At 49.6% G+C, this 60,948-nt stretch overlaps 1 protein-coding gene across 39 annotated transcripts; it reads left to right on the forward strand.

Moving 5' to 3' along the window:
- The first annotated feature begins 8,248 nt into the window (after positions 1-8,248).
- Positions 8,249-58,198, forward strand: CEP72 (centrosomal protein 72). 39 transcript variants are annotated; one of them, XM_086362369.1, is made up of 14 exons: positions 8,249-8,383; positions 13,180-13,300; positions 13,617-13,769; positions 28,043-28,170; positions 29,028-29,220; positions 31,673-31,781; positions 39,693-39,871; positions 41,195-41,359; positions 47,331-47,605; positions 49,425-49,563; positions 50,021-50,217; positions 55,998-56,124; positions 56,842-56,953; positions 57,795-58,198. In XM_086362369.1, the coding sequence occupies exons 4-14, from the start codon at positions 28,111-28,113 to the stop codon at positions 57,967-57,969; spliced, it is 1,731 nt and encodes a 576-aa protein (XP_086218495.1). In that variant the 5' UTR covers positions 8,249-8,383; positions 13,180-13,300; positions 13,617-13,769; positions 28,043-28,110; the 3' UTR covers positions 57,970-58,198. The 39 variants fall into 39 exon arrangements, 33 of the variants coding, with proteins under 33 accessions (XP_086218495.1, XP_086218489.1, XP_086218496.1 ...); XM_086362370.1 differs by lacking the exons at positions 8,249-8,383; positions 13,180-13,300; positions 13,617-13,769 and adding an exon at positions 20,961-20,987; XM_086362375.1 differs by lacking the exons at positions 8,249-8,383; positions 13,180-13,300; positions 13,617-13,769 and adding an exon at positions 20,961-20,987 and having other exon boundaries at positions 41,198-41,359.
- The last annotated feature ends 2,750 nt before the right edge of the window (positions 58,199-60,948 follow it).

Here is a 60,948-nt window from a genome sequence, read left to right on the forward strand (position 1 = left end):
GTTGTGTCTGACTCTGTGTGACCCCATAGACGGCAGCCCACCAGGCTCCCCTGTCCCTGGGCTTTTCCAGGCAAGAGTACTGGAGTGGGGTGCCATTGCCTTCTCCACCAGAGAAGTCCCCCTATTGCCACCTGTTACTTGTTTGGGGCTGTTTTTGTGGGTCGCTTCTGCTCCTTTCGTTTTCTCTCTTGCTTTCCCTGTGATTTGATGACTGGCTTTAGTGTGTGTTTGCATTCCTTTCTCTTTTTTGTGCACCTGTTATAAATTTTTGGTTGGCAGCTATTATGAGGTTTTTATATAGCAATCTGTATTTATACGTGATTATTTTAAGTTGCTTTTAACTTGATCTCTTAAGCTCAATGCATTTTAACAACTCTACACTTTATCCCTCCTTCGTGATTACTGTTTTGACATTATATTTTGTATCTTTTTGTTTTGTGGTGTCTCTTAATTGCTTATCATGGGTATAGATGACTTGACCACTTTTGTCTTTTAACCTTCCTGCTAACTGGTAGGAACGTTTAGTATATGTGGTTGGTTTCCTATCTTTCCTGTCTATTTGCCTTTTCCCAGTGAGATTTTCCCTGAGCACTGGGGCTCAGCTCTCAGCAATACCCACAGGAGTGGCCACAGACCCAGAGCTCTTCCAGGATGGCAGGTGGAGGTCTGTGTTGTTCTGGGCACCCCCTCAGGACCTCAGTTAATGTGCCAGGGCCTGGGGGCCCACCTTGCTGTTCATGGCTCAGAGGTTCCCACCTTCAGAGGAGAGGGATTGTTTCGTGCCACCTGGTCCTGCAGGAAGCATCTCCAGAAGCCCAGGCTGAGCCTGCTGACCCAGGCACTTTGACAGCTAATCCTTAGGACACTGTGATCTATAGCCTTGTTTTGCAGTCATGCCACTGCTTTGCTTAGTCATAAATGATGCAATTGGGAACATGTTGTTTTTTTTTCTCCAAAGAAAGACAACTACCAAGTCATGGCTCATGCTTGAAGGGAGCACCATCCAGGGTTCAAACCCCTGAGTTCCACATCTCCACCCAAACTGTCTACAGAGAAGTTACCTGTTGTACCATAACTAACTGCCCTAAGACTGTAGCAGCTGGAAAGAACGAACACTCACAGCCCTGGCTCCTGGATGAAGGTTTGGGGGTTGGCCAGCTGCTCTGAATCAGGGGGTCTCAGGGGAGCTGCACTCCCACCTGGAGGCTCACTGGGGGAGGTGGATGCCCACCCAAGCTCATGCACAGGGGTTGGCAGGAGGCATCAGTTTCGCCCCAGAGGCTGCCAGGGCAACACCCAGAGCCAGAGGAACAGCTCTCAGGGAGGAACACGGCCCAGCTCACCGTGACGCCCCTTCACACCTGCCGTTTCCCCAGCCTCCCTGGTGCGTGAGGGAGGCGACTGCACAAGGGGTGAGGCCAGGAGGATCACGGGCTCTGCGGGGTGGCCACAGCACGGGAACACATTGAGGTGGATTTCCTTTACTTTAAATGAACATTTATTGGCTGCCTGGTGTGTCTCTAATGTTGTGCTACGTTTTGTAGCAAAAGATCATACATCTGACAAGAACTTAACAGTCACACTGTTTAATCTTCATGTTTTTCTGCAGAAGGAATTGGCCTTGCAGAGAGATGCAGAAACTGCCTCAGATACAAAGGCATAATTAGCTGGTGATAGAGATAATTTCCATTTCTATTCTACTCCACACAATTTCTAAGAGAAAAGCACAACTTTTGCCTTGAGGAAGAATCTGGAAAAAAAGGAAGATTATTATATTTCTTGGAAGATAAATACTTTCTAATGAATGAATGAATAATCACAGACACAATATTTTCCATAAACTGTAGATGAAGTTATTGGTCCACAGTGAAAGTAAGAGAAAAATAGGGATCTCAGCGTGTGAAGGCATAGTTTGGAATAATCAAGAAAGCAAGCTGATTCAGGGGTACAAGAGATGACCAAACAGAAACACAGCAGCCAGGGTAGAAGAGAGACGGCATCAGGGTCTCTTGCGACCAGAGAGAAGGCCTTAGGTATAATTAGATGGGTTCCTTTGACAACCTAAAGGTATAATTTTCTTATTAAGAATATTCACTGTCAATGATGTATTATAATGATATTTCACTATCTATTTTAAAATATAATTACCTTTTTAGTCAATGATAACAAGTCATATACCTTGTGTATCAGTGAATGAGGGCACAGGCAGGAAGCAGAACCTCAATTATTTGAAGATATTCAGTTCAGTCGCTCAGTCGTGTCCAGCTTTTTGTGACCCCATGGACTGCAGCACGCCAGGCCTCCCTGTCCATCGCCAACTCCTGGAGTCTACCCAAACCCATGTCCATCAATTTGGTGATGCCATCCAACCATCTCATCTTCTGTTGTCCCCTTCTCCTCCTGTCTTCAATCTTTCCCAGCATCAGGGTCTTTTCCAATGAGTCAGCTTTTCGGATCAGGTGGCCAAAGTATTGGGGTTTCAGCTTCAGCATCAGTTCTTCCAATGAATATTCAGGTCTGATTTCCTTTAGGATGAACTGGTTGGATCTCCTTGCAGTCCAAGGACTCTCAAGAGTCTTCTCCAGCACCACAGTTCAGAAGCATCAATTCTTCGGCGCTCAGCCTTCTTTATGGTCTGACTCTCACACTAGAGGTGCAGATTTTATTCCGCAATTTCCCACCGTCGCATTTACACAGGGAGTTGAATAGAAAGTGTTGTTAACTGGATATGACGTTTATCAGGTAACTGAAGGGTATCTTTATTTTTTTAATTTGTTTGGCTGCACTGGGTCTTAGTTGTGGTATGTGGGATCTAATTCCCCAACCAGGGATCAAACCCCAGCCCCTGCATGGGGAGCTCAAGGTCTTAGCCACTGGGCCACTAGGGAATTTTCTGAAGGGTATCTTGTATCAATAAGTAGAAACTTCCAAAAGCAGCTACTGTGTTTGTGGATGAGGGGGAGGGGGAAGATTGGAATTATTAAAATTTTAAATTACTACAGTTATTAAAATTTTAAAGCTCAGACTTCTGAGAGGGGCACCTGCTGTCAGGATTGGGCTCTCAGGGCTCAGGGGAGATGCCCTGTGTCAGGCACGTCTCAGTGTTTCCCCCGAAGACGCAAAACTGACCCCGCGCTCTTCCCGGAAAAGATCGTGTTTTTGCAGCCCCTTTGTTGATCTCCCACACTTCTGTTTTCTTTTATCTTTAGTATGAAAATAGTTATGTTTAAACTTCATTCTTGAATAACGTCTTTACTGGATACAATATTCTAGGTTGGGAGTTATTCTTTCTTTTTTAGAGCACTAAAGACATGATTCCCTTGCCCTTGGCTTTCATTATTTTTAAAATCAATCCATTTTTATTTCGGACTGTGCTGCGTCTTCACTGCTCTGCGTGGGCTTCTCTAGTTCCAGGGATCAGGGGCTAACCTTCCTTGTGGAGCGAGGGCTTCTCGTTGTGGTGGCTTCTCCTGGTGCAGAACACAGCTTCTAGGTCTGCAGGCCTCAGGAGCGGGAGCACGCAGGCTCTGTGGCTGCAGCTCACGGGCTCAGCTGCTCCACAGCGTGTGGAATCTTCCTGGATCAGGGCTCAAACCCACGTCCCCTGCACTGGCAAGCAGATTCTTATCCACCGAGCCACCAGGGAAGTCCTTAGTTTTCATTACTTCTGTCGAGAAGTTAGATGTCTAGCAAGTGTCATCCTTTTTTGTCTTTATTTTTTAATTAATTATTAATTATTGCACTTGTTATTGGCTGCACTGGTTCTTCATTGCTGCGCGCGGGCTTTCTCTGGCTGCAGTGAGCGGGGCCACTCTCTCTTGTACACAGGCTTCTCATTGCGGTGGCGTCTCTTGTTGCAGGGCACAGGCTCCAGAGCATGCACGTTTCCGTAACTGCAGCTTGCAGATGCTAGAGAATGTGCTCAGTATTTGTGGCTCATGGGCTTGGTTGCCCCGCAGCATGTGGGATCCTCCTGGACCAGGGGTCTCACCCAGGTCCCCTGCGCTGACAGGCGGATTCTTAACCACTGGGCCACCAGGGAAGCGTCGCTCCTCTTAACGTAACTTACTTTGCCCTCCAGCTGCTTTTACGATTTTCTTTTTATTTTCTGCAGTTTTACTATAATGTGCCTAAGCTGTGGCTTTTTAAAACATTTGTAAATTTTCTTTTGGCTGTGTTACACAGCTTGCAAGGTCTTAGTGCCCTGACCAGGAATTGAACCCAGGACCCTGCTGGTGGAAGCACCGTGAATCCACTCCTGGATTCATTTCTAATTCATTTCTTTTCGAGTTCTTTGGAATTTCTGAGCATGTAGATTGGCGTCTTTGCCCACTTTTGGAAACATCTCGACTGCCATCTCCTTCCATGTGAATTCTCCCTCTTTTCTCGAGCAGCTCTGATCACGCACAGGTCAGGTACCTCACTGTGATGGGCCCTCTCCTCTTTGCCCTCCTCTCTTTTCCTGACTTCACTGTGGATCATTTCTTCCTAACTATCTTCCAAGTTACTGAATTGCTTTCATTCTTGCTAATCTTCTGTTAAACTTATTTTTTGTGGGTTCTTAATTTTTAGTTATTGTAGTAAAGTTCTAGAATTTCTATTTGGCTCTTGTTCTAATCTGCTGTGTCATATTTTGATAGTTTCCAACCTTCTGTTGTAATTTCATTCTTATATCTGTCTTCTGGAGCACAGTGAGCGCCACTATCTAAAGACTACTTTTTTGGCTCCAAAATCACTGAGGATGCTGACGGCGGCCATGAGATTAAAAGACGCTTGCTCCTTGGAAGCAAAGCTAAGACAAAACCAGACTAAAAAGCAGAGACATCACTTCGCTGACAAAGGCCTGTCTAGTCAAGTCTATGGTTTTCCCAGTGGTCACGTATGGATGTGAGAGTTGGACCATAAAGAAAGCTGAGCACCAAAGAAATGATGCTTTTGAACTGTGGTGTTGGAGAAGACTCTTGAGAGTCCCTTGGACTGCAAGGAGATCCAACCAGTCCATCCTAAAGGAAGTCAGTCCTGAATATTCATTGGAAGGACTGATGCTGAAGCTGAAGCTCCAACACTTGGGCCACATGATGCGAAGAGAACAGGGAACTGGTGCCATTATCTCGTGAAGTAACGTCGCTCAGTCGTGTCTGACTCTTTGTGACCCCATGAACTGCAGCCCACCAGGCTCCTCCCTCCATGGGATTCTCCAGGCAAGAGTACTGGAGTGGGGTTCCATTTCCTTCTCCAGGGGATCTTCCCGACCCAGGGATCAAACCCAGGTCTCCTGAATTCCAGGCAGATGCTTTAACCTCTGAGCCACCAGGGAAGTCCCGCCATTATCTTGTAATCACATTTAAATAAACTGTAACAATATTGAATCACTATGCTGCACCCCTGAAACTAATATAATATTGGCAATCAACTATAGTTCAATAAAGCTACAAAATAAAGGGGGAAGAAAGAAAACAAACTCATGGTTACCAAAGAGGAAAAGGAGGAAGGGATCAATTAGGAGTCTGGGATTAATATAGTCACACTCGGTTCAGTTCAGTTCAGTTGCATCTGACTCTTTCGGCCCCACGGACTGCGCACGCCAGCCTTCCTTGTCCTTTACCATCTCCTGGAACTTGCTCAAACTCATGTGCATTGAGTTGGTGACACCATCCAACCATCTCGTCCTCTGTTGTCCCCTTCTCCTCCTGTTTTCAATCTTTCCCAGCATCAGGTCTTTTCCCATGAACTGGCTCTTCTCATCAGATGGCTGATGCTGTAAAGAACAACATTGCATAGAAACCTGGAATGTTAGGTCCATGAATCAAGATAAATTGGAAGCAGTCAAACAGGAGATGGCAAGAGTGAACATTTTAGGAAAGAGCGAACTAAAATGGGTGGGAATGGGTGATTTTAACTCAGATGACCATTATATCTGCTACAGTGGGCAAGAATCCCTTCGAAGAAATGGAGTAGCCCTCATAGTCAGCAAAAGAGTCCAAAATTCAGTCAGTTCAGTCGCTCAGTCGTGTCCGACTCTTTGCGACCCGATGAATCACAGCACGCCAGGCCTCCGTGTCCATCACCAACTTCCGGAGTTCACTTAGACTCAAGTCCATTGAGTCAGTGATGCCATCCAGCCATCTCATCCTCTGTCGTCCCCTTCTCCACCTGCCCCCAATCCCTCCCAGCATCAGAGTCTTTTCCAATGAGTCAACTCTTCGCATGAGGTGGCCAAAGTACTGGAGTTTCAGCTTTAGCATCAATCCTTCCAAAGAAACCCCAGGGCTGATCTCCTTCAGAATGGACTGGTTGGATCTCCTTGCAGTCCAAGGGACTCTCAAGAGTCTTCTCCAACACCACAGTTCAAAAGCATCAATTCTTCGGCATCAGCCTTCTTCACAATCCAACTCTCACATCCGTACATGACCACGGGAAAAACCATAGCCTGGACTAGATGGACCTTTGTTGGCAAAGTAATGTCTCTGCTTTTGAATATGCTATCTAGGTTGGTCATAACTTTCCTTCCAAGGAGTAAGCGTCTTTTAATTTCATGGCTGCAGTCACCATCTGCAGTGATTTTGGAGCCCAGAAAATAAAGTCTGACATTGTTTCCACTGTTTCCCCATCTATTTCCCATGAAGTGATGGGACCGGATGCCATGATCTTTGTTTTCTGAATGTTGAGCTTTAAGCCAACTTTTTCACTCTCCTCTTTCACTTTCATCAAGAGGCTTTTTAGTTCCTCTTCACTTTCTGCCATAAGGGTGGTGCCATCTGCATATCTGAGGTGATTGATATTTCTCCCGGCAATCTTGATTCCATTTTGTGCTTCTTCCAGTCCAGCGTTTCTCATGATGTACTCTGCATATAAGTTAAATAAGTAGGGTGACAATATACAGCCTTGACATACTCCTTTTCCTATTTGGAGCCAGTCTGTTGTTCCACATCCAGTTCTAACTGTTGCTTCCTGACCTGCATACAAATTTCTCAATAGGCAGGTCAGATGGTCTGGTATTCCCATCTCTTTCAGAATTTTCCACAGTTTATTGTGACCCACACAGTCAAAGGCTTTGGCATAGTCAATAAAGCAGAAATAGATGTTTTTCTGGAACTCTCTTGCTTTTTCAATGATCCAGTGGATGTTGGCAATTTGATCTCTGGTTCCTCTGCCTTTCCTAAAACCAGCTTGAACATCAGGAAGTTCACAGTTCACATGTTGCTGAAGCCTGGCTTGGAGGATTTTGAGCATTACTTTACTAGCGTGTGAGATGAGTGCAATTGTGCTGTAGTTTGAGCATTCTTTGGCATTGCCTTTCTTTGGGATTGGAATGAAAACTGACCTTTTCCAGTGCTGTGGCCACTGATGAGTTTTCCAAACTTGCTGGCATATTGAGTGTAGCATTTTAACAACATCATCTTTTAGGATTTTAAGTAGCTCAGTTGGAATTCCATCACCTCCACTAGCTTTGTTCATAGTGATGCTTTCTAAGGCCCACTTGACTTCACATTCCAAGATGTCTGGCTCTAGGTCAGTGAGCACATCATCGTGATTATCTGGGTCGTAAAGATCTTTTTTCAAAATTCAGTAGTTGGGTGCAAGCTCAGAATGATCTCAATTTGTTTCCAAGACAAACCATTCAATATCACAGTAATCCAAGTCTATGCCCCAACCACTAACGCCAAAGAAGCTCAAGTTGAATGGTTCTATGAGACTACAAGACCTTCTAGAGCTAACACCAAAAAAGATGTCCTTTTCACCACAGGGGACTGGAATGCAAAAGTGGGAAGTCAAGAGACATGCACACTACTATATATAAAATAGATAAGCAGCACAGGGGACTATACTCAATAGTGTATAATAACCTAGATGGGCAAAGAGTCTGAAGAAGAATATAGGTATGTATGTACATAAAGCTAAATCACTGTGCTGTACACATGAAACCACCACAACATTGTAAATCAATTTTACTTAAAAAAAAAAAAAACACTTAAGGCAAACCCAAAGGGCCATGTAGTCAGAGTTGTGTGTTCATCAGAGCATCGTCAAAATGAGGGAAGGGAGGGGAGGGGGGCAGGCTCAGCACATGGCTCTTCCTCGTCACTCCTGCGCATGTTCCTGGTCCTGAAGTCCATTCGTTGGCAGTGACAGGGCCATGGGAGGAGTTTCATTTAATTGATGTTTGTCTGATATAAGCCCTTCCATTCCTTTATAACCTACCTACACTATCATATTTTAAGTTGCAGGTAGCTTGTAGATGTGTCTTTAAGATACGACTGTTACAAGCAGCGATTGTAACATGACACTGGAGTTTCGGTGGATGCTGATGCGATGTGCATGACAACCACAACACACACGGGAAGGAAGTGACGGATGCGCCTCTTGCATCCCACCTGAAATGGTGAGATACCAATTCTACTAGATTGATAGTAGAGGGAGAAGTTTGTGTGTATATAGTAATCCCTGTGCAAATGGATTTAGTTAGAAAACCAGCAGGCAGATCAAAATGAAATACTGACAAATATTCCAATAATCCAAGAGAAGACAGGAAATGGGGGAGAAGAGGCGGAGACAAATAGAGAACATGTATTAAAACAGTGGCTCTAAATTCGATGTATCAACAATTAGAATAAGGGCAAATGACCTAAGAATCCAATGAAGACAGAAACGGTCAGCCTGGACACAGGTAACAAGAGCTCTCCACAGCCACCTACAGAAGCTGCTGTGATATGAAGATACAGACGTTGAAGATAAAAGGATAGAAAAAGACACTGAGCACATGCCAACTTAAAAAGCTGAGGTTACATAGTGAACTTTAGAGTAAAGAAGATTACGTAACAACAAAATAACCAAGTCACCAAGACGTGACAATCCTGAATGCATGGGCATCTGACAGCAGAGCTTCAAATCACAGGAGCTCAGCGTGATAGACTTGAGGGGGGTGGTGGCCCCACCGCTGTAAGTGGGGCTCCACCCGCCAGTCTCAGCCAGCCCGCGGCCAGCACGGCTCCGTGGGGCCTGAGTGGCCAGAGCCACATGACCTTCCCACATCCTGGAGCTTCGAGTCCAAGATCACGGAGCTGGCAGGGCTGGTCCCAGCCAGAGTCCTCTCCCAGGCGGATGGACAGTCACCTTCCTGCTGCAACCCCATGTGACCTTGCTCTGTGCTTGTGGGGGAGAGACACAGAGAGTGAGACAGAGAAAGAAGGAGATAGGGACAGAGACACAGAGACAGAGATACAGAGACAGACAGAAACATGGAGGCACAGAGAGTGAGACAGGGACATGGAGAGACAGAGAGATACAGAGTCAGAAAGAGAGAGACACAGAGAGAGACAGAGACAGAGACATGGAGAGACAGAGACACAGAGAGAGAGACACAGAGAGAGACAGAGACAGAGGCTGAGACAGAGAGAGAGGAAGACAGGGACACAGACACAGAGGCAGACAGAGACATGGAGGGACAGAGACACAGAGAGAGAGACAGAGAGAGACACACAGAGAGACAGAGACAGACAATGACAGAGACAGAGACATGGAGAGACAGAGACACAGAGACAGAGACATGGAGAGACAGAGACACAGAGAGAGAGACACAGAGAGACAGAGACATGGAGGGACAGAGACACAGAGAGAGAGAGACAGAGAGAGAGAGACACAGAGAGACAGAGACAGACAATGACAGAGACAGAGACATGGAGAGACAGAGACATGGAGACAGAGACACGGAGAGACAGAGACACAGAGAGAGAGACATGGAGAGACAGAGACATGGAGACAGAGACATGGAGGGACAGAGACACAGAGAGACAGACAGAGAGAGAGAGACACAGAGAGACAGAGACAGACAATGACAGAGACAGAGACATGGAGAGACAGAGACAGAGAGATACAGAGTCAGAGAGACAGAGACACAGAGAGAGAGACAGAGACAGAGAGACACAGAGAGAGATCTGACATTTCCCTCTCTGGTCCTGTGGCTTACAGCCCTATCTTCATGACCTCAGGTAACCTTAATTACCACCTAGCGATCCCCTCTCCAAATACAGAAACACTGGAGGTTAGGGCTTCCAAATACGTTTGGGGGAAGCACAATTCTGTCCATAACAACTCCTCTCTCAGTAACTGACAAAACAGTTGGCAGAAAATTAGCAAGGTCATATAAGAACCCACCAGGGCCATGAACCAACTGGATCTAATCGACATTTAGTGAACACACCAAACAAGGCCAAAACGCGCATTCTCTTTAAGCGCCAATGGAACATTCACCACGATAGACACGCCTTCGGCCATACGACACAGCCCTCTGTGACCCGTGGACTGCAGCACACCGGGCCTCCTGGTCCTCACCGTCTCCTGAAGTTTTGCCCAAGTTCACCTTTGCGTCAGCGATGCCGTCCAGCCATCTCACCCTCTGATGCCCTCTTCTCCTTCTGCCTTCAGAACACACTTAATAAGCTTAAAAACAAAATTCTCAAAGGAATTAATGAAGAAATCAATAACAGACAAACATCTGGAAAATTCCCCGAATATGTGGAAATTAAACAATATGCCTCTGGATAATTTACGTACCAGGGAGGATATTTCAGCAAAACGAAATTATTTGAACGGAGTGAAAATAAAGATGCAACATATCAAAACTAAAGAGTATTTAGAGGAAAATTTATAGAAATAACTGCTTATATTATAAGCATTTAACTTGAAGTAATAAAGAAATACTAAAGACAGAAGAAAATTAGAAATTAACAATGTAAGCTTCTACCAAGAAATTAGAAAATGAAGACCAAGTTAAACTGAAAGCAAGCAGAAGGAAAGAAAGAATAAAGATAAGAGGAATCAATGAAATTGAAAGCAGAAAGATAATTCAGAAAAAAAAATCAATGAAGCTAAAAGCTGGTTCTCTGAAAATATCAATAAGACTGACAAACGCTTAACCAAACGGATGAGAGAGGCAGAGAGGAGACACAAAGAAAGTGGAGAGGAGGTGCCTGGCGACCCCACAGATGTTAAGGCGTTGTACGGACCATTGAGAGCTGCTCCAGTGCGTGCGCTTGGCAATCAGAGGCAGCAGACCAATTACTTTAAACACAGATCACCAGAACTCATCCAAGAAAAAATAAACAGCTCAAATAATCCTTCTTGTAGTAAAATAATTGAATTCGCAGTGGAAAACCTGGTGAAAACTCCAGATACAGATTGTTTTATTAGTGAATCTTACAAATATTTAAAGAAGAAACAACCAGCTCTACACAATCGCCCCTGGAAGACAGAAGACCAGCTCTTCCTACCTGACGCTCTGAGGCCAGCATCGCCCTGAGAGCAAAACTAGGCAAGCAACAGCTGAGAAATGAAACTGCATGGAAACACACTTCATAAACCGAGATGCAAAAATGCCCAACAGTATATTAGGAGGTCAGACTAAAGGTGTAAAAATGATGATGCGCTGTGACTGAGGGGGATGTTAAGGCTGGATTAAACACTTGAAATTCAGCCAGTATAGTCTACCATATTCATCAGATAAAAAAGAAAAACTATGTGATCATTTCAGACGATACAAAAAAAAAAAGAAGATAAAATGTAAGATCCATCCATGACAAAAAGTCTCAGCGAACTAGGACTAGAAGGGAGTACCCTTAACCTGATGAATGTTGTCTATTTAAAAATGTACACCTAACACCACACTCAATGGCTAAAAACTGAATAATTTCTTGCCAAAATTTGGATTAAGGAAAGTGTGTCTGCTCTCACCACTCCTTTCAACATCATGCTGGAAACCGTAGTGCAAAAGAAGATAAAGCCACAAAGACTTACAGATTGGAAAGGAAGGAATAAAACCATATCTGTTGGTAGGTGTTACAATTGTTTATGTAAAAAATTAAGGAATTTACAAAAAAGAACAACTAGGGCTACCAAACAAATTAGAATTAATTTGTCACAGAATTTGTCACAGAATACAAGCTCAACACACAAAAATCAATCACATTTTTATATCCTAACAACAGACACACAGAGACCAAAATTTACAGCTCTGAGCCATTCATAATTGCTCCAAAATAAAATATGTACAGATTTAATGGATACATATGTATACATAACATATACATTTCCTGGTGGCTCAGTGGTAAAGAGTCTGCCTGCAATGAAAGAGGGGCAGGAGACTCGGGGTTGATCCCTGGGTCAGGAAGATCCCCTGGAGAAGGGAATGGCTACCCACTCCAGTGTTCTTGCCTGAAGAACTTCATGGACAGAGGAACCTGGCGGGCTTCAGTCCACGGGGTCGCAAAGAGTCGGACTCGACTGAGCGACCTAGCAGTCAGTACACGCATGTAACAAAGTGTGAGAGGGCTTGTAAGCTGAAAGGGACAATAAGCTGATGAAAGAAATCAAAGAAGACATAAAGCGTGTGTGGACTGGAAGACTCAATAAGGTAAAAGGGCAGTTCTCCCCAAATTGATCTGTGTATTTTATGCAATTCCAATAAAAATCTCAGCAAATGTTTCTAGATAAAGTGTTAGTCATTCAGTCATGTCCAGCTCTCTGCGATCCTACGGACTGTAGACCATGAGGCTCCTCTGTCCATGGAATTTTCCAGGCAAGGATACTGGAGTGGGTTGCCAGTATCCTCCTCCAGAGGAGTTTCCTGACCCAACGAGGGAACCGGCATCTCTTGCATCTCCGGCTTCGGCAGGCAGATTATTTACCGCTGTGCCTCCTGGGAAGCAGGTGTCAAACAGACAACCAGACAACCCTGTTGATAAAGGTGAAGGACTTCATCAGACGCTTCACTAAAGACTTTTAGGTGGCATATGAGCACATAAGAAGACGTTCAACATTGTTAGTCATGCTGCTGCTGCCGCTAAGTCGCTTCAGTCGTGCCCGACTCTGTGCGACCCTATAGACGGCAGCCCACCAGGCTCCCCCGTCCCCGGGATTCTCCAGGCAAGAACACGGGAGTGGGTTGCCATTTCCTTCTCCAATGAGTGAAAGTGAAAAGTGAAAGTGAAGTCGCTCAGTCGTGTCCAACTCTTCGCAACCCCATGGACTGCAGCCCACCAGGCTCCTCCGTCCCTGGGATTTTCCAGGCAAGAGTACTGGAGTGGGGTGCCATTGCCTTCGCCAGTAGAATCTATACCTCACTCTTTTTAGTCATTTTAATCCACAATCAAAATCTGGAAACAACTTCATGTCTCTCAACAGGTGAGTGGATGTCCGTGGATGGAATACCAGGGAGCAGTTAAAAGGCACAAACTACTGAATGCCATGACAACGCGGGTGACTCCAAACACACGCTGCTGAGTGAAGACAGCGGTCTCAAAAGGTAAATCCACACGACCTTCCGGAAAAGACAACACTTCAGAGGTGGGGAAACAGGTGACGGTTTTCCAGGGGTTTGGGCTGGAGGAAGGGTTTGACTACAAAAGGGAGGCTCAAAGGAAGGTTTCGGGTGAGGGAGCTGTCTCGTTTCTGCATCAAGGCGACCGCCACTGGCTTTTCTCTGTGCCCCCGCGCAGGGAATCACAGCTGACCTCGCGGTCAGTTCAGACACCCACATGGAAAGCTGGACCTGGCCCAGAGCCACGTCTCTGTCCTGCCCCTTTGAGGCCCTTTGAGTCCTCTTGGCATTTTCCCTGCAGGGAGATGTCAGCAAATCAAAGCCTACTTTTTCACGTCCATGAAGCTGGTGAGAATTCAGGTGTGTGTCTGCGGGACATGACCGGGCCCCACCCTGTGCGGAGCAGGTGCCTCCCAGGACTTCAAAGGTCCCAGAGGAAAGGGGCTGCAAACAGGTGAGTCAGCCCATTGTTCACTATCTCAAAAATCAATGGAGTCCAAAGGAAAACTCTTTATTTAATGAGCCAAAATATGGAGCTAATTGGTTTTTGAAAGGATATTGCTTCCTGCTCCCTGAGACTGAAAAGAGCCCTTTGAACAAACCCATTAACAGAGACTGAGTTCTGAAAACGGTTGCTTGGGGTTAACTAAGTACAGAAAGGGGCTTCCCAGGTGGAAGATCCCCTGGAGGAGGAAATGGCAACCCACTCCAGTGTTCTTGCCTGGGAAATCCCGGGGACGCCTGGAGGGCTGCAGTCCACGGCTTACAAAGAGTCCGACCCGACCAGGCACTCACACAAGCGCAGAGGTCAGGAGACACCTCAGTCTTTCCCGTGGGGTCCCGAAGAAGGTGCACCTCAGGTGATATGGCTCCAGGGGGACCCACCCCAGGAAGCCTGTGCCTGGCCCTCTGTGGCAGGCTGGCCATGTGGCCGCCCCTCCTTTCTGGTGCCCGGGGTCTCGTGGGGGGTGGTCTCCATCACTGCTGGAGAGCGAAGCTCAGGTGAGTGCTGAGCGATGCCCCTCACCCTGGGGGTCCTGTGGCTGTCGGTTGAGATCCCGTGGCTGGCAAAGCTCCTCTCTGGACACCTGCCTGGGCCTCCGGGTCCCTCCAGGTGCCCCTGAGACGTGAGAGGGTACAGAACCCCAGGGAGCCTCTTCGCAGAGGCTCACCTGTAGGGTCACGGTGACCACGTGGACAGCTGCCCGTGTCACAGGGCCGTGCCCGCCTACACAGGGCCTCGGGGAAGGGCCTCCCTGCCTCCCCCAGCTCCTGGGGGCTCCGGACGCCTCTGGGGCTGTGGCAGCGTCGCGCCCGCTCCGCCTCCGTCAGCGTGTGGTCCTCGGTGTGTGTGTGTGTCTGCGTTTGCCCTCCTCTTACCGGGACACCTGTGATGGCGCATGGGCCCACCCAGAAACCCAGGAGAAAATCCCCCCAAGACCCTGAGGTTAATCTCGTCTTCTGACACACAGGCAACAGTCAGGAGCACCACAGGTTCCACAGGGACTCTTTGGGGGGAAGGAGCATTTTTCAGTTTCACAAAACACACTACACAGGAAACTGTGAGCTCCCGGAGCAAAGATCTCCCTCTGCATTTGTTTGCTTTTCTGGGAGCCTCATCATGGACTATTCATTTCAACTGCTGATCATTATAAGTGACAAAGGGCAGAGGGCATGGCTTCAGAATCCACACTCACTCTGTAGCTGGGAAACCAGTCGGCTAATTTTCAGGTTCTGCTTGTACTTCGCCCTGATCTGTTCCATCATCATCAAGAAGCTTGGACTGGGCCAGGCTGGACCCACACTCAGAGCCACACGGGGCCCCTGAGAAGAGGAAGTGACAGGTCCACCCGGTCCGTCTCCTCTTCCCTGACTGAGCCTGGGGGCCTCTCACTCCCCACTCCTCTGCTAGGAGCACCCACCCCCACACCCCCTCCCCTTCCTCTTTGGGGACCATGTCTTGTCTCCCCCGAGTGGAAAGGGAGCCCTCCTGTGGCACATGTGCCTTACAGCTGCATGTGCTCTGAACATGCTTGACTGAGTGGTCTAGTCTGTATCACACACGTTCCATCTCCCACCTCAACTGATCCCAGGATCAGGTGGGCATGCCTTCAGCTGCAGCACCGGTCACTCCGCATTAGTCTCTTCTCTCTGGGCCAGGAGGCTGGAGGCCAGCGACTGGCACTGGTTTGGAGCACAGGCTGGGCACCTCTGTGATGTCAACTTCCTTCCTCCTTCATTGTGCCAAGATGGCTGCTGCAGCTCCAGGTATCACAACTGTGTCAAGGCAAAAAAAGAAGGTCCTGGCATATGTCACCTATACGTATTCCTTTTTCCAGAAAATCAAAACTTTACCCCCAAGTGCCACTGCAGCCTCCTGCTTAGTTCTTATCAGTCAGAAGTGGCCAACCACAGCTGTAAGAGATGTAGAGAGGGTCTCCACCCCCTACATTATAAATAGACAAGGTTGAAGAGGGCTAGGAACCACTGCTCCCCTGGAGAACCTTGTTAATTTTTTTTATAGAGATGAGAAGACTATGTTTGGAGAGCAGCTTGCCCAAGCCACACAGGCCAGAAAGCCAGCCCAGGGCACCCTGCTGGTCATAGGCTGGCTCCCCGACGCCCCACAACAGGCCCTTCTTCCGGCTGTACTGTTCAACCTGAGTGCCTGGCTCTCAGTCCTGTGGCCCTCCACGCTGCCCGCTGTAAAGGAGACGTAACCAGTGACTGTCAAAAGCATTGCAGCGCCTGGCCCCTTGCTGGGCACTCACCAAGCTCTGCCACGTGAGGGCTCCAAGCCCAGTGGGAACCAGTGCTTCCAGGGCAGGCAGGGCGATGCTGGAATCTTCAGGGTCAGCACAGGCAGGTTCTCGGGGAGGAGTGAAAGCGGCTGACCGAGGCTGGTGGTGAGGGACCAGGGTGGGAGCAGGCCTGTGAGGCTTGCCGACCCCAGGTCATACTCTGCCTGGTCCTCGGGAGGGTCAGGGCCCCTGGTGTCTCAGCTGAGGTCTGCCCTCATCCCTGTGTCTGCCCCGGTGGGATGAGCAGGAGTGTGTGGCGGGGAGGGGTGGGCAGGGCAGCTCCCACCTGGAAGAGGCTAGGTGCACCCAGTCCCGCATCTCTGGGTGAGAGTCCTGAGGGGCTGTCCAGATGGAGCCATGGCCTGCCTGCGGGGCGGCCGCTGCTCGCGCCCACGCACCCATGCAGAAATTCACGCCCAGGTGTCCTGTCTCTGTACTTTCAGAAAGAGCTGGAAGTTTTGATTTTCCTGAGAAGTCTCAGGCTTTTGTAAGGCCTTACAAATAGCTGAGAAGAGAAGCAAAAGGCAAAGGAGAAACGGAAAGATATACCCATTCGAATGCAGAGTTCCAAAGAATAGCAAGGAGAGATAAGAAAGCCTTCCTCAGCGATCAATGCAAAGAAATAGAGGAAAACAATAGAATGGAAAAGACTAGAGATCTCTTCAAGAAAATTATAGATACCAACTGAACATTTCATGCAAAGATGGGCACAATAAAGGGCAGAAATGGTATGGACCTAAAGCAGAAGATATTAAGCAGAGGTGGCAAGAATACACAGAAGAACTGTACAAAAAAGGTCTTCATGACCCAGATAATCATGATGGTGTGATCACTCACCTAGAGCCAGACATCCTGGAATGTGAAGTTAAGTGGGCCTTAGGAACCATTACTTACGAACAAAACTAGTGGAGGTGATGGAATTCCAGCTGAGCTATTTCAAATCCTGAAAGGTGATGCTGTGAAAGTGCTGCACTCAATATGCCAGCAAATCTGGAAAACTCAGCAGTGGCCACAGCACTGGAAAAGGTCAGTTATCATTCCAGTCCCAAAGAAACACAATGCCAAAGACTGTTCCAACTACCACACAATTGCACTCATTTTACATGCTAGCAAAGTACTGCTCAAAATTCTCCAAGCTAGGCTTCAACAGTATATGAATAGAAAACTTCCAGATGTACAAGCTGGATTTAGAAAAGGCAGAGGAAGGAACCAGAGATCAAATTGTCAACATCCGGTCATAGAAAAAGCAAGAGAATTCCAGAAAACCATCTACTTCTGCTTTATTGATTACACCAAAGCCTTTAACTTTGTGGATCACAACCAACTGTGGAAAATTCTTCAAGAGATGGGAATACCAGAGCACTTTACCTGCCTCCTGAGAAATCTGTATGTGGGTCAAGAAGCAACAGTTAGAACTGGACATGGAACAACAGCCTGGTTACAAATTGGGAAAGGAGTACGTCAAGGCTGTATATTGTCACCCTGCTTATTTAACTTCTATGCAGAGTACATCATGAGAAATGCTGGACTGGATGAAGCACAAGGTGGAATCAAGATTGCTGGGAGAAATAATAATCTCAGATATGCAGAAGACAACACCCTAATGGAAGAAAGTGAAGAGGAACTAAAGAGAAGAGTCTTTTCATGAAAGTGAAAGAGGAGAGTGAAAAAGTTGGCTTAAAACTCAACATTCAGAAAACTAAGATCATGGCATCTGGTCCCATCACTTTATGGCAAATAGATGTGGAAACAATGGAAACAGTGACAGACTTTATTTTCTTGGGCTACAAAATCACTGTAGATGGTGACTGCAGCCATGAAACTAAAAGACACTTGCTCCCTGGAAGAAAAACTATGACCAACCTAGACAGCATATTAAAAACCAGAGACATTACTTTGCCGACAAAGGTCCGTATAGTCAAGGCTATGGTTTTTCCAGTAGTCATATATGGACATGGTTCTTTGAACCACAAAGAAAGCTGAGCACTGAAGAATTGATGCTTTTGAACTGTGGTGTTGGAAAAGACTCGTGAGAGTCCCTTGGACTGCCAAGAGATCCAACCAGTCAATCCTAAAGGAAAACAGTCCTGAATATTCATTGGAAGGACTGATTCTAAAGCTGAAACTCCAATACTTTGGCCACCTGATGCGAAGAACTGACTCATTGGAAAAGACCCTGATTCTGGGAAAGATTGAAGGCGGGAGGAAAAGGGGATGACAGAGGATGAGATGGTTGAAGAGCATCACTGACTCAATGGACATGAGTTTGAGTAAACTCCGGGAGTTGATGGACAGGGAGGCCTGGAGTGCTGTAGTCCATGGGGTCCCAAAGAGTTGGACACGACTGAACGACTGAACGGAACTCAGGCTTTTAGGTGTCATCAACTGTAGGGAGAAGCTGGCTTCAGTTACCTCCTCACCTAGCTGAAGCCCTGGTGGGCACAGAGGTGGCTCAGGAGCTCTGGGGACGGTCCACCCAGGTCAGCAGAACAGAGGACTCTTGGGGCTGTGGACTCTGTGGGCAGGGCAGGATCTCTAGCTGGACAAAGCCAGGAAGGAGCCCTGCCCCTGTGAACCGAGCTGCGTGGCCAAGTGTCCAGGAGAGAGGGTTGGCTGCCAGCCAGCCAAGCTGAGCTCAGCCCACTTTAGGGATTCTAGCCGGCTGTCCTTACGTCAGGTCCCCCTGATAGCTCCTGGGTCCAGTGGGTTTTACTTGCATCTTAACTGAAAGCTCAGTTGGATATAAGCATTTACACGCATGTGTGAACACAGACTCCATTCTGTGTTCAGTTGAGGTAGTCATGATAGTAAGATGTTTACATGAGCCCCTGCCCACTCTCAATCCAGTTCACCTTCCAGACAGCTGCAGGCATCATCACACCCCATTGTATGCCACACTTTGGATACAGGCTAGTTGGCAAAATGATGCATTGACAATTCACACATATTGGTGTTGACCTTGTATATAAAAACCGCTGGGAAAGGGCTCTTTCCTTCAACATTTATGAACGAATGAGCACAAGAACCAGTGAGCAGCTGTCCTTGACCAGATGCCTGTCGCTTGATGGGTGAGGCCCTAGAGCCCTGGCCGCTGGGCGGTGCCTCGCATGTGATGGGGGGTTCCCTGCCATCTGGCAGGGGAATGGCCGCCTGAGTTGGAGCTCGGGCTGCCAGAGGCGTTCAGTGGAGTGGAGGCGGGGTTGTGCAGCTCCTTGCCTCCTGTGTGGAGGGCCTGGTGCAGAAGCACCCCTGGGCTGAGCTCAAGTCTGATTCTCGGTCCAGGTGCCCCTAGCCGGCTGGTGTTTCCTCGGGGATGAAGTGACCATGCTGGCGTCCACCCCAGGGTAGAGAGACACTGATACAAAAGGTCACAGTTCCCAGGGCCCACAGCCAGTGCCACAGGTGCTTGCCCTGTCTCCTCCTGCCCCTCACCGCCCAGCCAAGGCCAGATAAAGTGCGGGAAAAGTCCAAGACGGCCCAGGCCACCAGCGCCCTGGAGGATCCCTCTGACTGCCCAGTGCATGACTGCCGTGGGCTCACCCTCAGGTCTCCATCTCTGTGGCCAGCTTCTCCCTGGGATGTTCTGACCCTGCAGTCTGGGGCTCAAGGCTGAGGGCCCTGGAAGCCTCCCTGGAATGCTCTAGAAAGCTGTAGAGGACTCAGGATTGGGCTGCCCGACCTGAAGTGACTGGCAGCAGGAGGAAGCAGTGGTGTTTGGAGTGTGGGCTGTGCCCTGACGGACAAGCTGCTTTTTTTGGGGCGGGGGGCGGTCAGTGACAGAAGCCTTTTGTTTGCCCCTGTTTACTTATGAAAGCCAGGATATTTGCTCTGTTTCTAGCGTCCTTGCTGCACCAACTCCGCTCAGGCAGCCCTGGCTGGTGACCACATGCCCTTGGCTGTGCCAGAGTCCCTCCATGGTCTTGTGGGAAGTGGGACACTGGGCAGTTATGAAGCATCACTGAATGTTTGCTGGTCTCCATAGGTGACTTGGCACAGGGCCCCACGGGGCCTGGCCCAGCAGGCGTGAAGCCCTGCCCTGCTCAGGAGAGATTCTGGTACCCTGCAGGGGACCCACACCCCAGCCCCCTGAGCACAGCCCCTGTCTACACCCTGCCCTACACTCTGTCTACACCTCTCCTACACTCTGCCATACTGTCCCACACCAGCGCCTTATACCTGCCCCTACAATCTTATCTACACCTCCGGTGCCACCACCCAGGCTGTGACATGCCAGGGGAAGCTACCAACAAGCCAGACCTGGGCAAGGGAACCCCCAGGACGCGGGCTGCCTGGGGCAGAGTCAGGCAGACGGGAATGCAGGTCTTCCCTGGAGGCGCTCCACAAAAGGCCCAGGGAGCCCGACACACCGTGAACCCCGCGGTTCAGGCTTGTCACCTAGGAACTGCGGACGTGGGCAGAGCCGGACCCGCCGTGGCCGAGTGACCCACGTAGGCCGCCGCAACCTCGGGCAGAATCCGCGGGTCCGGAGCCCAGGATGCAGACCAATCTGGGGGTGGATAGGGGCCCCAGCTGGGGCAGGTGCCCTGGTGAGGCGAGGTCCCCAAGTGGGGCGGGAACTCAGGTATGCCCTGGGGCGGGCCCCAATTTACCCTAACCCCGCCTCCGGGCTGCCTCGGCCAGACCCACATCCCCGCGCCCTACGGCCTTGGCTGCGCCCACCCGCCCTCGGCCCCGCCCCTTCATTCAGCCCCCACACCCCCCGCCCCTTACAAGCCTTGGCCACGCCCACTTCGCCCTCGACCCCCGCCCTTTCCCTCCAGCACCGCCCCTTGGCACCGCCCTCAGCACCGCCCCTCCCCGGCCCTTTGCGTCCCCGGCCCTTTGCGTCCCCGGCGCGCAGGCGCGGGCAGGTGCGCGCCGTTTGAAACTATGGCGCCGGGCGGGCGGGTGGTGCTGTGTGAGGAGAAGATCCGGGAGAAGAGCGGCCTGGCGCCTCACTGCGACCTGGGTGCGCGCCAGGCGGCGGGCGGCGGGCGGCGGGCGGCGCTGGCCGAGGGCGCGAGCTTCCCGCCGCCGTGTCGGAGGACCGGTCAGGCCAGAGGTGCCGAAAGAGACCGCTCGGTTCCGAGCCGCCCCAGGCCTGAGGGGCGGGCGCGGGGAGCGCAAAGCGGGGCGGGGAGGCGGTGGGGCTGAGAGCGCGGGCCTGGGGGCCCCCGAAGAGCGGGGCCCGGGGCGAGCTGGGGTCCCGAGCGGAGGCCCTTGAGGGGCCGGGGCGGCCCGGCCCTCGCGCCGTCTGAGGGGAGCTCCTCTGGGGCGCGTCTGCGGAGCCTTTGCGGCGGTGTTTTTTGCGTTATCTGGGAAGATCACTTGGGTTTCCTTTCACCCGTTAGTCAGCTGGATTAGGCTGGTTTTCTCCGAAAGCTTGAAGCACCTTCGTTTCTGGAGGATCTCTGAAACGTACTCGTTCGCCCCTCCCAGGCCGAGGATCTCTGGACTCGTGTTCAAGACGGATGTTGGGCGCTAGTTTTCTTTTTTTATTATTTTGTCTGGTTCTGGTATCAAGGTAACACCGAGCTCATGACATCGTGGGCAAAGTGCCTCTTCGGTTTTCTAGAAGAGATTCTGTAAAATTGGTGCCAGTTCTTTTTTGCTTGGTAGAACTTTCCAGCGAAACCTTATGCGCCTGAAATTTTCTGTATTTGAAGCTTTTAAATTACAAATACAATGTCTGCAGTTGTTATAGAACTATTCATATTATCGACTTCATCTTAAGTGAGTTATGGTTGTGTGGGGTTTTGCAAAACTGATTTCATCCAACATGTTAAATTTGTGTGTATAGAGTTTGTGGTATTTCCTTATTAGCTTGTTAATGTCTGTGTGGTCTGTAGTGATACCCTTCTTCCATTTCTGATATTGGTCATTTCTGTCTTTTTTGGTCTTTCTTGAGGTTTATGGATTTTATTACACTTGTCAGTGAGCCAGCTTTTGGGTTTTCTTCATAGGTTTTTTGGTTTTGAATTTCACTGATTCTGTATTATTTTCTTCTTCCTGCTGCTTTGCATTTATTTTGCTCTTTTTCTTGATTCTTGAGATGAAAATTTAGATTTCTGATTTGAGACTTTCATTTTAGTGCTGTAAGTTTCCCTTTAAGCACAACTTTAGCTGCATCCAAAAGTTTTGTTGTATTTTCATTTTCATTTAGTTCACTGCGTTTTTTAAATTTCCCTTGACTTTCTCTTAGACCTACGGATTGTTCAGAAATTTTTTTTTTCATTTTTGTGTGACTGGAGGTTTTCCTAGTTTGTTTGGTATTTTTTTCTTTCTGTTATTTATTCTGATGTGATTCCATTATGGTCAGAAAACATACTCTGTATGGTCTTAATTGTTTTAAATTTGTTGAAGTTAGTTTTATGGCCCACAATCTGGCCTATATGTACCAAGTGCAGTTGGAAGGAATGTGTACTCTGTCACTGACTGGAGTGTTGTATAAACATGAGTTTGATTCTGTTGACTTACGTTGCTCAGTTCTTTTTTATCCTTGCTGATTTTCTGTCCAGTGAGTCTCTCAATTACCAGGAGATAGGTATTGAGATCCCTAACTATAATTGTGGATTTATCTATTTCTCTTTCCACTTCATGTGTCTTGAAACTGCTATTTGGTGCATACATATTTAGGATTTTTATGTCTTCATATTGGAGTGACCTTTGTAACATATGTAGTATTCCTCCTTATCCCTGATAATTTTCTACAGTGAGACATCTACTTTATCTAATATTCAGTTCAGTTCAGTCCCTCAGTCGTGTCCGACTCTTTGTGACCCCATGAATCACAGCACGCCAGGCCTCCCTGTCCATCACGAACTCCTGGAGTTTACTCAAACTCATGTCCATTGAGTCAGTGATGCCATCCAGCCATCTCATCCTCTGTCGTCGCCTTCTCCTCCTGCCCCCAATCCCTCCCAGCATCAGCGTCTTTTCCAATGAGTCAACTCTTCGCATGAGGTGGCCAAAGTTTTGGAGTTTCAGCTTCAGCATCAGTCCTTCCAATGAACACCTAGGACTGATCTCCTTTAGGATGGACTGGTTGGATCTCCTTGCAGTCCAAGGGACTCTCAAGAGTCTTCTCCAACACTGTAGCCTAATTAGTGTAGTCATGTATGGATGTTTGAGTTGAACCATAAAGAAAGCTGAGCGCCAAAGAATTGATGCTTTTGAACTGTGGTGTTGGAGAAGACTCTTGAGAGTCCCTTGGACTGCAAGGAGATCCAACCAGTCCATCCTAAAGGAAATCAGTCCTGAATATTTGATGAAAAGAGCTGACTCACTGGAAAAGACCCTGAAGCTGGGAAAGTTTGAAGGCAGAAAGAGAAGGAGATGACAGAGGATGAGATGGTTGAATAGCATCACTGACTCAATGGACATGAGTTTGAGCAAGCTCCAGGAGTTGGTGATGGACAGGGAGGCCTGGCGTGCTGCAGTCCATGGAGTTGCAAAGAGTTCAACAGGACTGAGCGACTGAACTGACTGAGTGTAGCCTCTCCAGCTTTCTTTTGTCTAGTATTTGCAGGGTATGTCTTTATCTATTTGTTTACTATTTCATCTGTAAGTGTACATATATCGTAATATTTGAAATAAATTTCTTGTAGATGGTATATGGTGGTTTAGTCGCTAAGTTGTGTCCAACTCTTGTGACCCCATTGGACTAGCCCGCTGGGCTCTCTCTCCATGGGATTCTCCAGGCAGGCATACTATAATGAGTTGCCATTTCCTTCTCCAGGGGATCTTTCCCACTCAGGAATCGAACCCGGGTCTCCTGCGTAGTAGCTAGATTCTTTACTGACTGAATTAACAGGGGAATCAGTATATACTATATATAATTTCTAATCTACTCTGCTAACCTCTGTCTTTTACAATGTAAAAATGTTAGTTGCTCAGTTGTATCTGACTCTTTGTGACCCCATGGACTGTAGTCTGCTAGTCTCCTCTGTCCATGGAATTCTCCAGGCAAGAATGTTGGAGTGGGTAGCCATTTCCTTCTCCAGGGGATCTTCCTGATCCAGGGATCGAACCCTGCATTGGTTCCTCATCTCCTGCATTGCAGGCAGGTTCTTTACTGTCTAACTCGTCAGGGAAGCTTCCCTTTTATAGCATATTTAGACCATTTATTAATATTAATATGGCTTATGTGTGCCATTTATTATTTTTCTGTTTACTCCCTTTGTTTTTTCTTCTTTTGTTTCCTATTTCCTTCCTTTCCGTGTTTCCTCTTTCCTTCCTTTTCCTTAGTCATGTCTGACTCTTTGCGACCCCATGGACTATACAGTCCATGGAATTTACAGGCCAGAATACTGGAGTGGGTAGACTTTTCCTTCTCCAGGGGATCTTCCCAACCCAGGAGTCGAACCCAAGTCTCCTGCATTGCAGGCAGATTCTTTACCAGGTGAGCCACAAGGGAAGCCCCTTCCTTACTTGAGTATTTTTTATTATTTGATTTTGATTTATCTATTATATTTCTGAGCATATCTCTTCATATACCTTTTTAGTCATTGCTCTACATATTACAGTGTACAGTGTTTATGTGATTTAACACAGTTTACTTGTGTGGATGGTTTACCATGTCAAGTGAAAATAGAAATTTTACCACCATTTTTTGTTGGTGTCCTTCAGCTGTTCAGTTGTGTACGACTCTGAGATCCAGTGGACTGCAGCACGCCAGGCTTCCCTGTCCTTCACTGTCTCCTGGACTTTGCTCAAATTCATGCCCATTGAGTCAGTGATGCCATCCAACCATTTCATCCTCTCCTGCCCCCTCCTCCTGCCTTCAATCTTTCCCAGCATTAGGGTCTTTTCCAGTGAGTCAGCTGTTCGCATCAGGTGGCCAAAGTATTGGGGCTTTAACATAGGTCTTTCTAGTGAATATCTGGGGTTGATTTCCTTTAGGATTGACTGGTTTGATCTCCTTGCAGTCCAAGGGACTCTCCAAGAGTCTCCAGCACCACAGTGTAAAAGCATCAGTTCTTTGGCGCTCAGCCTTTATGGTTCAACTCTCACATCTCTACGTGACTACTAGAAAAACCATAGCCTGACTATATGAACCTTTGTCGGCACAGTGATGTCTTTGCTTTTTAATACGCTGTCTTAAGTTTGTCATAGCTTTTCTTCCAAGGAGCAAGTGTCTTTTAATCTCATGGCTACAGTCACCGTCCTCAGTGATTTTGAAGCCCAAGAAAATAAAGTCTGTCACTGTTTGCATTTTTTCCCCATCTGTTTACTGTGAAGTGATGGGACTAGATGCCATGATCTTCATTTTTTGAATGTTGAGTTTTAAGCCAGCTTTTTCACTCTCCTCTTTCACCCTCATCAAGAGGCTCTTTAGTTTCTCTTCACTGTGTTCCATTAGGGTGGTGTCATCTGTGTGAAAATGAAGTCGCTCAGTCGTGTCCAACTCTTTGCAACCCCTTGGACTGTAGCCCATGAGGCTCCTCCGTCCATGGGATTCTCCAGGCAAGAATACTGGAGTGGGTGGCCATTTTCTTCTCCAGGGGATCTTCCCAACCTAGCGATCGAACCCCGGTCTCCCGCCTCACAGGCAGATGCTTTACCATCTGAGCCACCAGGGAATGCAGCCACCTGTATGATATATGCAAATATCATCTGCATATCTGAGGTTATTGATATTTCTCCTGGCAATCTTGATTCCAGCTTGTGCTTCATCCAGCCCAGCGTTTCACATGATGTACTCTGCAAGTGTACCACCATTTAGGTTTCATTTTTCTCCCACTGTATGATTTGTCTAGATATTTCATCTGCATACCTGAGAGCCACAGTAATGGTGAGATTTTTGCTTTTTACAATCATCTGACAGTTTAAATAGCTTAGGAGGAAGCATTAACCCAAGTGTTTACCTGTTTCATTTCTTCATGCCTAATGTCCCAGGTTTCCTTCTTTTATCTTTCCTTGATGTTTAAAGGTTTTTCTTAAGCAGTTATCTACTGGCAGGCGTGCTGGTGAAAAGTTCTCTTAGCGTTTCTTCATTTAAGAATACCTGTATTTCACCTTCAGTCGTAAAGACTGTTATTGGAGAATATAGATTTCTAAGATGAAAGTTCTTTTTTTCAGCAATTGAAAAATGTGAGAGCACTTCCTTTAGGCCACCATGGTTTCTGAAGAGTCACTCCCTACCACGGGAGTTGTGTCTCCCTCTGGGTGATGCCTTTCTCTCTGGTTGCTCTCGAGATTCTTTCATTGCCATCAGTGGTTTTGATTCTGATGTGTTAGCTTTTGCCTTTATTCTGTTTGGTGTTTTTTCAGCTTCTTGAATATGTAGGGTTTTGTTTTTTTGCCAAATTTGGAAAGTTTTCAGCTGTTACTTCTTTAATTTTTTTTTTTTTTTTTTTTTAAGCCATGCTGTTTTTCTCTTCTTGAAACTCTCATTGGAACTCCATGGGTTCCCAAGGACATGAATGTTAGATTGCTTTTTCTATTTCTACAGAACCTTGAAGCTCTGTTCATTTTTTTAGTCTGTTTTCTCTCTTGGTCAGATAGGACAATTTTGTTTAATTTATCTTTGCATTTACTCTCTTTGAATTTTTCCCTGTCATCTCCATTCTGTTATTAAGCTGCTCCCATGGTTTTTGTTTGTTTCTTTCAGTTATTTTTCACTTCTCAAATTTCTATTTGTTTCTTCTTTATATCTTCTGGTTTTTTGCCAAGAATCCCTACTTTCTCATTTTTTAAAGCATGTTCATAATTGCTCATTGAACTATTTTTGTATCAGTTGCTTTAAAATCCTCGTTAGATAATTCTGGTTTCTCTCATCTCATTATTGGTGTCTATTGTTTTCTCTCATCCAGATTGAGATTTTCCTAGTTCTTCATCATTTTTGATTGATCGTTTTGATTGGGGTTCTGCTTCCTGTTTAAATCTTGTTACTCGGTTCTGTCACTGCCTGGATGCTGCCTTGTTGCTGAGGCGGTGGCCAGGCCCCTGTCATACACACAGCCTCTACAGATGCCTCATTACAGACAGCCCAGGACAGTAGTTGGGTCCACTCTCGCGGTCCCAGTGCTGGCCACTGTGCAAGGCCAAGGGTACGAGGTCCATGATTTTCCCTTGGTGTTGGGTGGGAGTGGGGCTGGGGTTGTCAGGAGTCTGTCCTGCAAGGCCATCTCTCCTGCAAGGCCATCACTGACCATCTTTGACAGTGGACAGCAGGCTTACCCATATCTTTTGGTAGATGTCCGTGGGTGTTTGTGGGCGGCCAGCTTCTCTTGCATTCAGATTGGGATGCATAGGAGACAACAAAACCAGCCCTCAGTGCTTGACCCTTTTTTTAGGTCCCTAGACGGTTGGCCTTCTGCCCCCACCCTTCAGTTGCCAGGCACTTGCTTCCTGTGTTGTTGTCCAGGGTTGTTAGGTCTAATGGGAGGAATAGGGTGAAATGTGTCTGCTCTGTCTTGTCTGAAACTGGAAAGCCAAAAACCAGTTTTGTATTTAATCAAAATGTGTTTTAAAACAAAAGTTTCCAGGGAAATATTTGGTGCATCCAAACACAGAGTGTCTGTTTCATTCAGTTTCAGCTCAGTTCAGTTCAGTCTCTCAGTCGTGACCGACTCTTTGTGACCCCATGAATTGCAACACGTCCGGCCTCCCTGTCCATCACCAAATCCTGGAGGGGAAACTTATATTTGTAGTGACATTTGTCTTATGAGTGCTTACCGGGTGTGTCCCAGAGAAGTGTATGGTTCCCCCCAAGTGCCACTGGCCATCACCCGTAATGGCGTGACCTCAGGTCAGCCCCTGAGAGGGTTTCAGATGTGATCCCTGCGTGGAAGCTTAGAGGCAGTGGGCTGGCAGCCCCCTTAGGGCTTCCTGGTGAGTGGGTTTTGGAGGGAGACTAAATTACTGTAATAATTAATTTTCAGTAAAATAATAAACTTAAAATCTCTTACTTTTCTATTCTTAGCTGAACTTCAGTCATTATCTATTCCTGGAACTTACCAAGAAAAGATTACTCACCTGGGAAATTCTTTGATGAATTTAACAAGTCTAAAATCTCTAGATCTCTCACGAAACTCCTTGGTTAGTCTAGAGGTAAGTTTTAGGTTTGTTTCTTAAAAGAAAATTTATTGCTATAATAGCAGGGGGAAGTACATGTATGGTAAAAAAAAAAAAAAAAAAGCACTGTGTTTCACGACTGCTTCTAAAACTTGTAAACTGTGCACCTAAAGTGACTGTGAGTGCTGTGCCGCATTCTCTGTGTTTGCTGTGAGCTGGATTTGCTATGCATCGCGTTGTATTCCAACTATAACATGAAATCACCCCGCTCTGACGAAGATGGTTTTGTCTGTAAAGGAAAAAAGGCCCGAAAGACGAGCGTGTGTGTGCCCGCCTTCATCCTGCATCAGCTGTCCTCTGCACCCACGCTGCACTTCTCATCCGTGTGTGTCTGACTGTTAGTGGCCTTGGGCCCTTGAATGGCTTGTGTGCCTGTCGCAGCAGGCGCTGGTGACGGAGAGGACGCAAGAAGTCCCCAGGCGATGACGAATGGGAACGCCGTGTGAACTGCCAGGGCCTGCGGTGGGGAGAAAGGGAGGCAGGATGCCCCTGCCTGGAGCGCGAGTCTGTCAGCGCCCCGACCTGGTTGGGAGCCCTGCCCCTCGCATCAGCGTCTGCCGCAAGATCTCGTCCCGGCTATACTCAGTCTTCTCATCTGTGAAGCGGGGGCAGCGGTGGTTCCGCCAACGGGGCTGGGTGTGAGAGCTTGGCGTTGGATGCGTCGCTCAGCTGGTGCGTGAGGCCCCGCAGGGATTGACCGGCTCGGCCGCCTCGCGCCCGGGAGCAGCGCTCGCGGCAGAGCTCACCTTTGCTCTGCTGTCCAGTGATGGGGGGCGGGGGGTGTGGAGTGAGTGTGTGTCGACGCCCGTCTCACCGTGCGTTTGTCCCGGCAGGGCATTGAGTGCCTGACGGCGCTGGAGAGCCTCAACCTCTACTACAACCGCATCTCCTCGCTGGCGGAGGTCTTCCGGCTCCACTCCCTGGCGGGGCTCTTGGACGTGGACCTGCGGCTGAACCCCGTGGTGAAGAGCGAGCCTGACTACCGCCTCTTCGTGGTGCACATGCTCCCAGGGCTCCAGCAGCTGGGTAGGCCGGCTGCGCTCCCAGCCTCTCTCGGTGCCCTGCTCGTGTTCTTGGGGCGATCGCGCTGCTGCCCCTTCTGGAGAGGGGAGCTGGTTTCCTCCTCTCACAGAAAAGCCTCCTGGGAAGGCGGCCGGGAGCCACTTCCTGAGACCACAAGTGCCTGCTGGGCTGGCCGGGGCACAGGTGTGGGCTGGCTCGGCTCTCCAGCTGTTCTCAAGCTCTGTTGTCTATTTCCTCGCATGGCCTCCTGGGTGTTGTCCCAGGCTCAGTCGGACGGCTGGATTCAGCCTGGTTTTGCATGCGCCTAGAGCACAGGAATGAGAGGTTACTGTGCTGCGCACGGCCCGGGCAACAGCGTGAGAGAGTGGGAGGGCCTCGGCGGGAGAGCCTCTTGGCAGGTGCAGCTGCCGCCATGGCCCAGGAAGAACCGAATCTCTGGGGCTTGCAGGACAAGCGGCGGGAGCCGAGGGTGTGCCAGTCCGGAGGCCCTGGGGAAGGAGGGCATAGAGTCTTAGACCTGATCCTCCTGTGGAAGTGCCGCTTGAGGGCAGTTAAGACTGTCTGATTGGAGGGTGGTGGTCCTTCTGTGCCCCCAGTGATCAGTGCGTGTTGTCCACTCGGGGGGCCTTTGACCGCTTGGGGAGGCTGGAGGGATTCCAGGGTGTCTCCACCTCCCAGGTGCTGAGATAATGAAATGAGACCCACACGGCAGCGCTTGTCAGGTAGATGCTGGGCAGCGGGCAGACCATGGCTCCTGCCCGTTCAGTGTCCACAGGACCTGCAGACACTCCGGGTTCTGCCCCCTCAGCTGCACAGAGCGTCTCTCACAAGCACCCCAGCTGTGCCTGCCTTGGCTCACCTCCTTGTCCCCGGGCTGGTGGCCCTGGCTCTAGGGAGCCTGGCTGCGTGGTTAGGCCACACCAGCCTGGGCCTGGGGCACTGACCCCCAGAGGTGCACTGTTTGTTCAGACCTACTTAGGGTTTCAACGTTTTGTTGGTTTTTAGATATTTGGGAGGATTAAATGCTTGTGTCCTTAGTTAGTTAAGTTGCTCAGCCGTGTCTACCTCTTTGCGACCCTGTGGACTGTAGCCCATCAGATTCCTCCGTCCATGGGATTCTCCAGGCAACAGTACTGGAGTGGGTTGCCATTTCCTTCTCCAGGGGATCTTCCCGACCCAGGGATCGAACACAGGTCTCCTTAGTTGACTGTATAAGTATTCTGTAAACTATTGAAGCATTACAATCCTTCTTGAAAGTTGTGCAGTCTTCAGTCTTAAATGATTAGTTTCTACTTGTGATAAAAGTTTTCGATTCGGTCTTATAGAGTTGTTCCAGTCTGAAAGGTACTCAGACATGAGAAAGGAGAGTCACTGGAGTCCGTGCTGCGGGAGCCCTGGAGCTCTTGGAAGGCCCGCTGTCCCGCCGGGCGCCGTGGGAGCTCCGAGGGAGTAACCCAAGCGCTCTGGCCGGGAGCAGAGGAGGCCCTCGCCGGGCCTGGGGGCCGCTGCCGTGCAGAGAGGGTGTGGTCTGGGTGAGACAGGTTTGCGCTGGTCTTAGCCACATGGAGCTTGAGTTCAGAGTGAGGGGCATGGCGCTGACTCAGTGAAGTTCAGGCTGAGCAAGTAGAGTCGTGAGTTGCTGGCATGAAGGCCACGTCCAGGCCATGAGAGTGCAGAGCCCAGGAGGCCTCAGACCAGCGTGTGGCGGACGGAGTCCCCGAGGGGATGGAGGGGGCTCCCGGGGGCACCCCGCGTGGGGCCAGGGCTGCCATGCAGAGTCCACACCTTGGTCCTTGTTTCTCACTGGGACATGTGCCTCTGGGCGCTGTGGGCTCAGCTTCCTGAGCAAGTCTGGGGTGGTCCTGACAAGTTCCTGAGGGCTGGCCACCAGCGTTTGGGAGGGCAGCCTCCCTTGGGCACTCCCGAGGAGGTGTGGCTGTGGACACGTGAGGCCTTCTTGGGTCCAGGGCACGTGTGGAAACAGTTAGGCTTGGCTCTGCCCCCTGTTCCAGTCCCAGGATCTGAGAGGTGAGCCCTGGGTGCTAGCACGTGGCCTGGGCCTCTTCTCTCCAGTGTGTTGGGCTCCTCGCCCGTGGACACTTGTTAGGGGTGTTTGGGGACCTTGCCCAGCATCCCTGATATGTGTCAAGAGGAGACAAGAAGGGTGTGCCTGCACGTGAACTTGAGTGTGTGTTTCCCTTCCTGTCTGAGGCTCAAGCCTGGTGTAAGCTGCCGCCTCCGGGGATCACGCTCAGCACCTCCACGGGCTCCTGTGGTGGGTTGGCCCTCGAGGGAGGGAAGGGCCCCAGAACAGGGCATTGCCTCTGGTCAGGTGCGTGTGAGGCTGAGTGGGCGGCAGGACACCTTTGCTCCCCATGGGAGGCCGGCAGGTGCGCCACAGCGGGGCCTGGCACCTGCCTCTGGTCGCTACTTTCCCATGGTGTCTTCTCTGTAGATGACCGCCCCGTGAGGGAGAGTGAGCGGAGAGCGTCCCGGCTGCATTTTGGTTCGGAGGAATCGCTGGACTCAGAGCAGAGCTTCCCATCTGTTTTCAGAGAAGAAAGGTATGAACAGAAAAAGCGAGAGTGAAAGTCGCTCAGTCATGTCCAACTCTCTGTGACCCCATGAACTGTATAGTACAATTCTCCAGGCGAGAATACAGGAGTGGGTAGCCTTGCCCTTCTCCGGGGGGTCTTCCTGACCCAGGTCTCCTGCACTGCCGGTGGATTCTTTACCAGCTGAGCTATCAAGGAAGCCCATGAACAGAAGTGGTGTTTGAACTTCTTGAGGAGTGTTCACTGTTGATAGAAAAATGCCAGCCTCTGTATTAACTGAAGATACAAACTCTGCATGCGGATTGCCACTTAGAGGGCAGGCCTGCGGGAGGTGTGGTGGGGGTGGGAGAGACGCCCCACACCAGCTGGCGATAAAGGATACCGTAGGACAGCCTCTCTTCCTGTCCATCACATCTTCTGTAGGTTACTTTTCAATATTAGTTTGGCCAAAATGTTTGAGTTTTTCTGTAAGATGGTAAGAACTTTCTGGCCAACCCAATACTGAAAACGTTGTTAAAGTAATTGATGTCGGATACGTAGCTCGAAAGGCCTGTGGCAAGAAGCCGAGGTCCCACCTACCAGCGCCTGCCCACCCCTCAGGCAGCCGCCTGCCCGTCTCTAATGGTTGCTGCTTCCAGGCTCTGTTTGTTCCTTTCTGATCTCAGATGGTGCAGACACTGCTGTTTGTGGACGGGAGCACTCTGACAGACCTGGCAGCTCTGGAGCCCCCTCTTCCCACCTGGCCGTGTCGGTTCTTGGGCTTTGCTCCCTCCGGCGTCCCCCTTCCTTTCTCTGCTCTGCGGGCAGGGCTCCCGCTCGCTGTGCCGGGCTGTGGGAGCCTGTGCCGCCTGTGCCTGGCTTCTCAGCGCCTCCCAGCGCCTGCCGTCTGCATCTTTATGTCTGACTTGAGATGTCGGGGTGGTAGCACGTGTGTTCTGAAAGCACAGTCTTTGTGTGTTTGGTTGATTCTAAAGGTGTAAGTCAGTCCATGGTGTTTACCTAGCTTGTAATGTGTGAGGATTATATATTCCTTCTTAAATACCATTTTGTTTTGTCTGAAGCTTTTAATAGTTTTCTTTCTCTTCCACTACACACCTTAGTTCATCTGTAAATTTCTCTAACGTAGAGGTCAGCTGACTTTTTTTGTAAAGGGCTGGAAAGAGTGTTTTCAGCTCCGTGGACTGTATGATCTGTGTTTTAACTTCTCAACCCTGACTTTGTAGATGAAAGCAACTGTAGACAGTACATAAACTAAAGACTGTGTTCCAATAAACCTTTTACAACACAGGTGTGGGTTGGATTTGACTCGTGGGCCATACTTTGTTCTAACATCTTAAGATCAGTTCCAAATTTCGGGAATCTCCTCTTCCCTCAGCTGTCTGGCTTGGAGTTCCCCTCCCCTCACATCCCTATTTCAAACCCAGCTAACTAACCCTGCAGAATGGTCTGAGTATTGTGTGCCCCAGATTTACATGCTGGAGCCCCAACCCCCAACTCAGTGGCTTTAGGGGACAGGGCCTGTTAGGGGCGATGAGGTCCTGCGGGTGGAGCCCTCGTGATGGAGTTGGTGCCTTCCTACAGAAAAGACCCCACAGAGCTCTCTAGCTTCGTCCACATCCATGTGCATTTATGAGTTACGCAGTGTCAGTCTTGTGACTTTGTCCTCCTTCAACATTGAGTTGCCAGTTACTTTCCATATAACTTTTAGAATTAATCTGTCAATATCCACCAAATACCTTGCTGGAATTTTGATTGAGATTGTGTTGAATTACAGATGAGAAGAAACTGACATCTTAACACTATTGAGTCTTCATATCCACGGACATGGAATATCCATTTATTTAGTTCTTCTTTGATTTCATTTATCAGAGGTTTGTAGTTTTCCTGATTTGATGCTGTACGTATTTTGTTAGACTTATGCTTTAGTATGTTGGTCTTTTGAGGCTAATTTAGGCTTTTTAATTTAAAATTCCAGTTGTTCATTGCTGACAATATATGAAAGCATTTGGCTTGTATGCAGCTGCTGGTGACGAAGTACCACAAACAGGGTGGCTTAAAATAACAGAAATTTATTGCCTTACAGTTCTTAGGCTGGAAATCTGAAATCAAGGTGTTGTCAGCCCTGCTTCCTCCTGGAGGCTCTAAGAGGGAATCCATTCCGTGACTCCAGCTTCAACGGTTTGCTGACCATCTCCAGCATTCTCTCCAGTCTTCTCACTGTGGCTGTCTTCTCCCTGCGTCTTTTCACAGAGCTCCCCATTGTGCCCGTCTGTCCTGTGTCCAGATTTCCCCGTTCTTAAGGACATCAGTCATATTGGTTACTGCTAAGTCACTTCAGTCATGTCCGACTCTGTGCAACCCCAGAGACGGCAGCCCACCAGGCTCCCCCATCCCTGGGACTCTCCAGGCAAGAACACTGGAGTGGGTTGCCATTTCCTTCTCCGATGCATGAAAGTGAAAAGTGAAAGGGAAGTCGCTCAGTCATGTCTGACTCTTAGCGACCCCATGGACTGCAGCCCACCAGGCTCCTCCATGCATGGGATTTTCCAGGCAAGAGTACTGAAGTGGGATGCCATTGCCTTCTCCGAGGGCTCCCCATAATTTCCTCATTTTAACTCAATTACCTCTGTAAAGACTCTTATTTCCAAATAAGGTCATGCTCTGAGGTGTAGGGTGTTAGGACTTCAGCATCCCTTTTTAGGGGACACAGTGTAACCCATACATTTTGAATTTTATGAGTTTGCTGTAAGACTGATTTTTTGGTTTTCTGTAGATGGCATGTCATCTTTGAACATGCCATCTATAGTTGTATATGTCTTCCTTCCCAATCTGTATGCTGTTAATTTCCTTTTCTCATCTTACTGCCTTGGCTGGGACATCCAGTATGGTGTGAAGGCCATGGGCAGCGGGGCTTGCTCGCCTCGCTCCTGGTCTTGGCAGGGTGGCAGCAGGTCTCTCTGGGACATCCAGTATGGTGTGAAGGCCGTGGGCAGTGGGGCCGTGCTCGCCTCGCTCCTGGTCTTGGCGGGGTGGCAGCGGGTGTTTCCCACCAGGTCTGCTGCCACCTGCGGGCTTCCCTTGGTGTCTTTATCCAGTGCAGCAGGTTCCCATCCATGCCCAGTTTACTGACCATTTTATCACGGATGGGTATTAGACTTTGTCGAATACTTTTTCTGTATTTACTGATATTGTCACGTGACTCTTCTTCTTGAGCCTGTTGATGTGATGCATTACACTGACTTTTTTCCGAATGTTGAACCAGCTGTGCACCTGGAATAAACCCCACTCTCTTGTGGTGTAGACTTCTTTTCATACCTTCATGGCCTCAAGTTGCTGGTATTTGTTGGGGATTTTTTGCATCCGTGTTCATGGGAGATAAAGGGTCTGTATTTTCCTTGCATTGTCTTTGCTGGTTCTGGCATTAAGGTAATGCTGGCCTCATAGAATAAGTTAGTCTGTATTCCCTCTGTTTCCTCTTCTGTCTTATAGAAAATTGGTATAATTTCTTTCTTAAATGTTGGTAGAATTTACCAGTGAATGTATCTGGACCTGGTATTTTAGGAGGCTATCAATGATTGATTCAAGGTCTGTAATCCATACAAGTCTGTTCTTCCTATCTACTTTTCCTGGTGTGGGTTTTGGAAGATTGTGCGTTTCCAGAACGGTTCCGTTTCATCCGGGTTATCCCGTTTGTGGGCAGGGTGCTCTCTGTTACCCTCTTGCTCCACAGGATCTCCAGTGGTGCTGCTGCTTTTACTTCCTGTGTTAGTGATGCGTCTTTTTTCCCTAGTTAACCTGTTATAGATAGAGGTTTTTCCATTTTATTTATGTGTTTAAATTTAGAACTAGCTTTTGGATTTGTTGATTTTCTTTTTTTCCTGTTTTCAACTTTATTGATTTTTACTCTAAATTTTACTATTGCTTTTGTTCTTCCTGCTTTGGATTTATTTTCTTAGTTTCCTAAGATGGAAGCTTAGGTCACTGATTTTGGATTGTACTGTGTCTACTGTGCATTCAGTATTATGTATTTCCTTCTACACATTGCTTTCACTGCATCCCACAAATTTCAGTGAGGTGTATATTCTTTTTAATTTGGTTGAAAATATTTTTATTTTGAAGTACTTTACTTCAGAATACTTTGAGGTTTCTTTGACTCATGTTATTTGGGAATATGTTGTTTAATCTTCCTTTTTTTGAGATTTTCCAGTTATCTTTCTGTTACTTATTTTATTACAAGTTTAATTTCATTGTGCCCTGAGAACAAATATCGTGTGATTTGTTTTCTTTTTAACGTGTAGAGGCATGTTTTGTGGCCCAGGACGAATATGTGTTGGTGAGTGTTCCGTGTGACTGTGGGACGAGTGTCCTGCTGTCTGGACACAGTGGACGCCGGCTCCTCCAGGTGGTGGTGTCGGGCCCAGCTGTGTCCTTGGTGACTGACTGCCTGCGGGATCCACCCCTTTCTGACGCGGGGTAGGGAAGTGGATCCGTCCTCCTGAGCTCCCTCAGTGGCTGTGTTGGGTAACCTGATGCTGTCTTATTGGTGCAAGCCCGTCCAGGGCTGCTGCGTCTTCCTGCAGAGCTGCCCTGAGTCCTGACCCCTCTTTATCCCAGGTTGCACTCACCACCCAAAGTCAGCTCTGTCTGAAAGTGATGTAGCTACTTCCACTTTGTTCTGATTGGTGTTAGCATAGTCTGTTTTTCTTTCTCTGTCCATTTACTTTTAACCTGTGCATCTTTATATTTGAAGGGGGCTTCTGTAGGTAACATGTAGTCGGCCTTGTATTTTGATCCGCGCTAACCGTCTCTGCCCTCCACTTGGTGCGTTTACACCCTGATGTCTGAAGTGATTCTTGATGCAGCTGGGTTAACAGCTGCTGTGTTCGCTGTTTCTGTCTGATGCCCTTGTTCTTACTTTGTCTTCTGATCTTTCCCTTCCTTTCCTGGTTTTACGTGATCATCCAGTGATTCCATTTCCCCGTTAACACATCAGTTATGGGCATGTTTTCACTTTGGTGGTCGCCCTGAGCACACAGGACAGGCAGACCTCGTTTTCTGTGCTTTGCTTCATTGTGCTTTGCAGATTCTGTGTTTTCATAGATTGAAGGTTTGTGTTAACCTCGAGTCAGGCGAGTCTGTCGTGCCATTTTCCGAGTGGCATTTGTTCCTTATTCACCTCATGTCTCTGTGTCACATTTTGGTAATTCTTGCAGTATTTCAGACTTTTTCAGCTTTTTATATTTCAGTGATCTGTGATCCCATTGCTGCCATGACTTGCAAAGGCCTCAGATGATGGTTAGCACTTTTTAGCAATAAAACATTTTAAAATTAAAGTGTATACATTGTTTTTTAACATAATATTGTTGCTCACTTAATAGACTAAGTACAGTGTAAACAGTAAGAAAGCTAAGATCATGGCATCTGGTCCTGTCACTTCATGGCGGACAGAAGGGGGAAACGTGGGAGCAGTGACAGATTCTTCTCACCTTGGACTCCAGAATCACTGTGGGCTTGACTGTAGCCATGGAACGAAAAGACGCTTGCTCCTTGGAGGAAAAGCTATGACGAGACACCACTTTGCTGACAGAGGTCCACAAAATCAAAGCTATGGTTTTTCCAGTAGTCATGTATGGATATGAGGGTTGGACCATAAAGAAGGCTAAATGCTGAAGAACTGATGCTTTTGAATTGTGGTGCAGGAGAAGACTCTTGTGAATCCCTTGGACTGCAGGGAAATCAAATCAGTCATTCCTAAAGGAAATCAATCCTGAATATTGATTGGAAGGACTGATGCTGAAGCTCCAATAAATACTTTGGCCACCTGATGTGAAGAATCGACTCATTGGAAAAGATCCTGATGCTGGGAAAGATTGAAGGCAGGAGGAGAAGGGGGCGGCAGAGGATGAGATAGTTGGATTGGCATCATGGACTCAATGATGGTGATTTTGAGCAAACACCAGGAGATGATGAAGGACAGGGGAGCCTGGCATGCTGAGGTCCATGGGGTCACAAAGAGCCAGACACGACTTAGCAACTGAACAACAATAATGTACATAAAGAACTTTCCCTTCTGACTTGAAGATTTTTTTCTTTGTCTTAGCTTTTCTCCAGTTTGGATATATTCCTTGATGTAATTTTTCCCAGCATTTATTCTACCACTGTTCTCAGAGCTTCCTGTTTGTGTGATTTGGTGTCTGACATTCCCTTAAGGGATTCTTAGTCGTCTTCAGTTCCCTTCTCTCCTGTTGGCAGGCTCATGTGTGAATATTAGGCCTTTTGGTGTTGGCCCACGATTCTAGGTATTCTATTCTGGTTTTTCTTTTTTTTCCAGTCTTTTTTAATCTTCGCTTTTCAATTTTAGAGTTTCTGTTATTATGTTATCAAGTTCAGAGGTTCTTTCCTCAGCCACATCCAGTTTACTGTTGAGCTCATTAGAGGCACTTTTCATCTGTTACAGTGTCTTCAACTAACGTTTCTATTAGGGTCTTTCTTAGAATTTCCCCATCTCTGCTTGGGTTTCCCGTCCGTTCTTTCACATTGTCTCTTTTTTCCATTAGACCTTGTAGTATTATTACTCACAGTTGTCTAAAATCAAAGCCTGATTTCATCCAGCGTTTCTGAACCTGGTTCTAGTGCTTACTCTTCTCAATGTTGTTATGGCTGTTTGGAGCTCCATGAGATTCCAGATGCATTTTAGGATGGCTTTTCTATTTCTGGGGAAAATATCATTGGGATTTTGATAGGATCGCACGGATTCTGTGGATTTCTTTGGGCAATGAATATTTTAACAGTGTTGAGTCTTCCAGTCTATGCATATGTGGTGTGTTTCCACTTACTTATGTCATCTTTACTTTGTTTCAGCGATGTTTTGCAGTCTGTGTGTTCTCAGTAATGTCCAACGCTGTGCGACCCCATGGACTGTAGCCCGCCGGGCTCCTCTGTCCACCAGATTCTCCAGGCAAGAATCCTGGAGTGGGTTGCCATTCCCTCCTCCAGGGGATCTTCCCAGCCCAGGCAACAAACCCGTGTCTCCTACATCTCCTGCATTAGCAGATGGATTCTTTACCACTGAGCCACCTGGGGAACGTGTTTTCAGTTGACCTATCCTTGATTATCTCAAGACTAAGTTATCACAGAGTTTAGATGATCTGGTACAGTGACCTTATTATCCAGAGGTGACAGTAGAGACCCCGATAGGCTGTATGTGTCCACCATCAGGTGTCTGTGGGCAGACCTTGAAGGAGAACCCAGTCCCCTTCTTTCTGCAGGGACCTGGAAGACTCTCAGCTCTAGAAAATAGAGTGTCATTGACTTCTCAAAGTGTGATCAGGGTCATAAAGCCAGTGTTCGTAGTATGTGACTGAGTTCTGTTTTGAAGAGTGATTCTTAAGCTGCCTTTGTTAGAATTAGGTCTCCTGTGAATGTTTGCCTTTGTATGGAGGGACATCCTATTCTACAGCCTCACGTTTCAGTTGTTAGAGAGATATATTCACTTAATGTGAAAATAGAAATTTGGAACACCATGTTATTGAACTTTCTTTTTGTTTTGTTTTTTGGTCGGTCCATATGGATCTTCGCTTCCCCAACCAGGGATAGAATTCGTGCCTCCTGAATTGGAAGCATGGGATCTTAACCACTGGACTGCCAGACAAGTCCCTCCTTGAATTTTGCTGGTCACGTGTACCACAGTGCTAGGAGATCCTTGCACGGGGGGCTTCCTGGAACTGCCACCCTTTAATGAAGCCGGGTGTGGTGACCAGTCATCCTGGCCGAGTTCACTCCGCCTTCCCTGTGGCAGAAGCCCCCGCTGCTCCTCCTGAGACCTTGAGGCAGGGTCAGCAGTGCAGGCGGCTGTGTCCCGGGGTCTTCACGCGCTGGGTGGGGGTGGGAGCACAGAGCCAGGTTTGCTTGTCTTTGTAGACCTCATCACTCCAGAGTCAAGTGCACTGACTCCTCCGCCAAGAAGTGCTTGGTCATGGATGCGGATGACGAGGCGGTCCTGAGCCTCATTGCTGAGTGCGAGTGGGACCTGAGCAACCCTCCTGGGGGCATGAGTTCCAGCCAGAAGGAGTCAGAGGCCAGCCTCCAGACCTCCCAAGGTAGGCTGCTCCTCGCCGAGAGGGTGGGTGCAAGCCCGGCTGGGAGGCTGATGTCTGCTGCCTCAGGATCCACGCCGCCTTTTTAAGAGAATTTACCTTTAAATGTAGACCCTTCAGGAAGTCTTGTGCACCTGGAAATATCAGTAATTTGGTCGTGGAATTGCAGGAGAAGTCAGTGTGTTTAGGTGGATGTAGTCACTGCAAGTCTGTCACCTCAGGTCCCTCTCAGGTCAGTTGCGGGGGTAGCGAAGATGTGGGGCGTCCTGTGCTGGAGGGGCTGAGTCCCCGCTGGCCTCAAGGGGGCTCCTCTCTGGCTCCAGCTGCATGTGAGTGAGGGGTTGACACCTGACGAGGGCGGGCATGTGAGCTCCTTCACGCCCGTGCCGGCTTTTCCGCCAGGACTCGTGTATGAGCTTCAGCTGCTTTGCTGCTGCTTCTCTCATGGGTCCCAGGAGCTTTTCGTGAAGTCACAGCATCTGGGTCTTCCTGCTGCAGTAGCACCCTGCCTCGGCCTCCCCGCCACCTCCCGGGCCTGTCGGGCCCTCCAGTGTGGCGCCCGTCCTGAGCGTGCGGCAATGTCTACTGAGGGCTTTAGTTCTCGTTTCCTGGAGATGAGTCCCAGCAGCCTGCTCATGCGCTCGTGTCATCTTGTGAGCCGTTTCTGTTCCTGCTGCCCCCCTCCCCTATTCCTTTCTTGGTATTGATGCCCCGGACTCCATTATGCTGGTAGAACACAGCCTGTCTCAGATTTCTGCCCACCCTGTGGCCTGCCTTTCATTTCCTAAGCAGTGCTTCCAGGAGCGGTTCTATCTGAGTGAGGTCGCTCCACCCTGTTTTCCTTCGTGGTGGTGCTTTTCAGTGTGCTGGCCGTGCTTGTGGAGGCTTCCTCCCCTGTCCACCTCCTGGGGACCTGCACTTAGATCTGAGAGCTGCTCTCTAGAGTCAATTTCTGGCTGTGGTGTGAGGTAGTGGCTCAGGTTGTCCGTCTGTCCCAACGTGTATCCAGCTGTACCAGTGCCATTTATTGCAAAGACAACCTTGCAAGGTTGTTCATTCAGTGGCCGGAGTCTCTGGATCCGCTGACTGCTGTGTCTGTCCCAACTCATCGGCTGGATGGTGCTTCCCGCTGGAGGTCGGGCGGGGTCCCCTCTCCTGGGGTGCTGTGGGCAGTGACGCCTGCAGGGTGGCTGGCGCTGTGTTATCCACTCAGCTTTTCTTTCCTGTTTACCCCACATAGGAGTGTGCTTGACAGATATGCTACGCTGTCAGAAACCGGAAGTGTAAGTTTTAATGGAATAAACTTTTTAAATGTTTTGAACACAGCAGAGTCTCGGCACCGACTGAGCCCTCAGTCAGTCCAGCACCAGTGTGGGGACTCTCTGTGGAAGGGCCCTGAGCGGCGCAGGAGCAGCTCCAGGGCGGGCTGCGTGGAGCCGAGGCTGCAGGACCAGCGCTGCGGCGAGCTCCCCCCACAGCGCTTCACCCCAGGTGAGCCCCCCGGTGTGCTGTGCTCCTCTTCTCTCGACTGTGTGTGTGTGTGACCCTGAGATGTGTTAAGGGAATACGCTCCTTTACAAATGAAAGCTAACATTTGTAAAACATGAGTGGTGTAGGTTCCTGCTCTGTGAGTACTTTGGTGCTTTCTTGATACACTTGGACTCGCATACACATTCTCTTCTGAATACATCATGGGCCTATGACAATAGCTACAATTTAGAAATCCCTTCATGGATCACAGCCTTGTCGTGGAAAGGGATTTGCATAACTCAATGAAGCTATGAGCCATGACATGCAGAGTCACCCAAAATGAACGGGTCATAGTGAAGAGTTGTGAAAAACGTGGTCTACTGGAGGAGGAAGTGACAACCCACCCCAGTGTTCTTGCTGCGAGAACCCCATGAACAAACAGTATGAAAAGGCAAAAAGACATGACCCCAGAAGATGAGCCCTGCAGGTTGTAAAGTGTTCAGTGTGCTATGGGGAAAGGTGGGGGGCAATTACTAATAGCCCCACAAAGAATGAAGCAGCCGGGCAAAATTGGAAGCAGCACTCAGGTGTGGATGTGTCTGGTCGTGAAAGTAAAGTCCGATGCTGTAAAGAACAGTATTGCATTGCAACCTTGAATGTTAGGTCCATGAATCAAGGTAAATTGGATGTGTTCAGCAGGAAATGGCAAAATTGAACGTTACCATCTTAGGAATCAGTGAACTAAAATGGATGGGAATGGGAGATTTTAATTCAGATGACCATCTTATCTATTACTGTGGGCAAGAATCCCTTAGAAGAAATTGAGGAGCCCTCATAGTCAACAAAAGAATAAAAAATTGAGTACTTAGGTGCGGTCTCAAAAATGACAGAATGATCTCTGTTCATTTCCAAAGCCAACCATTCAGTATCACAGTAATCCAAGTCTATGCCCCAACCACTAATGTCCAAGAAGATGAAGTTGACCGATTCTATGATGACCTACAAGACCTTCTAGGACTAACACTGACAAAAGACATCCTTTTCCTCATAAGGGATTGGAATGCAAAGTAGGAAGTCAAGAGATACCTGGAGTAACAGGCAAATTTGGCCTAGGAGTACAAAATGAAGCAGGGGAAAGGCTAACAGTTTTGTCAAGAGAACATGCCGGTCATAGCAAACATCCTTTTCCAATAATCCAGGAGGTAACTCTACACAAAGGAGAAGCCCCAGCAAGACGGTAGAAGGGATGAAATCACGTTTAGAATCAAACCCCATACCCACCAGGGAAGCTCAGAGGGCTCAAACCTCGTGCACACCAGGACCCAGAGCCCCCACAGAGACTGAGACAGAACTGAGTTTGGGTGTCTCCTGTGGAGGTACGGGTCAGCAGGGGGCTGCCGCAGGGGCAGGGACTCTGGGAGCAGCAGACCTGGATGTGACATAAGCCCTCTTGGAGGAGGTCACCATTAACCCCACCATAGAGCTGCCAGAACTTACACAGGACTGAGGAAACAGACTCTTGGAGGGCACAAACAGAACCTTGTGCGCACCAGGATCCAGGAGAAAGGAGCAATGACCCCACATGAGACTGACCCAGACTTGCCCTCGAGTGTCCAGGAGTCTCCAGCAGAGGTGTGGGTCAGTGGTGGCCTACTGCTGGGTTGGGGGCACTGCGTATAGCAGTGCGTACATGGGAGGAGATTGCCGTTATCTTCATTACCTCCACTGTAGGTTCAGTTCAGTTCAGTCGCTCAGTCGTGTCCGACTCTTTGCGACCCCACAAATCGCAGCACGCCAGGCCTCCCTGTCCATCACCAACTCCCGGAGTTCACCCAAACTCATGTGCATCGAGTCAGTGATGCCATCCAGCCATCTCATCTTCTGTCATCCCCTTCTCCTCCTGCCCCCAATGCCTCCAAGCATCAGGGTCTTTTCCAATGAGTCAACTCTTCGTATGAGGTGGCCAAAGTATTGGAGTTTCAGCCTCAGCATCATTCCTTCCAATGAACACCCAGGACTGGTCTCCTTTAGGATAGACTGGTTGAATCTCCTTGCAGTCCAAGGAACTCAAAAGAGTCTTCTCCAACACCACAGTTTAAAAGCATCAATTCTTCGGCCTTCAGCTTTCTTCACAGTCCAACTCTCACATCCATACATGACCACTGGAAAAACCGTAACCATGACTAGATGGACCTTCGTTGACAAAGTAGTATCTCTGCTTTTGAATATGCTATCTAGGTTGGTCATAACTTTCCTTCCAAGGAGTAAGCGTCTTTTAATTTCATGGCTGCAGTCACCATCTGCAGTGATTTTGGAGCCCCAAAAAATAAAGTCTGACACTGTTTCCACTGTTTCCCCATCTATTTCCCATGAAGTGATGGGACTGGATACCATGATCTTCGTTTTCTGAATGTTGAGCTTAAGCCAACTTTTTCACTCTCCTCTTTCACTTTCATCAAGAGGCTTTTTAGTTCCTCTTCACTTTCTGCCATAAGGGTGGTGTCATCTGCATATCTGAGGCTATTGATATTTCTCTTGGCAATCTTGATTCCAGCTTGTGCTTCTTCCAGCCCAGCGTTTCTCATGATGTACGCTGCATATAAGTTAAATAAGTAGGGTTACAATATACAGCCTTGACGTACTCCTTTTCCTATTTGGAACCAGTCTATTGTTCCATGTCCAGTTCTAACTGTTGCTTCCTGACCTGCATACAAATTTCTCAAGAGGCAGGTCAGGTGATCTGGTATTCCCATCTCTTTCAGAATTTTCCACAGTTTATTGTGATCCACACAGTCAAAGACTTTGGCATAGTCAATAAAGCAGAAATAGGTGTTTTTCTGGAACTCTTGTTTTTCAATCATCCAGCGGATGTTGGCAATTTGATCTCTGGTTCCTCTGCCTTTCCTAAAACCAGCTTGAACATCAGGAAGTTCACGGTTCACATATTGCTGAAGCCTGGCTTGGAGAATTTTGAGCATTACTTTACTAGCGTGCGAGATGAGTGCAATTGTGCTGTAGTTTGAGCATTCTTTGGCATTGGAATGAAAACTGACCTTTTCCAGTGCTGTGGCCACTGCTGAGTTTTCCAAATTTATTGGCATATTGAGCGCAGCACTTTCACAGCATCATCTTTCAGGATTTGAAATAGCTCAACTGGGATTCCATCACCTCCACTAGCTTTGTTCATAGTGATGCTTTCTAAGGCCCACTTGACTTCACATTCTAGGATGTCTGGCTCTAGGTCAGTGATCACACCATCGTGATTATCTGGGTCGTGAAGATCTTTTTTGTACAGTTCTTCTGTGTATTTTTGCCACCTCTTCTTAGTTTGGCCCCAGGTAAAAAACAGGGAGGGTACATGGCCCTACCCATCAAGAGAAAATTGGATTAAAGATTTACCGAGCATGGCCATGCTCATCAGAACAAGACCCAGTTTTCCCCTCAGTTAGTCTCTCATCAGGAAGCTTCCATAAGCCTCTTATCCTTCTCCATCAGAGGGCGGACAGACTGAAAACCACAGTCACAGAAAACTAGCCAATCTGATCACATGGACCACAGCCTTGTCTAACTCAGTGAAACTGTGAACCGTGCTATATAGTGCCACCCAAGACAGACGGGTCATGGTGGAGAGTTCTGACAAAATGTGGTCCACTGGAGAAGGGAATGGCAAGCCACTTAAGTATTCTCACCTTGAGAACCCCATGAACAGTATGAAAAGGCAAAAGATGTGACACTGAAAGATGAACTGCTCAAGTCAGTTGGTGCCCAATATGCTACTGGAGAAGAGTAGAGAAATAACTCCAGAAAGAATGAAGAGGCTGAGCCAAAGTGAAAACAGTGCCCAGTTGTGGATGTGACTGCTGATGGAAGCAAAGTCCCATGCTGTAAAGAGCAGTATTGCATAGGAACCTGGAATGTTAGGGCCATGAATCAAGGCAAATTGGAAGTGGTCAAACAGGAGATGGCAAGAGTGAATGTTGACATTTTAGGAATCAGTGAACTAAAATGGACTGGAATGGGTGAATTTAACTTAGATGACCATTATATCTACTGCTGTGGGCAAGAATCCCTCAGAAGAAGTGGAGTAGCCCTCATAGTCAACAAAAGAGTACGAAATGCAGTACTTGGAAGCAATCTCAAAAACGACAGAATGATCTCTGTTCGTTTCCAAGGCAAACCATTCAATATCCCGGTAATCCAAGTCTGTGCTCCGACCAGTAACACTGAAGAAGCTGAAGTTGAACGGTTCTATAAAGACCTAGAAGACCTTCTAGAACTAACACCCAAAAAGATGTCCTTTTCGTTATAGGGGATTGGAATGCAAAAGTAGGAAGTCAAGAAACACCTGGAGTAGCAGGCAAATTTGGCCTTGGAGGACAGAATGAAGCAGGGCAAAGGCTAATAGAGTTTTGCCAAGAGAACACACTGGTCATAGCAAATACCCTCATCCAACAACAGAAGAGAAGTCTGTACACGTGGACATCACCAGATGGTCAACACCGAAATCAGATTGATTATATTTTTTGCAGCCAAAGATGGAGAAGTTTTATACAGTCAGCAAAAATAAGACCAGGAGCTGACTGTGGCTCAGATCATGAACTCCTTATTGCCAAAATCGGACTTAAATTGAAGAAAGTAGGGAAAACCATTAGACCATTCAGGTATGACCCATAAAGAAGGGTGAATACCAAAGAATTGATACCTTTGAATTGTGTTGCTGGAGAAGACCCTTGAGAGTCCCTTTGACTGCATGGAGATCAAACCAGTCCATTCTAAAGGAAATCAACCCTAAATATTCATTGGAAGAACTGAAGCTGAAGCTCCAGTAGTTTGGCCACCTGATGTGAAGAACTGACTCATTGGAGAAGACCCTGATGCTGGGAAAATTGAAGCCACAAGGAGAAGGGGGCAGCAGAGGATGAGATGATTAGATAGCATCACTGACTCAATGCACCTGAATTTGAGCAATGTCTGGGAGATTGCTCTGGAGGACAGAAGAACCTGGCATGCTGCGATCCTTTGGGTCACAAAGAGTCAGATACAACTTTGCAACTGAATGACACAAAGACAACGGAAATAAATAAGTTAATTGAGAGTGTTGTTTGCATGAAGGTGGAAAAAGCGTCAGAAACCTCCCGAGTGTGAGCAAACCTAGTCCCTTCCTGAGTTGTATCCAGGTGAGCTTGTGGGGCCTTGGAGGCAGGGCAGGTCGTGGTGGCGCCTGCCCAGTGCCCATGGCCCGCAGTCACGGCCTCTCGCTGCATGTACGTTGTGTCGTGAGATCTCACACGTGTCCCTTTACACGGATTCACGTGGGGGTGCATGTGTGCGTGTTCTGGTCCAGGATCCATCCAGTCCACATGGAGTATCTTAATGTTACGTCTCAGATGCTTGTGAGCAGGAACACGTTCTCGGTTTCCATAGTCTCTCTCCCGGAGCTTTGAAGCATTCAGACTGTACTTCTGTGGGGTCACCCTCAGTCCCAGGTGGCTTGTTCTGCTGGCTCCTTGTGGCCAGACTCGGCGGGGGTGTTGTGGGGGTGTGGGCTCGTGCAGAAGCCCCAGGCTGCTGCAGGTCAGGGGGAAATGGGGCAGTGTCACATAGTGGGGGATGCAGCATGGAGAGTGACTGGTGTGCATTTGGGTTGTGGAAGGCGGGTGCTGGGTCCCTCTGAGTCTGTGAGTCAGACCAGTCCTGGCAAGGGGGTCCTGGTGGCCTGCTGACACTGGTCAGGTGAACTTGGTGACGGACGCGGAGCCGGGGGCATTGGTGTCCAGGTGGTCTCTGACCCAGGCAGCCAGACAGCAGTGGTTCATCTGCTCACAGACGCAGTTGACCCAGTTGGTTATACATAGTTTTGCAGGAAGACACAGTAATTGGTCAGTCTTTCACTTTCTGGTCAATTTCCCGTTTTTGTGTGCACACAACTGCGGCGTTGGTCCCTGAGCCCCGGAGCCTGATGGTGAGGGCTCTGCCCGCTTCTCTGTTACAGACTCCACAGAGACTGAGGACTCAGGCGCTTCTTCTCAGAAGTCCAGTGTGTCGACACAAAAAATGTTAAACCCCTTACCTGCTCCTGAGAAGTACAGGAAGCGGAGGATGCCTGGTGGGAGGTTCCAGGCGCCTGCGGACGAGGCCTGTCTCAGCTGTCTGGAGGGGAGCCTGAGTGTGAGCCGGAGGAGCAGTTCGGAGGGCTGGGGCCAGGCCACCTCTTCCCTCTCAGCCACCCCGGGGCCTGAGCAGCCAAGACCGCCCAGCGCCAGTGAGGTGAGCAGGGGTGGGGGTGCTCGGGGTGGATGCGGCCCTCACGTGCACGTCTCCGTAGTGTGGTCACCGCTGCCATTAGAAAATGCACTTCCAGCTGTCTTCTGGTGCGGGGCTCCTTGAGGTGTCCGCTCGGGCCTTCCAGCCACACTGCCTCTCGTCCCGTGGTTGGTGCTCCCCCAGGGCTGTCGTGAACGCGGTCCCAGCTGTGTGTGCTGTGATTCTCTGGGTTCACAAGAGGAGGTTCTCCCCAGATTGTCCCACAGTGGTCGTAGGCCATTGTTATGGCCAAGTTGGAGACTGAGATGTTCTCAAAGGTTTGGGGTTCGAGTAAAGACCACCGTGCGGACAGGGGGCAGCAGGCAGCCCTGCCACAGCGCCCCACGTGGGCAGAGGAGGGGAGAGCACCCCAGCTGAGAGGGCCTGGGGGGTTCCACCAGCTCAAAGTGGGCCAGGGGAGTGCTGAGCCCCTGTGGTTGGTCCTGGATGGAGACCAGCAGAACCAGGGACGCTGGAGTCGTAGGTGCTGGGTGGCTCCTGGGGTGGCTGCCTCAGGCCATGGGCCGAGGTCTGCTTCCATGGCTGGTCTGGCTGCATCTTCAGTCTCTTACTGGACTGAGGGAAGGCGTGAAAATGGAGATTTGCGGGACTGTGCTGGGGCTTTCCTGTCCCCGAAAGGATGTTAACTGTGGGCAGAGCCGCCCCGATGGGCCCCCTCACTGCGGGGCTGGGACTTTGCACGAGGGAATGCTGCCTGCAGCGCCCCTCCTCCCAGCACTGTGTCCCCAGGTGGTTGTCTTGGAGAGGGCTTGACCCCAGCTCCTCAAGTGGGAGGCAGAAGCCTGACCCCACTGGGCTCTGCTCCTGCGCCTGAGGCCGCGTCGGTGCAGCTTCTGACGCAAGTGCTGATGCTGGTGCCCCTGGACTCTCTCACCCTCCGCTGCTTGTGGCCAGCTGTTGGCCTCAGTGTCCCCACGCCAACCAGCCCCAGGGGACGGCTGCCCCAGCCCGATGACCCCTCGTGGGCCTGTGCATCCCCGTGCCCTGGGCTCCCGCGGGTGGGGGGTGGCGGGAGTGAGGGGCCCGGTGGCTCCTGCACCCCCTTCCAGGTCTGGCTGGCTGTCCCAGATGCTCTTTATGAGGAAACTTTTGCTTTGTCTTAACAGTGAGGACACCGGGCCTCATCCCAGCTCTGGCCCTCCTGGTATTGACTCGCTAAATCCCCGCTTCTCAGGAAATGTTCCCTGGATACTCAGAAAGTGAGCCAGAGGGCAGGAGCCAGCTCCCTTTCTACAGTAATCCCTTAAAATTGATGAAATGATTTCTAAAGGGAAGAAAAGTAAGCGCTGATGGAAATGCCAGTGGCTGTGGGCCCAGCATGGTTGGGGCCGTGAGGCTCTGCCTAGCAGCCAGTTGCTGCACCGGCCCAGCCAGCCCTCCCTCTGGTCCTGTTTGCGCTGGTCACACTTCGGGCCACCGGGCTCCAGTGAGCGTTTGAGCTGAGACTGTCTCTTCCCCACCCCACAAGAGTGGCGGGGGCTGGTCAGGAGGGCCCAGGACGCCGGCGCTCAGAACCGCCTGGTCTCTTGACTGACACAGGCCACAGCTCAGCCGTTCCTCCCACTGAGGGATGGTTTCCCCGCCTCACAGACATGGACAGGCATGCAGGGGGTAGGGAGGCGAGTCCCACCTACCATGCCTGCAGGTGTGTGCAGTGTGACCCTCCTCCGTGGCGTAGGCAGCGGACGAGGCAGCAGTCTGACACTGCATCGCGCCCGCTGGGTCGGGCACAGGAGCCAAGGGGGGGTTTGTCTCTGGGCAGGCATGTCCCAAACTGCACTCCACCGCGCTGCCCGGGAAGAAGGCCACCCTGGAGGCGCTGCTCCTGGAAGCGCTCCTTGACCTGGTGGACAGGCACTGGAGTGGCCGCAGGTCCCTGCACAGCAGCGAAGCCTTCCTTGGTGAGTTGGCCCAGGGTGCTGCGTGCCAGCACCTGCCCGCTGCTGGGCCCTGGTCCCCTGGCCTCGCTGGACCCGTTCCCGGCCTCACTGCCCTCTGGGCTGCAGGGGCGTCCCGAGGGCCCTGCTTACAGTGTCAGGGTGCTCAGGAGGAGCAGATGAGGAGGCGCCAGTGGCCGGTGGCTGCTCCTCCCCGCCTGCCTGGTGCCCAGCTTCCTGGAAGGCATCGGCAGCCAGCAATGCTGGCTCCTTCCCCTAGGTCCCTAGAGCTGTTGCTGTCTGCCTGTCGTCCCCTTCCACGCCTCGGGGTAAACAGGCCTGATAAGGCCATTTCAATGGCGTAATGTCCCTTTTCTAGTCTTCATACCTGTCAATGTTTTTGAGGTGTGCAGCCTGTATTTTTCAAAATGCATTGAACACGTTTTGTCTATACTCATTCTCTTAACACGCTCTCTTCTAGCTCAAGCAAGACACATTTTGTCGTCTGTTCAAGAGTTTACAACCACTCAGGACACTTCGACAACTGTGAATGAAGAAATTAGCTCCCTGACTCTGGAAAATAAGTCTTTGCACAGTCGCCTTACTGAGCTGCAGCAACAGTACGGCGTGAAGATGACTGAGGTGGTGTTGGAACTCAGCGACACGCGGAAGGAGATGGTTTGTTCCGTTTATTCCTAGTAGGGGCAAAAACAGTCTTGACATCACAGAATGAGCGTAGCTTCTCAACTGTGCTTCCCCTGACAGCTGTCGGGTACAACCCTGGGGCCCCTCCTGCCTTTGCAGAGCATGAACCCCCTCTTCCACCAGGCTTCCCCATCCAGGATGCCAGCTGCCCTTGAGGAGCGCGGCCTGGCTCTCACTCCAGGACCCCTCATGACAGTGGCTGCAGATGTCTGCATTGCTGCCAATCCCAGCTCTGCCTGCCCCAAGCGGCTTTGTTCTGTTCTGAGAGAGGCGGGAGGATGAGGCTGGGCTTGCGGGGGAGTTTCTCTGGTCTCGGTGTTCCCTGCCCCAGGCTCTGAGACCACTGGTGAGGAGGTTCCAGGGACCTGGGTGACCTGGGTCCCTGCTGCTGTCCTGCCTGCCCCAGCCAGTGTGGGGCCGGGCTGTCCTGTTGGCCCTGCAACAGCTCCACCACCAGGTGGCACCATTGGGCAGCCAGAGCCAGTGTGGTACGGACCTGGCAGAGGAGCTCAACTCCCTCGTCCTCTGTAACTTCACCATGAGACCATCATTCATGAATGCCTACGCTGAAGAGGAGAAAAGGTCTCAAAATAGCAAATAAACAACCTAACTTTACAACTCGAGGAACTAGAGGAAGCTAAACCCAAAGTAAACGGAAGGAAATAATAAAGATCAGAGCAGAAATAAGTGCAGAGTAGAAAACAACAGGAAGAAATTAGCAAAACTGAGTTGGATTTTGAAAAGACACAAAAAACTCTTAGGTAGACTAAGAGAGAAGACTCAAAATCAGAATTGAAAGTGGATACATTACAATGGATGCCTCAGAAATGAGGTCAAGGAATGATTATTTACAAGCATTTTGGAGAACCTAGAAGAAATGGATAAATTCCTCGAATCGTACAACCTACTAAAGCTGTGTCAAGAAGAAATAAAGCTTAATAGGTCAATAACAGATAAGATGGAACAGTATCCAACTTCTTAAGAAAGCAAGAACCAGATGGTTTCATGGCTGAATTCTACCAGATACTCAAAGAAAAATCAATACTTACCCTTCTCAAACTCCCAAAAAATAGAAGTAGGGAGCCTACTTTCACACTGTTTTATTAAACCAGCATTTCCTGGACACCAAAGCAAAGACTCCACAAGAAGAGAAACTACAGACTGCTGCTGTCTGAGACTCAGCAGAAGACTGGCATCCTGAGTGCAGCAGCATATCAAGAAGACTGTACACCCCGAGGGAGCTGTGTGCACAGATACATTAACACATGGAGAGAGAGAGAGAGAATACTGTCAGCCCAGTTCATACAGGTGCAACATCTGACTGAGTTCCATATCCATTCATGATTTTTAAAAAAAGCTCAACAAAATAGGTGTTTTAAAAGAAAATTTCCTCAGCATGATAAAGGCTGTTTATGAGAAGCCCTCAGCCAGCCTCATGATCAGTGGAGAAAACTGAAAGTTTTTCCTCTAAGATCCAGTATGAGACAAGGATGTCCACTCTTACATCGTCTCTTCTGCTGGAAGGACGGTTGGCCCTTGAGAAATGTGGGTTTGAACTACATGGATTCATTTATATGCAGATTTTTTTTATTAGTAAATAGTATATGTGCTGTGCTCAGTCACTCAGCTGTGTCCCGACTCTTTGCGACCCCACGGACTGTAGCCTGCCAGGCTCCTCTGTCCAGGCAAGAATACTGGAGAGGGTTGCCATTCCCTCCTCCAGGGGATCTTCCCAGCCCAGGGATAGCGCTTGTGCCTCCTGTGTCTCCTGCATCAGCAGGCAGATCCTTCACCACTGCACTCCCTGGGAAGCCCAGTAGATACAGGGATACTGTACAGTTGGGAGTTGGCTGCATCTTTGGATACGGAACTGCAGATTTGGGAAGTTGACTATAAATTGAGTATAAATTATTTGTGGATTTTCGGCTGCAAGGAGAGTTGGCACCCCTACCCTCTCCACCCGCCATTGTTCAGGGGTCAGGTATGCTAGCAAGGGCAAGCAGACAAGAAAAGGAAATATAAGGCGTCCAGATTGGAAAGGAAGAAGTATAGTTACCTCTGCTTATAAATGATGTATATTAAAGATACCACGAGAGAAAACTAGAATAAATTCAGTGAAGTTGTAGGATACAAAGCATAACAGAGATCATTCTTATTTCTTTATAGCAATGAGCATTCCGAAACAATTCATTTATAGTGTCAAAAAAATAAAACAGTTAAGAATAAGCTTAACCAAGAAGGTTAAAGATCTTAAACAAAAGACATTTACAGATGCAGTGTAATCCCTGTAAAAATTCCATGGCATTTTCCACAGAAACAGAAAAAACAATTCTAAAATTTGTATGTTTCTTATCATTTGTATTCTTCGTTTTCTGGTTCTACAAAGACCCCAAATCACCAAAGCAATCTTGAGAAAGATCATTTTTCAGGCATCACACTTCCTAGTTTAAAATTATGTTACAAAGCTTTGGAACAGGGATAGATTGCCGAAACAGAATAGAGGGCCCAGAAATACACCCTCACATAGATGTCAACTGAGTTTTGGCAAAGGCACCAGGAACACACCGTGGTAAAAGAGTGATCTCTTTGGTAAATGGTGTTGGGAAAACTTGATGTTCACATGCAGAAGATGAACCTGTACCCTTGTCTTAACAGCACAAAATCCAACTCAGAATGGACTAAAGATTTAAGTATAGGACTTGAAACTATAAAACTCCTGGGAGGGAGCTCCCTGGCAATCAGTGGTTAGGACTCTGCTTCTGCTGTCGGGGTGTGGATTCAGTCCCCAGCTGGAGACTGTAATCCCACAGGCCACGTGGTGTGGCCAAACAGACACGTGGAAAGGATGCTCAGTATTACTAATCACCAAGGAAATGCAAGTCAAAACCAGAGCGAGACACCACTGCACACCTGCAGAGTGGCTTTCGTCAAAGGAGACAGCACGTGGAGGGTGTGGAAACGGGGGAACCCTTGTGCTCTGTGGCGGGAGTGTGACTTTGCACAGACACTGGAAAATAGTACGGGGACTCCTCACACAGCCTACAGTGGGGCGGTCTTGCTGTTCGGTCACTAAGTTGTGTCCAACTCTGCGACCCCGTGGATTGCAGCACACCAGGCTTCCCTGTCCTTCACCATCTCTCGGAGCTTGCTCAAACTCCTGGCCATTGAGTTGGTCTTGTTGGATGGACCTCGAGGGCGTTGTCTAAGTGAAGTTAGTCGGACGTGGCAAGAAAAACCTCCGTGACCTCATACCTGGGGTCTAAGAGTTGAGTTTACAGAAGCAGAGGGTAGACCGGTGGTCACCCTCAGTGGGAGGTGGGGGAGCTATGGGCCCAGGCAGAGCAGCAGTTCTGTAGGGGTTAGTCCAGGGCTGTGAGCATGGCTGACAGTCACGTTAGTCGGACCATGTTGACCCTGGAGCTGTGTTGAGAGCAGAGTCCTGGTGCTCTCATCACCAAAACATGCTTCCTCTGTGAGGAGACGTGTGCACTGGCTTGACTGTGGTCATGGCGTCACTGTGCACGTGCAGGTCACGTGACGTCACCGGGCGCCTCGACCGTGTGCTGTAGGAAGGGAGACCAACGTGCGTCAGTGCGAGAGGCTCTCACCTCCGCTGATTACGGTTCAGTGTAATGGCATGGGGACTATCTAGAGTGTTCTCCTGTTAGTTCAGGTTTATTTATGGTTTATAACAAGAAAGATTCGATTCACATCCTATAATTGCTGTTGTGGTCAGGCTCAGGTGTCGTCAGGGTGAGTGTGTGGGCGCTGGAGTTAGGCTGCCTGGTGGTGCGAGTCTGGTCACCCTGCGCCATGTGGCCGGGCCCACGGCTGTGCCCGCATGTGCAGGTAAGCTGCCGTGGTGACCCGTGTGCTCAGCGTGGGGTCTGCAGTGAGAGTCCTCTGGGCGCTGCCGTCCCGCGTGCGCCCCTCCGGGCCCCTCTCTGCCTCTCCCTCCATGCGGTGCTGTCACCTGACTCCAGCCTGCTGTGTCACTCCCGTCAGGGCCCTGAGTGTGCCGTGCTCCCCTCACACTTACCCCCTGTGCCCACATGTGCTTGCTGTCTCATTCCGCTTTGTCTGATGTTAGCATAGCCACCTTAGTGTTGCCTTAGTGCTTATATTTAAGGTGGGTTCCTTTTAGGCAGCATACACTTGGGTCTTTTGTTTTTATCTAATTAACAACCTCTTCCTTTTCTTTGCAGCAGCATTTTTTAAAAATTCAGTTGATTTAAACTAGAAAACCAAAACCATTGACCCATTTCTCCCAGCCCTGTCCTCTGTCGCTGGCAGTTACCAAGTTCTCTGCATCCTTGAGCTTCAGCTCTTTTGTTTGTTTGTCCTTTTAGATTTCATATACGAGTGAGATCCCGTGGTGTTTGTTTTCTTCATTGTATTTATATACTACATCTTTGTCTATTCATCTGTTAATGGGCACTTAGGTTGTTCCATATCTTGGGAATAGTGAGTAATGCTTCTGTGAAGATGGAGGTGTGCATATATTTTCAAACTAGTGTTTTTGTTTTCTTCAGATGAATACCCAGAAATGAAATTGCTTTCTCTGGTAGCTCTTTTTTAACTTTTCGAGGAATCACCATACGATTTTACATAGCAGCTGTACCAACTTACATCCCCCCAGCAGCAGAGGAGGGCCTCTTTCCCCACACCCTCACCAACACTTGCTGTCACTTGTCTTTTTGATGATGGTCATCCTGACAAGGGTGGGGATACCTCACTGTGGTTTTGACCTGTGTCTCCCTGGTGATTAGTGATGCTGAGCATCTTTTCATGTTCGTGTTGGCCATCTGTATGCTTTGGAAAGATGTCTGTTCAGATCCTCTGCCCATTTTTAAATCATGTTTTTTCACTGTTGAGTTGTGTGAGTTCTTTATGTATTTTTTATGTTAACCTCTTATTAGATAAATGGTTTGCAGATATTTTGCTTCCAGTTCATAAGCTGGCTTTGCATTTCATTGCTGGTTTCCTTGGCTGTGCAGCAGCTGTTGGTTTCTGTCCGTGGTTGAGAGGAGGGGCTGTGGGGGCAGAAGCTGGTGCCGAGCCCTCTGTGTTCGGTTGTCTGTTGCTGCCCAGGGAGCTACCACCTGGCCACACCTCAGACAACACATGCTTCCCCATGTGGCCTCCAGTCAGGGCCCAACGCGGCTGACTCAGGGTCTCCTGAAGTTGCCATCAGGCTGCAACTTGGGGCTGTGGTCGCCTCCAAGGCTCAAGGGAGTGTGGGTCCTCTGCACTTACTCCAGGCAGTCCCGGGAGTCACACCGCGACAGCTGCTGACAAGGGTACCCAGGCGGAAGGCCACCCTGAGCGTGCATGTCATGGCTTCTGTGTATCGCGTGTGCAGTGGGCTGGCCCGCTTAAAGGGGGAGGCTTCCAGGGCGAGAGCACCCTCTGCTCTGTCCCCTCATTTGTAGAACAGGAGGGACAGCAGCCACGAGGTTGCTGGAGACAAGTGTTGGAAATGTCTGGTGCTCACTGTTTTATTAAGAGAGACCCCACACAGAGCCTCGCTTTAGAGGACGTGTGAAGGCAGTGATATAGCGCTGGCAGCTCCCGCGGCATCCCTCTGGGCAGAGCGGCCTGGAAGCAGGACCACAGATCTGGAGGCTTGGGTGGATGAGCAGGTGGCACCCCTTCCCCTTCCCCTGTGCATCCAGGCAAATGGACCTGGGTGCCGGCTTTGTACCAGTGCGGTGGGCAGAGTTTGACCTGTTTGCATGCGTTGTTCTGTCCAGGATTATCTGAGGCAGCATCTGGACAGATCTCTGGAGGAGAGCAGTAGCTTGAAGTCGCTTTTGTTGAGCATGAAGAAAGATGTGAGGACCGCTGACGCTCCGTCCGCATTGAACCTGCAGATCTCCGGTGAGCTCGTGGCTCTCACTGTGTGTGCGTCCCCGTGTCACTGGGCCCAGGCTCGGCAGGAGCTGTGAGTGCATCTGTGAGTGCACGGGGCCAGCCCACTGACCCCTAGAGGCTGCAGGACCCTCCCCGGCACTCCTTGCTCACGGCTCCATCCATACCCAGGTTGATGTTTTCCTCTCTTCCTTCTCTTGGAGTCTGTGCTGCCAGTTCTGCAGGCATGCCCTTGGGACTTGGAGTTGGGGTGCAGCCTGCCCTGGGGTAGGTGAGGCATCGCAGGGTCCCCCGGGGGCTTCTGCATGAGCACCTGCTCCGTTCTGGTCTCTCAGAGCCCCGCTGGGCAGATGCATCTCAGGCATGAGCACGGCCACTGCGGAGGCTCTCCTGGGCCCTCCTGCCCGGTGAGCGACCCCCCTGACCTTCACTCCAGCTGTGTTGGCTCTGGGCTCTCCCTGAAGGCCAGCCCGTCCAGCAGATCCAGCCCCCTCTGCCCTCCTCTGCTCCTCGCACATGCGCCCCTCACGGGCGTCCAGAGGGTGGGGTCTGGGGCTTCGCCCCCAGCAGGGCTGGCCCAGGGCCTGGGTGGGACGAGGGGGCCGTGCTGTCCACCCCAATGACCTCGCCCCACGTTCCCCAGGCTCACTGACACCCTAGAATCATCTCGTCTCCCAGCACAGGGGTGAGTGATTTCCCTGAGCACAGCCACCCTTGTCCCATCAGGACTCCAGGCGAGCATGAAGCGGCTCTCGGGCGAGCTTGTGGAGCTCAGGCAGCACCTGGAGCACTACGACAAGATCCAGGAGCTCACGCAGATGCTGCAGGAGAGCCACAGGTGCCGCCCGCGGCCCTCCCCGCAGCCTCCGGGGCGGTGCGCGGTGCCTGGTAGCCTGCACACAGCCCCTGGTGTGGTTCTCGACTGTTCTCTGGGAAAGTGGAGATGCCACCCCACTCCCTGGCCCAGTTTTTGTGAAGAGACCTGTGGGGAGAGTGGGTGGTGTCTGGAGAGGGGACCCCGGCCGGGGGGTGAAACGGGAGGCGCCCTCCCCCGTCCTCTGCTCCCTTGCCCCTCCCCACTGTCGGGCTGAGGTCTCCGTAGCTCCCCTGCGGCCAGTGGAGCCAGGCCGTGACCCTGTGGGGGTGGAGGGCCACGGCCCCGTGCCCACCCAGCCCCTGACCCAGAGGGGAGGGCCAGGCAGGTCCTGGCCAACGGGGCACCACAGCCCTCTGCTGTCCTAGCAGACGGGGTTTGTCCCTGGGGGCAGCTCTGTGGAGAACACGGCCCTGTGCTATCAGTTCCTCGTGGTGCCATGAAGGCCCTCAGTCAGCGTTGGGCCGGGGTCGGCAGTGTCCAGCCCCACCCTCCTCCTGAGACCCCTCCAGAGTTAAAGATGGCCCCAATGACCCAGAATCAGGACTTCGAGTTTACTGTGTCCACATCAGAATTGTGTTTGACCAGGAATTAGAAGTGTCTCTGTCTTTGAGCCTTTTTTAGAAATGGAACAGAGTTGTCAGTGTTGAGGGCCCTCCCTACCCCTTCAGCTCACAGGCCAGTGGGGCACCCGCCAGCCCCGGGCCAAGGAGACCCGCCCAGGGGGGGCACTGGGCAGCAGCAGGGGAGGCAGGGCCACGAGGGGGCCGGGTGGCTCCGGGCTGAGCACTGTCCCCGCCCCCAGCTCCCTGGTCAGCACCAACGAGCGCCTGCTGCAGGAGCTGGACCAGGTGCGGGCGCAGCACCAGGCGGAGGTGGAGCAGCTGCACTGGAGCTACAAGGAGCTCAAGAAGACCCTGGCACTGTTCCCTGGCAGCCCCCGAGACGCGCGGCCCGCCTCCCCGCCGCGTGCCCTGTGAGCCCCTCTCTGCTGTCTTCAGGGCCCGAAACGTCCTAAAAAGACAGGTTCATCCACACCCTTCACGTGTCAATCAGTCAGATGTCTCCTTTTTCATCAACTGTCTTGAGGTAAAGAGAATGTTGCATTTTTCTGCCTAACGTGCAAGAAAGCAGCTCTTTAGGGTGATTAAAGAAAATAATTTATGGTGTAACAGGCAACCTTATTTAATAAACACGTTCTAGAAAGTGGCTCTAATTGTAACTGAGTTTCACAATGAATTCTGTTATGAAATAAGCTGTGCTCCACGGTTGATGAGCAGGAACTGTCAGAACCAAGACTGAATACAAGGAGCCCTTAGGGCTGTGTGGAGACTGTTGTCTGCAGAGCTGACGTCCATGGGGGAATGCCTGCCCGAGCGCCAGCTCTTGTTTGTAGGGCGTTTCTGAGAATTACGTTCTAGCAGAGCACAGAGCTAGATTTTGAGTTTGGAAACGTATCTCATGGGACTCTTGCTGTCTTTGGTGAAATGACGTGATCTGCTGAAAGAGCCTGTGGTAGATTTTGGGGCAGAGCTGCAGGTGGAGATGGGGGCTGTGTGGGTCCCAGGCGGGGGCATCACCCCTTCAGGTCATGTTTTGTTTCTGTAACTTTGTGGGGAAGTTGGGGGAGGGGGTCATCATCAGATTTTTTAATTTAAAGATTTTTGCATTAATCCATTTTAAGCCTGTAGGAAATTATCACCGTGCTGTTTGTTTCTGGTTTGGATTTTGTTCATCTTCTTGGAAACCTGAGTTTGTATTTCTCATCAAATGTGGGAAAGTTTTGGCGACCATTTCCTGGTGTTTCTCACCTGACCCAGCCTCTGCCTGCCTTCCTGGGACTCCATGCCGCTGCCTCAAACCCTGGGCCCGGCCCCCACTTCCCTGCACTCAGGTCATCTCCTCCTCGGTTCTCAGCCTCTCCTGTCCTGGCGCAGCTCACTGCCCTCTACTTCACCTGTCTGATGTGCTGTGTGGGCTTGTAGAGTGAATTTTTAATTTCAGAGATTGTATATTTCTTAGTTCTAAAATTCCATTTGGTGGTCTTTTATAAAAAGGAAAGAAGCCTTTCTTGTAAAGGTTTTATTTCCCATATGTTCACGTTTCATGTGAGTCTTCTGAACAGCCTTAGTGCAGGTCCAGGGAAACTGTGGTGCTGAGGCAGCTAACACGCCTGCCAGCAGGTCTGGGGGCACTGCCGGCCCTGCTCCCACTGGCAGCTTCCCGAGCCCGCCTCCCTGCCAGAGCCCCGCACCCCTGCGCCCCGCCTCAGTCCCAGAGCCCGCACCCCTGCGCCCCACCTCCCTGCCAGAGGCCATCCTGCGCCCCACCTCCCTCCCAGAGTCCACACCCCTGCACCCGCCTCCCTCCCAGAGCCCGCACCCTGCTCCCCACCTCCGCCCTGTCCCTGGGCGAGCACCTGGGTTTCCAGAGGGCCTCTTCAAGCCTTCTGTTTTCTTACAGGAGGGTCTGTTTCCTACTTATTTGTAGGAGTTATTTATAATTCTGGATACTAGTACTTTGTGGAATATGTTTGCAAATAGCTCTTTCTAGTCTTTTCACATTTTAATGGTGTCTTTTGAGGAAGAGAAAATTGAATAGGAGGCAATTAATGACATTATCAGTCTTTTCCATGATGATTTTTGTTTGTGGTTATCGTAACACATTGCGTGGATCTTTTAAAAGAGTGCACAGCTCTGTCTGTTCTGAGTTTTAGACACATGTTCCCCCGGAGCCGACTGCGTGCATGTGTGCGGGTTAGCAGCCCAGCTCCAGGGTCCCTCCACATAGGTCCAGTTGCCCAGCGTCATCACTCGCATGGCCGCTCGGTCAGAGTAGTTTCTGTGTCTGCTTCCCACACTGTCCTGTCCATCCCTGAGCAGTGCCACAGCCACAGGTCAGGGCTTCCCGTCCGCTCTCAGGACATTTGTGCTACTTGTGACCCTTTGAATTTCATGAACTTTAGAATCAGCTGGTTCAGTTGGGGTTTTGTCTGAGACTGCCTTGTCACAGGTAAGATTGGGTCTTAGAGGCCATGAGTCTAGGGTCTGTGTCCACTGACCAGGTCTCCTCTAATTACAGTTCTGTACTTTTCTCGGTGGGGGTCTTATCTACCTCTTGTTTATTCCTAGGTTTTTCTTATTTTGTGATGCCATATCTAAAAGATATATTTTTAAAATGTGTTTGTTTCATTATATGGAAATATAATTGATTTTTTGGTATATTAATTTTATACTCAGCAGTCTTGTTAGATTCTTACCAATTTTCCTGTAGGTGTACTGACCTTCCTAGGACAGTTGTAGCTCCGTGAGAAATGGCTCTTCTCTGTTCCATGCTGTCACTCTGGGTTTTACTGTATGCGTTCGTTTTGGTCTTTGTCCGAGTTTTGCCTTTCCATGCCGGCGGGCTCACCTGGTGCAGTGTGGATTATGTGTGGCCGTAGAGGGCGCCTGTCTTGATACAGAATCAAGGGGGGCTTTCACCATTTCTCTGACAAATTTGAAATAGATTTTTTGACCTTGCTCCTTCTGTTGTTGGTTTGCTAAGAATTTGTCATCGTGAATGGATGAATTTTATTAATAAGACACTCTTCTCACGCTTTGGGATGATCATACGATTTTTCTCCCTTGTCCTATAAACCTTTCCTTACACGCGTGCTGCTGCCTGTGCCCCAGCCAGTGACCGAGCGGCCCCAGCAGGGCCGGGGGCTCCTCCGGTCCCTGACCAAGACCCTGGCGAGCCTGGCCGTGGGCAGGGGCCCCGCTCGCTCCTGCATCCTCCCGAGCTGGGCTGTGCCGCGGCCCACTCTGATGCGTTTCAGTCGCTTTATCAGCCAATGTAATTGATAGGTTTTAGTTTGAATCGTGTCTCATTCTGCGCTGCTGCTTCTTCTCGTGTGATCTTTCCTCTCTGGTGTTGCTGTTTTTGGATAGTTTTCTGTCGTTCACATTTCCACCTCT

The sequence above is a fragment of the Bos grunniens genome, chromosome 20 (assembly GCF_055505025.1).
Source record: "Bos grunniens cultivar Pamir isolate PY7600 chromosome 20, Bosgru_T2T1.0, whole genome shotgun sequence".
Classification (NCBI taxonomy): Eukaryota; Metazoa; Chordata; class Mammalia; order Artiodactyla; family Bovidae; genus Bos; species Bos grunniens.

What these genes read in the sequence shown, in the direction of transcription:
- CEP72 (XM_086362356.1), top strand. Translation starts at nt 21,007, where the DNA reads ATGGCGCCGGGCGGGCGGGTGGTGCTGTGTGAGGAGAAGATCCGGGAG. An exon ending in CAGCCTCCAGACCTCCCAAG is followed by an intron (nt 39,872 to 41,194) that starts GTAGGCTGCTCC and finishes TTTTGAACACAG; the next exon opens with CAGAGTCTCGGCACCGACTG. An exon ending in GACCGCCCAGCGCCAGTGAG is followed by an intron (nt 47,606 to 49,424) that starts GTGAGCAGGGGT and finishes GTCTCTGGGCAG; the next exon opens with GCATGTCCCAAACTGCACTC.